The 51,196-nt window shown below is 41.9% G+C and overlaps 1 protein-coding gene across 1 annotated transcript; it reads left to right on the forward strand.

The window, feature by feature from the left end:
* Positions 1 to 16,251: 16,251 nt before the first annotated feature.
* COLQ (collagen-like tail subunit (single strand of homotrimer) of asymmetric acetylcholinesterase) lies at positions 16,252 to 44,764 on the forward strand (the record flags this gene model as incomplete). Its single annotated transcript, XM_008941063.1, has 16 exons — positions 16,252 to 16,364; positions 18,097 to 18,198; positions 20,861 to 20,905; positions 21,632 to 21,658; positions 23,381 to 23,452; positions 26,112 to 26,174; positions 27,203 to 27,229; positions 27,868 to 27,912; positions 28,640 to 28,675; positions 29,667 to 29,747; positions 34,116 to 34,212; positions 35,988 to 36,127; positions 38,958 to 39,077; positions 39,680 to 39,800; positions 42,509 to 42,611; positions 44,695 to 44,764. Coding segments are annotated over 16 exons (1,262 nt in total), but the record flags the coding sequence as incomplete, so codon positions are not given.
* Positions 44,765 to 51,196: the final 6,432 nt, after the last annotated feature.

Genomic DNA, 51,196 nt, shown 5'->3' on the forward strand with positions numbered 1-51,196 from the left:
AAAAATATTTTTAAAATATTTTAATCTTTTTATTTCCAAAATTTATGGGATTTTCTCCACTGATTGCACCATGAAGTTTTATTAATGTGGGTTTTCACTACACCAGTGACAGCAACTACAGTGAAAACAGAAGAAAAAAAAAAAAAAAAGTCCTTTGTTATTGATTGCTATTGGTCTGACAAAGACAAAAATTTCTCTCGGAGCATTGGCCTTAACTGCCTTGTGTGGAGCTCTTTGAAGAGAGTAGGAGTGAGCCCATGGTAGTATCTGGAGGAATGCACGGCTTGACTGAGCAAGTTCACAGACGATCGATAGCTCGAGGCCTGGAAAGCATAGGACTGACAATTTTCTTGCACCATATAAGAGCCACTCTGTCACATGACATGTCCTTTCCTCAGGACTGTCTCTATCACATGCAGCAATGCCACGGAAGTTGGAAACGAGCTGCATAACCAGGTGCACATCCTTCTCGTCCAGCATGAGTGCCAGTTGACATTCAGTGTCAGTCTTGTGCATTGTCACCTAAGTCAAAAGCCCACTGCTGTTGTCTGTTTTATTTCCAACGGACTTCATTCTTCTTCCACGGAAACCATTACCAGCCTTGCCAGCAGTTTCAGCTGGTAAGGCCAATACCTTAAAATCAGAGGAAGCAAAATCCAGTGCTTGCACTTTGACATGGCCTGGCTTGCTGCCCTCTAATGAGAGCTCTCCTTTGTGTTGAGCTGATGGGGGTTCCACTAAAACCTAATGAGTTGATGAACTACCACTACTAATGAAGAATCTCTTCCAATATAGGTCCATACATCTCCTTTTGAGTCTTCTGTAGAAGATGGGTGTGTTTTCCTCAGCAGAACATTTGTGTAAAGAGCTTTTCTCTTATATTGGCTGAGAGCCAGTTCAGGTCAAACAGGCTCAGCCTTCAGAGTGATGGAGTTGCTATGTTATAAGAAAGGAGAATGTTGACAAAATGTCCATTTTTAATCATGATTCTCTACTGAAAAAAAGTGGATAAATAATCTTTGCCTAAGAACAGACCGCAAAGCTGAATGCATGTGTGTTTTTTAACTCTGAAGCAGCCCTGGCTTTCTGTGTCACTTCTGGGCACGTCCAGTATAGCACTGACTCTTGCAAGGAGAAGCTATATTCCTTGTTCCACTCTTCTTTAGAGCAGATCAGAGGGTGGATATGACTTATGATAGAAACTCTTGCAATATCCTTCAAGCAAGATGTTGCTGCATTTTTACCCAAACATATATTTCTGTTCTAGGCCAAAGAACCAAGAACTGAAATTGGTAAGGGGATGATGGAGAAGAGGAAAGACATGGGTCCTACTGTGTGATCTTCTTTGCAGTATTATTGGATTCATTAATTTTTTTATCAAATAGAACATATTTTGTATTACAAATTTGTACCAGATTTTCTATTGCTAAAAGGCTACAGGAGGATTTCAGAAGGATTTGAAATTACTCACTTGTCGCTTTGACTAAATATTGAGTTTGACAAATGTTTTCAGAAGTAAAACTTTTGATAAAATCTTGGCATTTTAAGTCCACTAAGACATTTTTTCCAGCATCCATGCAGGCTTCAAGCACAGGGATTTTCCACTGCATACCCTTATAATCAGGCAGCTGGCCATTTATCTTACATACTTAGGGCTTGTCATGATAAACTTAGCAGGAGCTATGCCTTCCCCTCTGAGATGCAGCATGCCAGGAGAACTAATGGCACATACTTAATACATTATCATCTTGGTCAAAGAAGAAAGAGACCAAACTACTATCTTCACTAAAAATAGCCAAATACTGAAAAGTAACAGACAGCAGGATAAAGTATGTTAAATTTAAAAATTAATTCAGTTATCCAAAGTGTTGCAGTACCGGAAAGAAATTGTAGAAAGCTTTATAGTTACATTAAGCATGCCCTTTAAGGATAGAAATGTATAAGGCAGATGTGGTAGTTCCTATCAAACCATTACATTTAGAAAGATCTTGTCAATATGTTTGCAATATCCTGAAAGTAACAGCCAAGACTGTTGAACTAGAATTGTGGAAATACTTCACTTTGCCCTTCAGGGGTGTAGTCAGGAGGAGTTAACGCCCAGGAGGACTTGTCATCATCGCTGTGAATGAGCACTTTTCTCTAATGAAAAAAAAAATCAATTCTGTAATTAATCCAAAAGATTTCCATGTTTGCCTTGGGAGGAGCAATAAACAGTAGACAAAGAAACCCATCTCTATCTGAAAGAGAGGGAGTAATGTAATGATGGGTTTCACAGCAAAGGAGTACCTCTGCTTTTCATGGGAAGCACAGTCAGATTGCAGGCAGAAAGGAGAATCCTTCTGCCAGTTATTCAGAGGACAGACATGTATTTGCAAAGCCTGATGAGTTCTGTGCCAACAAGGCACAGAACCACCAAGCTGCTGTACAGTTAACAAGGGCGTACACTGCTTTTGAGGGAGTCAGAGGTTTGTTTTCTTCCCACAGTGCCGTGTCATGTGTTGAGCACCACAACCCCCGGAGCCAATAGTGTTTCACTCACCCCAGCATGGCACACGTATTGTCTCTTCCACCTGTTGTACCTTATCAGTAAACTCTTTGCAGTCCTATGATGTTGGCTCTATCAGTAATACTGTCTTTTTCACTTAAATCCTAAATAATCATCTGTTCTGCAGCTTGTGAAGCCTTTGTGGCACCCCTCAGCCTGAGCTGCACTCTGGATGTGAATGCAACGCCTGTAACTACCGGTGATGAGCAGATGTTAGGTTGCTGCTCATCTCTCTCATTAAGGCAATTAGTGACCTGTAGCAGATGATCGATCAGGGATTTTATCCATCTTGACATCGGTGTCTGGTTGCCTGTACTGAAGGATGCTGTTTATAGTGCAGTTCATAATTTCTCCCTTTCCTGCACATCGTTATTATTATCCAAAGTGCCTTTTTGCTTCTGTTAGCAAAACCAGAATCCCCCATGCCCCAGTTTTAGCACCTAATGTCCACAATAGGGGCAACTGATCCAGTGCAGGAGTTAAATATAACCGCATCTAGTGTAAGGAGAAGATTTAATGGGAAATGGTTGGCATTCCTTCTTCCTAAAGGCACAGGGAAGGGGGGGAAGAGAGAGAGAGAGACGTACACACACAGACACACACACGCATCCCACGGTGAGGGAAGAGGCAGAGAGCAGGCAAGGCAGAGAGGGGGAGAGAGAGAGATCCCCAAAGCAGCCCTGTGCCTCTGAGCTGAACCTGCCAGGGCACAGCCAGCATGTTGCTCCTCAGCCTGCTTGTCTGGGGATCTTACCTGCAGCTTGTCTTCTGCTTTGCGTTATGTCAGACTGCGTTCGTTGACAACGTCTTCTCAGTTTCAGCAGGTAAATTGCTTTCAGTCTTGTTACTTTTTCTTGGAGCTTTCTGCACTCCGATTGTTGCACTTTCTGGTGACTGGGAACAGAGGAGAACAAAAAAATACTTCAAACTGCAGATCTCGGATGAGGGATTTTGCATTGCAGACCTGTTCTGTCACATGCTGGGACATTTTGTTGCTTGGTTGTTTTTGCTTTTTGCTTTATAATTTCTGATTTTAAGCCCCTCCCTCCCCTCCCCTGTAAGAAATAATAGGCAAGATACTCAGCTTCGCTAAAATGCTTTTTTTTCCATTGGCTTCTATGGTGCTGTGCCAATTTATGGGTCTGGCCCAATCAATATATTACTTGTATGTCTGCATATTTCTTTCTGGTTTGTATGAGCTTAGATAGATTACAGCAAAGGAAAGAAAATGAATCTAAATGTATATCTGCTTCTATAAATAAAGCCCTGACCTCAATGAGCGCTGCCGGCGTCCGACTGGATGTTAGCAGAATAAACATCATCTGGCTCTGGCTATGACACTAACAAATACTCGAATGACTTACATAGCAAACAAGAGTCCACTGCATGGAAAATCCCTGCTAGGCAAAGGCAAAACAAATTAGTTGTCAGCTGAGCCAGGGCACTGGAAATCCCACTTAATAGATGTTACAGTTTCATCAACAACTTTGTTTTAGCCATGTTCTGTGCAAAGGAAAGGGAATGTTGGGGTGAACTCTGACTCCATCTCTTCTCTGAGGAACTTTCACCAACTTACAGCAAATTGCCATCTCCCACTTTCTGTCTGTTATTCTGTATTTGTCAATAGAGATGCTTCTAACTAACATCCTGGATTCCTACAGTATCAAAATTGAGATGGTTCAACTAAGATCTGTAGGTCAAGGTCATCTTTACCTACAGGTCCTCTCCATGTCTTTCATGTGAAGCAGTGACCAAAAGGGTGAATATTATAAGGCACTACATAAAATGAACTTTAGACATGCACGTAAAGATAAACAGCCTTTCTCTCTTTAATGTCTCTGGTGTTAGCACAGGGCCGGATGATTTACATTTGAGGCATTTACAAGAGGATAGTGATCAGGAAAGTGGCTTGTATGAGGTGATAGATTTCTGCACTCAGTAGTAGTAACAGTATGCAAGACTTCTGCTAAGGATTTTTTTAAAACGTGCAGACTTAGTACACTGTATTTTACTTCAAATGGTTTGAACAGTCTGTTCATTTAAAGATATTAAAATAGTAAGATTCTGAGGGGCACAAGAGTAATGCACATACCCTCTGCAGAGAGGCCCTATAGCATTTAATAACAGAGTCATTATAGTTCTGTAGTCATTTCAGATAGATAGCTTTTAAGATAATATCTAGAGAAGCCTAATTTTTCAAAGAGGCACATCCTTTGAAAAACAATTTATTCCATTCTTTTGTACCTTTGGGAGCTAAAAATGTTTTCTACTAGGCTCTGTAGGATGCTAAAAAGCATTTACATTTGCTATAATTACTCTTCAGTTAGGTATACTTTTCCCATTATATTGAGATCAGTTAATGCTGAGGTACAGGGATCATCAAGATTTATTTTCTCTGATATATTCCAAGTTGCTTTGCAATAATCTGCAAGTTATTACACCTCAAAAATTGTTCTGAAGATATTTACATTTCTTTGACACTTGTAGATGCCACACAGACAAACAAGAATTTCATGTTTCCATCGCCTGCATGGCTTGGGCTTTCCTCCATAGCACACACTTGTGTGGCTAGAGAAGCCAATTAAACTGGCCCCTTAAAAAATGTTTGACAAATAACTTCCCCTTAGAAGAGGAAAGACTTATGATCTCTGCTGAAAATGTAGTAGAAGTGGCAAATATGAAGGAAAATGCCAGACTCTGCTCTTTGCAGTAGAATATTTTCAGTAGTGCAGCCCCAGAGGCTTGTCTGCAGGAGACCCCAGGGCTCCCTGGGCAGATACTGCAGCCCCTTCCTCCTCCATCAGCACAGGCTGGCAGCTTCTGGTTTCAGGCTTGGAGAAGATGTGAACCTGATGGGGAAATCTGGTTCTCAGTATGCCAGTTTGGGCAAACCACCAGCCCACGCACTGCTCTGCAGGAAAGCCCGTGCCACATTCTTTTGGCCAAGCCACTGAAAACCACCTTTATACCCAGCAAGCTGTTAGCAAGGCTTCTGCCACAAATGTAATGTAAATGATTACTTGATAATATGTGGAAAAAGTAAAGTCTGGCAGATAATTCAGTCATAATCCCACAACCGCAGGGCTGGATTAAGAGCCATACTTTGGGGATCTGTTACATACTTGTGTGCTAGTATTACTTGCTAATTGGGGCTCTTTGGTATGAAAAATGACATAGTAAAAAATTCCTTTTGTGCTTTGATTTCATCTGCATTTTAAGAAATCTAAGAAAAAAAAAGAGCAAACTAAAAGGATCTCTCTTCTCTGATAGAAATCTCACAGTGGATACAGAAGGTGAATTAATTCAATTTAAATTCTCAGTGATTTTAATGGTCTCTTGAATGTTCTGTTATGACTGTCAGCTGAGTCAATTATTTCTATCTGGCACCAGGATGTAACTTCACATTTAAAGAATGATTTCAGCACTGTACTTGCAAATTCTAAAACTAATCACAATTAGCAGTGAGAATGTTCTTAAATGACAACATATCTTTCCTATAGCTGGGAAAATGCATCTGGGTGTTTTCCAGCTATGTCTGAAACTTCTGGGCTAAAAATACTTTTACTTCTGTCCTCACACATCTTTGTGTAGCAACAGGTCAGAAATCAAAGGGTTTACAGGTCACAAATCAGTAACTAGAAAGCAGAGATAAACAACTGGTAGAGGGGAAAAGTGTTTGTACAATAACTGGGGAAAGAAGAATAATCTGGATCTTTGTCTCTTTTGCTGCCAATTCCATTTTATAGTCCAAAGAAACAGCTCATTCTTTTTTCTGAAAGTATTTTGAATGTCATGTCAGCTCCAGAGTTGAGCCGCCTGGTGCTGAAGCATCATTTCTGGAGGAAATGCTTCAGGGAATAGTATTACAACACATTTAAGCATCTGGCTGTGGTTCCACGTGGCAGTGATGACCCCAAGCTAAACCTTCCTAAAGACAATGGATATCTTTTTGTCATATCCCACCCTGAAGACATGGTGTTTGTAGTGTCCTTTATTACCACTTTTTAGAGCTTTGCTCTACTGAGGTTCCTGTATCAGGCATTTGAGGAGGATATCTGAGTGCCTTGGCTGTTGCATTCATGTAATGAAAACTAGGTGTGAAACTTACACGTATTTTTATTGAGGTTACATGGACCAGTAAGAACCAGCCTGGAGAAAATGGCCTTCCAAATTCAGGTAGTAGAAAGACTCTCTTCCTCTCGCCCTCCTTTCCTCATCTCCCCTCTTCTACTTACCCAGTCTGAAGGTTTCTGAGGTTTTACAGGGAGATGGGAAAGCATTTAAATTACCAGCAACAGCTGGAGCAGAGGAACAATATCTTGATGCTTCTTCTGACCCCAGACTGCCTTCTGCACATGCCACAAATGTATCCCTTGATTGAATTTTCTCCTGCAGTCAATATTGATAAACAGCCCTATGAAAAGAATATGGTCAATTAGTTTAAAGGAACAAAATGGGATGGTAACATCTGAGCACTGTTGGTTGTATTCCTTATACTTTCTTTGCCTTTCCCCCTTTATTTTCACAAAGAAAAGGAACAGGGTGCCTCACTGGGTGGGTGGCACTGACTCTTTGAATTGGGAAGTTTTAATATTAACCTGCAACCAGACCTCGTTTGGGATAGCTGCAGAAAATAGTTCAGCTCTCTTGTGGACCAGTACTGTTGGAGCAATATGAGTCGCAGTGGTGGGCAAGGCAGGCTGGGAACAAGAGCTGTGCAGGGAGGACAACTTGGTACCCCCTGCATCGCTGGGCTGGGGGGAGAGGACCTCGTGTGCTCGTGAGAGAAATGGCGGGAGAGAGCAAACAGAAAAACAGCTGATGGTTCCTGACATTGAGAGAGTCAGGGTCCTGGCTGTCTTTCTGTAAAAGGAATATCTGAGCCCATCATCAGGGTAGTTTTTGTTTTGTTTTGTTTTTTTTTTTCCTCTGATGAAACAGCCTGCAGGAACCCTAAATATTGTCAAAACAGACAGCAGAGGTGTCATGTGGATGTTTTTCGTTTCTAAGGAGAGTAATTGTCAATATTTATTTATGTAAAATCATAGAGGAAAAAAATTATCAGAATGATTGCAGGAGTAAGAAGGATGCAGAAAGCATTTAAAATAAGACCAACAGTAAAAGCTGGAATATTCTCAAAGGCAGCAGCCAGAGCCTACTGGGAAAACAGCCCAAAGGGTGACTAGCAAGCAGAGGTGCATCTTTGAGGGGCAAAAAGTAGTGCAGGGAAAGAAGCCAGGCTCTGCTCCGAAAAGTCAACATGGACCCAGGAGGAGCCCAGCATCCTGATGTTGTTGGTCAGGGGGCTTCTCATGGAACATCTATGGGCAGGAAAGCTTTGATTAAAGTCCTGACAGAAGTGAGCCACTGATAAAGGCTACAGCTTCATTAGGAGGAGGAAAGCAAAGTATCATCGTACAGAAGAAAAGGCAGTCACCTGGCTTGTGGATCTGGCCAGGCAAAGGTCTTGGGACTGGACTTGGCTGGGCATTTAAAAGCTTCTATGTTGTTTGTGATTCACAGAAACCTGAAAGAGAGCCAATAGATTCGTTCAATAGAATATCTCTTCAGCTTGAGGGAAAATTGTACCTTGGGACTGGCCATTTGAACTTGATAGCCCAAATGAGTAGAAGAAGGGTTGTGTAGTGGTTATCCTTCTAAGCTGATAAAGAAGGCAATTCCTGAACAACCCGTGGGAAAGGTTTTGTTCTATAGCCGAAGTGGTTTAGTACGGTGTGATTACTGTTGCTTTAAGTAACTGAATCTTTAAAACACAATTAGATTAAAGAAGCACCTGATTGTAGTTTCTCCCCTGGTAGATGCAACCCTTGAGAATCCCAAACTGGGTTTCCTGCTCAGGTCAATGCAGATGATACTCAGAGCTGAAGTTACCTGAGGATTCACAGAGACTTCTCTGGTGGCACATGGTACAATGCCTGTAGCGAATTGGGTGAGAGCAGAGCAGCCATGCTGGTGCACAGCCTGTCCAAGACCTCGTGCCTGCACTCAGCTCTGTGCTGGGAAGGGCAAGGGGAAGACATGCAAGCCACAAGAGGAAAGAACCTCCAGGAGGTCCTGTGAAATTAGCAGTAGACCCATGAGTGGACGCACACTTGATCCTGTGGGTGAGGGACAAGGAAAGGACATCAGAGGCAGTTCAGGAGGTTGTGACATTTGACTTGCATCAGTAAATAAAAATCAGAAGAGGACACAGACACTAGTGAGGAAGATAGAAGCTGGTTGCAACAATGCTCCTTAAGTACAGCTCTGCGTAGTGCCTACAGGACAGGAAAGGGGCTTCTGACCTGCCTGTGACATTACCGGATGACAAGGCATTTGGCTTGCAATAAAGGTTCAGTGACTATAATGTAAATGAAGGGAAAGGGTTCAGTTAAATTCTTCATGAATGTTCACCCAGTCAAAATGCAAGTCAAAGGGCCACATGGTCTGCCCTGTGTTCCCCTGTTCCCCCTGGTTTAACAGAAAGGCTGACTCACTTGGCTTCATGTGATGAGCTCATGGAGGCGAGGCATCCTGAAATACAGAAGCTGGATTGGATACCTAGGCTGAAGTGCAGGAAACTGGGGCTAAACTGAGTCAGTTCACATTTTTTTCTGGGGCAACATTTGTGTTAAAAGTGAGGCAGGTGTCCAGCTTCAGGCTGCGGCAGCTCCTTTGGAGAAGCAACCCCAGCAAAGGCACTATTTTTCAGACAGCTGTTTTGTGCTGAAGAGGGCTTCTGTCCCCAGGGACAGAGGTCAGTACAGGAGCTGAGGCAATGCTTGCGTGGCTTGCCAGCAAAGGAAGCAGTAACCGATCTGAGTGAAGGTTTTTCTGTAACCTGTGAATGTTTCTGACCGGCAGCAACCAGTCCAAAAGGGAACCTCCGCTGAAAGCGATACTGCAGCTGGCATGGAGATACCAACAGGTTTGAGCAAGTTTGTCCATGCTATATCATTTCTGGGACTGAGCATAGCACCGTATGTTGTCCATAGATATCAGGCGTGCTGGAGGATCAGACTGGGAGGTAGAGGCTTAAATTCCAGCACAGCAATGCAAGCTGCCTAAAAATCAGGTGTTTCCAGTGAAAGCATGGGAGTTCCACTTACAAAAAATATAAAGTGCTGTAAAATCAGCTTATTCCCTATATACCGGTAGGCAGACAGCGCTTGTAGGCCTTTGCTCCTGTATCAGTTTATTTGTGGGTTTGTCAGTGTATCAAACGCCTGCACAAGGAGGAACAGCCTGTGCCTTTGCACTTCAGCCTCCTTACTTTTTAAAGCCTGTTCATATGGGACACAGGGGCTTCCTGTGGGCGAGCTGCATTGACACAGGAGCACCAGCAGCACGACTGCAGCAAGACAAACTGCTAGGCATGGATAAAACTACAGAAAAATATCATTTGTGTTTAGACAGAAGGAAGTTTTTTGTCAGGATAGGCCATACATCCCTGCAGTCTTTAGCTTTGGTACTAGGGTTTTGCTGTTATTGCAAAGTCAGGGGGCACGTTCAGCTGTAATGCAGCATAGGACTCGTCCACAACTTCTCTACGAGACATGACTATTTCTTGTTGCAGCTTAGTAGGTAGAAGATAACTGGGAAAGCCCATCAGTTATAGGGGGCACTGGTTGGGGAACACCAGAAATAGGAGAAAGAGAAAAAAACACAGGTGTTAACAGACCCAAACCTGGATCTTCTGTTTTTTTCCCTTTCTTTTCTCCAAGGAATCACTGCTTTAATGGAAAGGAAACTGTGGGGATGCTTTCATAGGCATGCAAGTGTAATGGTAAAAGGGCATTTGGGATGGAAAGGTGGATGTAAGAAGAATGCCTAAGAGGGCTGAGACAGTAGGGGAAAGAGAAAAGAAGCTGTTAACCACTTTTCCCAGGTAGAGGCAAGTGTGTATGCATAAATGCATGTGCCCAGGGAATGCACATCAGTAAAGGGAGATGCTTTGTCTAAGGAAGGCAGTGCTGCAATTTCACTTTTATTCTACCCAGGAAAAGTGTGAATTGATTTTTTTTATCTTCTTGAAACTACAAAAGTTTTTACAATACCAAGTCAATACATTTTTTTTTTGTGAAAGGCAAGAGAATAAAGCCAGCTGGGCTGTGAAACTGTTGCAATGAGGGAGTCATGAGGAAGTCATTTAGTCTATGGTAGCAAAATTTCAAAGGAGAATTTGAAGGCATTTCTCTGAAGGCTTTCCTGAGCTTACGGCAACACACGCAGTCTCACAGGGATTGTCTGGGACTGTCTGAGCATATGGTGGAGTAACATGAAAGTCAAGTACACTTTTGATCCATGCCAGCACTGACAGATTATATCTTGCAGTTGTGGAACAATGGCACTGGTGTCTCTGTGTTTTGTTGCTACTGATCTCACAGATAAAGTGGGAGAGGACTGAGTGGCAGTGAATGATACACAGAAGTCTTTCAGGGCTGATGCAGCAGCCATCTTGTATTAACCAGGTTTCAGACTCTTCTAGATGTTGTAGTAGTTCTTAGGCCATAATACTTATGAGTATTTCTAGTATTGTTCTGGTGTGACAAAGGGTTGAGTTTTATAATCAGGTTCATAAAATGACTGAGGTGAGATACTGTGGTTTACCAGACTGGAATACTCTTTCTGGTGCTGTAATTGAGTCATACGTGGTTTTGGGAGACTTGCTTAACTTCTCTATGCCTCAGTTTCTCACACACTGAAGAGGGGCACATAGAGTTCTCAACATCATTTATCAATGTCTAGAACTCTGGACTTCTGCAAATAGAAGGCAATAGAGGGAAAATAGTGCAAAATAGCCCTGTTGCAGTTATTTGGATGTATAAACCATGGGTTTATTTTATAAACCCATAGTATAGCCTGTTGAAACGTTTCACCCAGATTTTGTTGGGATTTTAGTGTTCTTGTGAAACTGGAGTGCATAGACAACCCAGGCAAATATAAATCTTAAATGTAAAAAATGTAAATCTGTAAATGTAAATGTAAAAATCTTTCTGTACTGATGTCAGGATTTTCCTTCTGCAATCAGTCTGAGAGAACATTATGGGATCTTTTGGCATATGCGTTGTTCTCACACACAAATCAAATGTCTGAAATATTTGTGCATAGGGAGCAAAAGGCCTTTCCCTCATGGAGAAATCTCACGTGCCCCTTTCCTTTCATGCAGCTTACCATGTCTGCAGTGTTTTCCAAAGCTGACCTGCAAAGGTACAACTGCCTACTGCTCACCAGCCGGGCTGGGAAGGGCTCACCTGGGGCCTCATTGCCTGTGGGGATGCAGGAGGTACCAGGAGATGCTGGGGGACGTGGGCTGCATATTAGGTGGGGACAGGGGACAGAGCGTCCTTGTTCCTCCCACCAGGGGAACACCGAGTTCCGCCACCCAGGCAGCGTGCCAGGGTTCGTGCTACTGTCGAGCTTTTTGGACATTGACTGATTTCAAATGTTTTTATTTATTTATTTATTATGACAGCTTCAGAGTGTGCGCTAGCTGGTTAAGTACACACTACTGCTGCCACAGCCCATAGCCTCTTTGGGGATTAAAACCAGAGTATTTTCAAATTTTCATGAGTTTTTCTTGGCTTAAAAGAAATTTATAAGGTTTCAGCTAGACTTCTTCATTTTCTGTCAGAAGAATGGGAAATTAATTTCTGATCAGCTTTGCCCTGTTCCTAAAGACTCAGGAGCCCCATTTCAAACAAGACAAAACCAGAAGTAGGGGAGAGCTGCAGCCTTGTGTCTCATCCTGTAACTCCCGTGGGAGCTTCGTGAGTCACCAGCGCCTCCAGGCAGACACTATTACCTAAGCTGTAGGGCTTGATATATTTCTTTGGCTAGCTGATTTACAGGAAAAGATGTATTTAGGCCATCAGCTATAGTACCTAAGTTCAAAAGGGTACTGAGAGATGCAGACCATTTGCCAACCTGACTGTCCAACTCAGCTCCAGACATGAGCTGTATTCCCAGCTCTGCTTCTGTGTCCCTAAGGCATATTTTGGGTCACAAAGCTTTGCAAGACACATTTTAAAGAAGTGTGTATTATTAATGCTGACATGTCTTTGGGATTTTAAAGGAGTGCTTCATACCTGCGTCTGTTCTGTAAATAAAGGATTTTGACCTGCATGGGTCTCAAAAGGCACCTTTAACAAGCTCTTAAACTTTCCTAACTTAGAAGGAAAAAGTACTTTATTCACCTTGCAATAGACGTAAAGAATGGTACCAGTTAGCTGTGGCCCATGGTGTGCTGCTCTCCTTGCAAGGAGTGTAAGAGGAGCCTGAATGAAGGACAACAAAGCAGATGAAAGTCTCAGTTTCAGCTGGACAAGCCCACAGTCATTAACTGACTAGTCTGCCCTGCTTGTTTATTAATTCTGAGTGCTATCCAAGTGGGAGAAGCACCTGTGATGGGGTGTCAGCCATCAGATGTCTCCATCTAGCAGAGTCCTGCCTGTCACAAGCTAGGCAGACCACCAGCACTGCTGTCAGGGTGGCAAGCCTTCAGATAGCAGCTTGGCTTCCCCTCAGGGCTCGTTGGATGAATGTGCTTGCAAATAGGAAGGGAAACACGTTAAGTATCCTTTTCCTTTCTTGTCCTTTCCTCCTGACAGCTGGCCTACAGCTTTGTGAGTTTAGGATAAAAATCACTTTCATGGTTTACTTAAGATTTTTTTTTCAGTGAAATCCTGTAAATCTAACTTGAAGTCAGGACAACACTTCTCTGGTACCTCTGTTGCAGATAGTGGGGTTTGTAGGGATGAAGGTCAGCTCTAGTACCAGCTCCAGGAGGGCTTAGCAACCTCATATAAGCCCCACTGCAGGGGACAAAGACTGGGTGAAGGCTTCTTTCTGGCTCTGCATTGGACCATCTTGGATAAAGGTTCTCAAATTCCAGCTGTGGTCAGAAGCAAGCCATCTACAGGAAGGAAAACATTGTGACAGCTTATCTAAAATATGTTATTTTTTGAAGTAACCGTTGCCAGTATAGATTTATATAGTCACTTTCTTGAACTAGATTGGCATATAGTCTGGACCATAAACATAATTTGAGTTTGAAAATGGTAAAGACTTTCTATTTTAAAGCGAACTATTGCGGGTTTTATGTTCTCTGAAAACAACTGTCACTTAGACAAGTCCTAGAAAAAGTTTTTCATGTTGTCTTCCCTCTCTTATTGAATACATTCTTTGATACTGAAGCTGTTGAAAGAGCAGTTTCCATACGAGATACTTAAACACGCACTCTGTGTAGGCAGGGTCTTCGTATTTCACAGAAAACAATGACAGTCCTATTCTTGGGCTGAGATTTTTTCCACTGATGTGGACTGGAGTATTCTGAAGCTGTGTTTAGCAAACAAAGCTAACCTAGGACCTAAAAATATACATCACATTTGCAGAGAGCCTGTAAGCCTGTCAAGTGAACCCTTTTGTGATAATAAAGCAAGCCAATACTGTAATGCTGGTGTATCCTGGACCTATCACAGCTACAGGATCCATACCAATGAAATGTGGTACTTGTTGGAACATCATGTTATAGCAGTTATACCTGCAGTCACTTTATGACTCTTTTTTCGCTCTGCTGCTTTATCATCTGTCATACCTGAGTGCAGCAGGTCCTTGGGTCCAGGACCAGCCTTTTCTTAATTATTTGCTTTACAAATATACCTTCCAGAACATAGCCATAGTTAATGATGGAACCCCTGAAATATTAGCTACCCACATCATTATATAATAGATATCTGTCCTATATAATAGTAATTAGATCATTTTTTCTTGTTTCCACACTGAGATCAGTACATGCTTTCACCATTTATACCAATGAACCTAAATTGGGTTTCAACCTATCTTGTGGTACAGTAGTATCAAAATAAGTCTATAAAGTCTGAAATAATTTTTCTACAGTTCCTGATAGTGATCTCCTTGCAACTAAGCCACATCAGGCCAACTTTGCTGTTCTTATTCTTGCTGAATGATAATAATCCTATTGAAATTTAGACAGATCATGGAATAAAGTGATGATATTGGAATGTCACCTAAAATAATAATCACATTTTATACCCTGTTAAATTACAAGCTTTCTATTGTTTTAATAATGCAAAGTTTGGTCCCAATGCAGTATGTTCAAATATAATCCTTAAATTAAGACAACCACAGAAGTATGTGTGACAAAAATTGAAGACCTAAGTTACAGCTGTGTAAGAGTGAGTGAATTCAGAATAAACCAGTACAGAACATAACTCTACATATCTTTGTATTTTATTGCTTGTGAGGGCTGGAGACAGGTGAACTCAAACCTTTGCTACTTTTTAAAAGGCATTGGCATTTTCAGTATGTATTTAAACCTTTAAATGAAACAGTAAATCTGTAAAATTATTTTTTATAAATCTTCTGCCTTTCTCTTAAATTTAAGGCTTTGATAGAGTGTTAAACAAGGAAAAGTTGAAGACTCTTCATTATGGAGCCTTTCAGACTTTAACTGACTTGTCTCTCAAGGGTATCATTGCAAATAGTGTTTTGATAGAGAAAAAAATCTGGATAACCTAAACTGCCCCTGAATGCTGCTGAGTCACACTCCTCTGGGCAGCTCTTTTCTGTGCATCAGGACTGAGAAAATGCTGTCCCCATTAATGTGGGATGGTGGAACTGATGTAATACATTTTCTGAGATATCTGAAAAACTAGAAGTATCTCTTCCCCTTAGAAAATTTGCTTTACCTGAAGATGTGACTAATACTCATCCTACGATTGATTTACACACAAATCTAGCAATTTTGTCGGGTTTGTCTTCCTAGAAACTTAATTTAGAGGTTTTCTATTAATACCAGATACTTCACTGAAGGCTTTTCTTCCTGCTTGTATTTGGCTCCATGCCACCCTTCAGTTCACAGACAGCCATTCCAGCTGCCGCTAGCCAGAGGAAGAAACCAACAAACATAAATAAATGTTTGCTGTCCTCAGCAGACTTTGCAGAAGGCCCCAATCCTGATTACAGATGTGTTTTCCAAGGAGTTAATTGATTGAGAAAAAAAAAACACAGTACAAACACGTAATTTCTCTGTGAATCTTTGGTCACAACTTCTTATATTGTTGATGAAAGATTACCTCTTAGAAAAGGTTAAATACTTTGCCAAACACAGCTGAGATCCTGCCTTACCAGTCAGTCGGTGACAAAGCTATCAGCTAAATCTGGGTTGCTGAATATTAGATCTTTGGGATGCAAGAATCAGAAATAAGCTAACCTGGTTTCAGCCCCAGGGGAAATAGAAGTAAATGTGCTGTGGAACAGCTTTCCACTCTTACCACAGAAGTGCCTGAAGTGATTTGGTCCAGTTGGTGGGCAACAGCATGGAGTGCTTGCTGGTGGCATGGGGGCTGGAACTGGAAGATGCTATTTCTAATACACTTCTGGCACAGTGGTGAGAGAAAGCAAGAAACATTTCCATCTATTTTCTAATGTTGCCTATCTGAAGTTTTCCAGAGTTAGCTTGTGTTATAGCCACACTGAGAGCTTAAAACTCTGCATAGCCTTCAGCACAAGAAGGAACTTGCAGACTTAAGGGACCACCCAGGTCCATAAATCCTTGTTTGGATTACAGTGTTAGAATCAATGCACACAGCATGGAGGAAAATCCTGTGGAATGGAAACTCCTCTTATTCTGTAAGAAATGTTGGTGGTGTACAAGAAAACAGATGAGTGTTTGTATTGAACAGATCTCCCTTGTTTGGAACAGAAGAAAGAGCCCAGCCGCAGAGTGTGCTGCCTCCTTGGCCCTCCTCCACCACCCCTGTTCCCACCGCCGCTCTTCAGGCACAGCTGGAGCACAGTAAGTGTGGCCCAGGAGCCTTTCTCTTCTTCTTATGTGACTTTTTATGGTGAAGACTGAAGCAGCCTCTCAAGCGGTGCTTCATGGCAACACTCAGCAAATGGGTCCGTCTGAGTTGATACGGCTCTGTTAGGACAAGCGTTCAACATCCCAGCCTGGGGCTTGAAGTAAATCTCAAACAGATCAGGGAGTGAAGCAAGGCTGGGTTTATTCATTCATTTAATTCAATTAACTTATAATATTCTCCTTTCTCTGTTTTGGGAACCTTCCTGAAGGAAGTGGCAATGCCATAAACCCAGGAAGGACAGAAGGGCAATTTTCCGTCCTCCACAATGGTTTCAGGGTGTACATTATAGATGTGTTCTGTTTTGCATCACATTTGCCTTACCCAGTAGTTGAAATGAAAGTCCTAAAATTCTCCGATGGAATTTATTCCCACCATTTAATTTAGGAGAAAACCAGAGGTGTTTGCTTTGCATGTATGGAGTTTTCACTCACCAACCTATGCGCATACTGGTTCTATATGATGTGCATGCATACACATACATTAACATCTGCAACACAGAGGATACAATGGTTATATGATACAGCAATTTGCCCTATTACTTTTATTTCCAGGGTTTGTTTACACCAATATATTTTCCATCCCAACATTAAGAATTTTTCTACCTAATCAGTAATTCTTATTTCTTAAGTCTACTATTTATTTACTACATACAAATGCTGCAGTTATGTTATGTAAATAGTAAAACGTCTGACAAGAACTAATCCAAGAAAAAAATACAGTGTAAAATCTTCCATTGTCTTCAGAGACAGCTCAGGGTGCTGTTCCCCCTAAACCAAAATCTAGTTGCTTCCTCCTTCCTTCTCCCCTCACCTCCCTGAGCTTTGATTTCCATGAAAGGATACTTGGAGACAAGATCTCCTTAGGGATGTGGTGTACTGTCCAGTGAGAATGAGGATGAGACCAGGGTCCCTGTGATTTGCCCAAGCAGTCCAGAGAGTAATCTGAGCATAAAACCACCCTTCACACCACCTCCCCAAACAAACATGAAATCAAACTAAGTAATTACAAGGAGGGTGGGAGCCATGTGAATTCACTACGGAACATGGATTTTCACTCGGAAGCTGAAGATCAGTTGTGTTAACCTGGTGTTTCTGGTTCAGTGTTCATCTGCATTTCCAGGGGACACCTTTTTTGTCACAGAACATAAATAAGCCCGTTTACTCTCGCAAGGCTAATTTTGAAGTCAAAAGGTTAGACATTCATTGATCATTAAGGTCATTTGCTCTGGTCTGCAGTGAACGAATGCCTGTGGGTGAGCTTCTTCTGGAGCGAAGTTCACGCCGCCTGTACCCTTGCTGAACGTAGTCTCTATTATTAGAGCAAAGATGCTATTTTTAGAGAGGAGCTGCTACTTGTGAAGTGGGATGGGGAGAGCAGGGTCAAGTCTAAGAATAGGCTGGGGTCCCACACTGCCTTGGTGAGGCGTGTGGCAGCCTGGCTGTGCCTCTGGGAGAGGAGAAGGAGGAAGCGTGAGGCAGGACGCTCTGCTGAAGTGCTAATGTCCAAGCATCCCCAAAGATAACCTTATGATAAACCCTAGGCTTCTGCCTCAGGGAGAAAAAAAACTCCCTTGAGGCTGTAGCTTTTGGTAGCTGGTTTTTTATTCATTTCTTAGACAAGCTACATATGGCTGCATGTTCCCTCATGTTTTGTGTTATGCAGAAGCTGCTTGCTGCAGATATGGAAGAGTTGTGTCAGGAGCTCCAGATCATACAGGCTTCATCTCTGCCCGAATCACATTGCCCTGCAGGGCCCCCTGGCCCCCAGGTGAGTGAGGCGTCTGTGATTAAACCACGTTGTTCCCTCACTTGGTCCCTCCAAGGTCCTTACAAAGCTGTAAAACATCTGCAAATGCTTTTTACCACTTAATAAGCATACCAAGCTCTGACTTAATTTCATTTTGAGATGACTATGCATAAATCCTGTAGGCTTTTTACCCTGTGTTCTCGTCCCTGCCTTGCATGCTCCAGTCAGTGGAGTTTTACAGTGGGTAGTACTCATCAAAAATCCCAGAGGTGCCATCATTTCCTTCAGAGGCTCTTTGCTATTTTTTTACCCCTGCTTTAGACTCTGTTGTCCTTTCTGTGAGGGAAAGAGCCCATGGAGTGAATGCACAAGAAGCACAATGAACTTGAATGTTAGTGGAGTACATCCCTGAGAAGGCAAACACATACAGCAAACATCCGAAAAAAGAAGGGGCTTCAGGAGAGCAGTGGGGTGGGATTCATGTGACATGGGATCTCCTAGCTTGACCCGCTGACTTGCTGGGTAGCCTTGGGCCAACCTTTTTGACTTCCCGTTTCATTTTCTACAATTTGTCCACTGAGAAGTCTTCTGATGACAGTCAGAAATCCTCTGAGGAAATGGTCCATCTTTACAGGGGAAGTTTTCACAAACGTCTCTCTACTGTGGAGATCATCCATCTGCCTTTCCATTCCAGTTTGTTCCCTCCAAAGAAAAATGAAACCTTTTGTGGAGAGGTATTCCCAGTTTCTCCTGGGGCACAGGCAGTCCAAATCTATGTGCAGTATCTGTGTTTGGGACACTGATCTACCCTGAAGCCCTTGGGTGCCAGTTTTATTACAATACAGCTAATAGCAGACATGGCTCAGGACCTTTGCTGCAGCAAGGCTATGACTGAGGCTTTGGTAGCCTGGTGCAGTTAACAAGCATCCAAACACTGTTTTAAAACTATGGACAGTACAACAGAGTAAAAGTTCAGTTATGTGCCAAAAAGCTTAGCTTTGGTTATTTAGAAGTCAATACTTCAGAAGGTATTTGTAAATAGTCTGGAAGTTGCCATATGAATGTCAGGAACTCATGTTTTATGAACCTTAACTTTATTGTTCTGCTATTCTGTCTTTGCTGAGATGCAGTATGAGGCAGAGTCCCTTAGCATGTGAATGATGAGGTGAGGAGAGAAGCGATGGGAAGCATTTGTACTGTCCTGTATGGAGAAAAGTCTTTTCTGCATTATGAAACAGCCCTGCAGTGTGGTTGGCCACAGCCAAGAGTTGCAGTACATGTGAAAGAAGCAGACATTATTTCAGTCTTCACTACACTGTCTTTAAAAAAATTAAAAATCTTAATACTCCTGCTGACTTAAGCTGAAAGAACAGTAATAGTAATTCTGTTGTTCTACAAAATTCATTGCTATAAATAATATTAATCTTGAAACCAAATGATCTATGATCCCTCCAAGAACATTTTTAAATAGAGTAGGCTGGCAGCTTTTATTATAGCGTCAGAGAGTAGGGTGGGTTTAACATGGCTTTGGAATTTTTAATTATAAATTACGGGACTATGTCTCATAACAGGGCAATGTTAGAGCCAGCAGCCCTCTGGGCAATACTTTTATGACAATGGTCACCTGAAAAGGAATGGGCCCATTACAAAAAAAAGTTGAAGTACTTCTGAATTCTTTTCTGCCATAGCTTGCGTGGTTTTCAAAGGACTTGTAAAAGCTCATGCTGTTGAATCAGAGCTGAATTTTAATACTTCTTCATAAGAAGGTGCATTAGATTTGTAATGAAATAACTCAGACTATAATTTCTTCCATGTGTACCCTAAGGTAAAAATGAAAGAAGATAAAATTTGGCTCTGACTCTAATAGGATGCATTCTGATTGACACTATTGAAAACCTAAAATAGCTCTACTGGCAAAAATAGTTGCAGTAATTTGCATTTGAGGGTACACTTTGCTCCTATTCATGCAGCATGTTTTGGACAGTATAAGACAGCCAGGATCCATACCTGGAGTGAGTGATTTATATGGTGAATCCCATGCTCCATTGTTTTGTTTGTTTTTTTTTTTCCTTAGTCATTCAAAATTAACAGGTGTTCTGTGAACTGAAGCATTCTAAAAAGAAAACTCTTTTTTCTAATGTTTTTGGGTTTTGTTTTTGTTTTTCCGAGATGAGGTTCAAAGTCTCCCTGGGTTAAAGAGTTTCCTGAAAGGAGAGTCAGCCTCAGCTGAGAGAGGGAAATATCTTCAGGATTCAGAAGTGTTGACAATCACCCACGGCCATACCACAGTTCAGAGCCCATCCCATATATTTCATGTCTCTTCCCTTACCATCCCTTTGGCTGACCTCCTTTGCCAGCTGATGTGGTGTCTCTGTATCCTCATTGCCACTAATTCTTCAGGACGCCAATAATTTCTTATCTTTCCTTTTCCACAGTCCTTTTTACTTGCTAGTTTTCTTCATCTAGAAGATGACCCTACACTTCATGTCAGTCCAAGTCTCCAACCTGCCATTCACAAGTGGCACAGATCTGCCATTTAGAGGCCATGTTCAAGCACCAAACCCCAACCCTGAGGGTTTGCACTGCTACCAGGAGACACCTACAGGGTCATGATTTGAGAGTAGGCAACAAGCAGTGCCTCCTTACTAATTCAGCTTAATAATAGCATTACTTTTCTCCGTAGGGTCCAAAAGGAATTCCTGGTGTAATGGGACCAAAAGGGGAGAAAGTAAGTGTCTGTTGTTATGGAGTTTTTTATGTTTTTTTTGGGGGAAAGAAAGGAGGACAGGGATGTTCACTTTTTACCTTGTCTGTTTAGTCAATGGTGGGCCTTATGGATTTAGGGATTTGCTTTAATTTGAATGTAAAGCTCCAAACTGGTTTGAAGCTATAATTAAAAACTTCATTTTTCAGTGTCGATTTTCAGTCCTGAAATATTTTTTATGGCTTCTCAGGACAGCTGCCTCTGTCTAGAGTGTGCATTGGGAAAGCAGCTCAGGTGCAGGTGCACAAGTCAGCAATCTTGCTGTACCAAAAGCATTTGAATGCCCAGTCCTCTGGGAGGATGTGGGAAGCAGAGCTCTCCCGTGCAGTGTTCATTGTATGGCCCAGCTCAGGCACTTGATTTATATAGTGGCCTATGTGTTAAGCCATGGCTTCAGGTCTGCAAAGCCTTTGCTGTGTGATGATGTTTAAAGACCCTTATATCTGAAGGTGAGCACATAATTACATGCTTTGCTATAGAGGGGGATGGCTGTAGATTTAGGGCCGAGAAAACAGGCAAGACCAAGAAGCTCTGTTAAAGTAATTCTTCTCATTTTACCTCTGGAAGCGAAGTCCTGAACACAAAGATATTCTCAATAATTGTGCATTTTTTTAATATAAATGCTTTGACTAATGAACCAATGTGCTTTGTGTGGTGCCTGTGAGACTAACACATTCCTTTCTCTGGCAGGGGGAGATTGGCAGACCAGGAAGAAAGGTATGAACAAAGGTGTTGTCTCAGAAACCCACCTAATACTTGACACATAGCACCTGCCAGAGAGTGGTGCAGACAACAGTTAAAAACAAAGATCAGCTAATGTTGAAGTTTAACCTCTTATGTGCTGCTTTCCCTAGTACCCAGGGTGGGTGGTAGGGAGCTCTGGGTATGGGGCTGGAGAGCTGGGCCTTCTTACTTGGAGAGGTGTCCCAGATGGTTTGAATTCGATAAATTCCCTTAATAAAGCATGCAGCTCTGGCCAGAAGATTGAAACAGAGTGGGAAATTACCTGAACTATGTCTCTGTGGTCAGGGGAAACAGGGTATGGGAGCTGCCATAAAAGGTTTATTTAAAAAGGCCAAAGCAAAATCAAAATTTTTACTCCTCCAAAGTCTAAACAAGTCTCAGACAAGTACCCCCAAAGGAAGAATGACCATTAATGATTACCTGTACAGAGTTTTGGTACCAATGTAATATGCTGACTACAGTCATCTGCCTGGTGACGTATGAGCCATGATATATTGACAAAAGTATGTGCCTCTACATGTGATGAAATAGAATATGTTATCTCAGTGGCTAAGTACCACCATTTAATGTAATTAACTTTAAAAGAAGACAGAAATGCAGGATGAAATCAGAGATATACAGGGGATAGTCACTAACCAGGAAAAGAAGTACCTTTCTAATAATATACCAAGGATTTTAACACCCTTCTAATAATATACAAAGGTTTTTAACACCAGCTACCAATCAGTAATTCAAATAAATACAAAACATATAAACAAAATAGGTGTTTTTCTTTAATCTAAATGGCAAATGCCCTACAGTAAACAAAAATATTTACATAAGTTCAGGTGTTCAAAAAAAACAATGTCTCAGAGTCACCCACCAGCCTAGAAGAGAGTGCAAACCTTAAACATGGTACATCCTTATTTCCTCTTCTGACAAAATCTAATAGGTCTCAAAAGAAAAGTTCCTCAAGTTGGAAATAAAACAGTATAACTCATGCTAAAAGTTGTCTGGCTCATGGGAGGTCACTCTTAGCCCCAAATATCATGACAACATTTCTAAGATCATATTGTCAAGTGGCATAAAGAAATAGCACTGAAAAAAATCTGCAGTATTTTAGGAGATACTCAAAGAGACTTATAGAACGTAATTAAAATAGATTAATAACTGTATGTATGTGGTTATTGCTAGTCCTATATTAGCTAATAAAAAGCAATTACAGCTAGTAATATGAGAATGTTCAGAGCAAGAGTGATAGTAAACAGTAGTAGGAATATCTTAGGTAAAGATTTGGTTCATTTTTTAACATAAATTTGATTCACACATATAATTACATGTAGATCTTTTTTATTTACATCATATTATTAAATGGAAAAAGGACTTAAGTTATTGATACTGGTTTTTTAGGACGATTATTCTTGCTGCATGTAGATTTACTCTGTCACTGATCTGCTTACTTAAATTAGTACAACCTGTTATTTCTGCAAGCCCACACATCCTCTAGTACAGTTAACACAAACTGTATTATGAACATAATATAGTGAGGTTTATATTTAAAAACCTGCATTTGCACATCTTTTCCTGAAAAGACTTTATTTCTCCATATCTTCTGTCTACAGAAGAATCCTGTGTGTAGCCTTTCTGTCTACAGTGGAAGCCTGTGTGTAGGAATGGTGTTACATGAATCATTGTAATCCATGTTTTCTGTTCAAGGGTAGACCAGGTCCTCCAGGTGTCCCTGGGATGCCAGGACCAGTGGGATGGCCCGGACCTGTGGGACCGAAGGTAAGACTAAAATTTACATGGATTAACCTGTTCAGCATCACGATCTGAACAGAACAGTTGTCTCAGGATATCTCTAAACCACTATCTGCTGGAGGCTAGGAAGTTGCAGCAGTGCAAGGACACTCTGTGCTTCTCCCATTTCTTACACATCTCTGCAAAGACCTGTGTAGTCTGTGTAGTCAGTCTAGGGTTGGGTTACTCCACCATCAGCCTAGCCCCTGGAACACTTCTTATGTTGATTAAAATATGTCAAGAGGAATCACAGAATGTTAGGGATTAGAAGGAACCTCTGGAGATCATAGAGTCCAACCCCCCCTGCCAGAGCAGGACCATCTAGTCTGGGGCAGGTCACACAAGAATGCATCCAGACAGGTCTTAAACGTCTCCAAGGAAGGAGACTCCACAACCTCCCTGGGGAGCTGTTCCAGTGCTCTGGAATCCTTACAGTAAAGAAATTCTTCCTCATGTGGAGGTGGAACTTCCTGTGCTTCAGCTTGTAAGTTGAAAGGGAAGTTGAAAATCAGTCTAATGAAGTGTCACTGCTAACCACTGGGGCCCCACAATCACAGGAATCAGTGTTTCAAAACTGATCATCATCTTTATGACCATTCTTTATGATGATCTCTTTGCCTGAATGTGTACTTGGCAGCATAATTGTGTGCCCATACGGTCAGAGGGAAAATACTAGGCTGGTATCAGGGGAAAACACAAAATCATACGGATTGCTGATCACATCTTTGAAGTTCATTCCCATACAAACCAACATTAATTCCTGTGATTTCTAATAACCAGCATCAGAATAAGTTTCAGGAGACCCTTTGCTACTACAGAGTGGTTGCTTCATCTGCATTTATCATTAAAAAGCTGCAGGGCAGTCCTTTACTGAGTATTATTTTATGCAAGAGGTGTACAGCTCTTCACAGAGGTCACAGTAGATGGAGTATCTGCTAGGACTTTTGAGATAACTTCCTTTTCGTCAAGCTAGTATTTATCAAGCAGAAGGACTGCACACAGTGTTCAGTTCAAAGCTGCATTTTCCAGTAGATCTTTGAATCGTCCTTTGAAGGCTGGTGCCCTCACTTCAGAGGACATGATGCAGTAGCTCTTGCTGCAAGAATAGTAGCAGGTGACTTCTGAATTCAAGCCACATCTAGGAAAACTCTTCAGACCTTCAAACTCTTCACAGCTATGTTAGATGAAGAGCATTGTATTATAGTATGTGGGAATGTAGGCAAGTGCCAAGAGAATACATATTTAAAATGTTCACTTTGAACTGTGAGATAGAAAATTGCATCCCCTCCAAATGCATTGCGTGATGTGATTTCCCACCGTGGGAGGAGTGAGGGCAGAAGGAAGCTCCAACTACTTCTTTTGCTCACCATCTTAGAACTGAGAACAGAGCAGTCAAAAAACTCATTCACTTGGCCTATTCCTTATAGAAGATCTAGTTTTATTTAGAGAAGTCTTCCTAATTTTGAGTTTATGTCTTCCTTGTCTCTTGCTAGACTTTTCTGTAGCACTTCTAGGAGTATCCATTAGATTCAGTAGTAATACTTTTCCCTATACTTTGACTGCAAGTCCTGCTTACTGTTTGTTGGCAATTCTTCCACTTTTATTACCTCTCTGATACCTGTCTCCTCTGTTCTTTAGATGGGTTCACACTTTCATTTCTTCTGGTCTTCATAAATATCTGTTTCCTGACTATCAATGGAGGCTGCAGTCAAATAGAAGCCAGCAGATCTCTGTACTCACTTCCACCAGTTATGTCTCTCTTTCCTTTCTTTTCTTCTCACCTCTGATCTTCCCAAACTCCTGACACTCATCTTCACCATAGTAATTAGCTACATCCTCTTCTTGCTGTAAATCTCCAGTTACTTGCTGTTTGTTTTCTTTTTTTTTCCCCCCACTCATTCCCATCTCTGTGCCTTCTCTTTCTTCAGCTGGGACTCCTCACTTGTTTTGTCTGTCTTTGACACACCCTTGGTCCAATCCTTATTTTTCTTACTTTGTTTCTTCAAGTTTTTTTCTGAACCTCTGCTGGAGCAGCAGCCAATGTGAAAATCCTCTCCATTCTAGGACAGTGAAAGCCAAAGGAGGTGAGAGTCAACTGCATTCTGCTGGTAGAGCTGCTGCGTATCTGCAGGGACTATGCCGTATTTCATGCTGGATATAATTAGCTGACAGCAGCCAGAGAAGCTGTTGTAAAGCCTTTTCATGGTTTACTGGCTCCAAACCACCGTAAAGCACATTATGTCTCAGAATGACAATAAAAGTAGTCACTATGCCTCCTCAAGCCATAAAGGCTTGCAGCAAAATACCTTTCTTTTCTGCAACTCAGTGGGAGTCATGCTGGGTAGATACAATGTACCTTAATGCAGTAAAGAGATGCACTGCTGCTGCTAATTTGTTTGCCTTTAATACCATCTGGCAAAACTGAGGCACAAGGAACACACCTAAGAAAAAGCAAATAGAAGAATAAGATAACATATGAGGACTCAGGCAGACTACCACTGCAATGTAGACCTTTCACTCTAGTGCTACACCAAGGTCAGGGTTGTCTCAAATTTGACCTAAAACCTGAACCACTAAGCTGTCAAACATTCAGATATGACCTTTTCAGAGAGCCACAATCAATAACTCTCTTTATTGACCCCTTTAGGGTGAAAAGGGAGAGTTGGGTGTGATGGGATTACCAGGTACAAGAGGACCAATGGGCTCCAAGGTTTGTTAACCAAACGCTGCATTTTCAGACGTTGGTTTCTAATGCTCTGCTGACAGCCGCTTCCCTCATGAATTTTCTGGAAAGCATTTACCAAGACATATCTCTTCTAATACAGCTAAAAAGATATGTTCTCCTTCAAGCAAGGTTATGTTGTCTTGTTGGGCTTGGCTCTGGTTCTGGCTTTTCATAAAAATGCTTTTGTATGAATTATTGTACGCATAAATTTGTTTTAAAAGCAAAACTCATGTATAATTCTAACCCACTAGAAAACTGGACTTCTTAAGTATATCTGCTGCATTAAGTCATGTCTGCAGTGTTTTTCACCCACCTCATAAGACTGTGGAGATCTTTTTGGTCCTCTACTAAGACTATGCATATGTATTGACAGTTGGCTAGTAAGCGCAATGTGGTCTGAATGTTCTAGTAATTGCACATCATTGTCTGTAGCATAGCCTCTGCCTTTACAAATCTAAGCCACAACATTTTCAGGTACCTGAAAAAAACTATGTAATCAGATTATTCAGATAAAGGGCTGGAAAAAAGAACAGAACACTGTTTTTTACTGTATGTTTCTTAAAGGGAAACTCGGTTTTATATTAACCCTCACATTAGAAGATTGTTTAAGTGTAATTTAAGGATGTCCCAGGGGGGAAGAAACAAAAACAAAAATGCAGAGGAGGAAAATTATTGCTAAAATTGTTTCAGATTATTAATTGTGGCATCTAAGGCTTTATTCGCTTTCAGTTACATTTAATTTACCTTGTTTCAATTTTAAAGCAATATCAAACTGCTGGCTTTACCTGGCTTTTTCATATTGGCTTTTGAGCTGAGTTGTCTTGCCTTTAATTCACATTTCATAGTTCTGTTTCAGCGCAATTTTAGAAGATATAAATATTCATTTGCATTCACAAATTGATGCAATTAATTATTTGTGCTTTGTTCTTTTTCCTCATGTTAAAGTTTGAAAGTCCAGCTTCTTGAGTGATCTTGAAAGCAAGAAGCATTAAAATCTCTCTCCTTCCCTTTAGGGTTTTCCTGGAACTAGAGGAGAAAAGGTCAGTGTGACAATAAAATAATATATAATTTAACAACTGGAAGCAGTTATGTAAAAAATGTAACTGTCAAAATGAGATAGAATTTTGATAGAGTGAAGTCTAAAGATTGCACTGAGAAATGAAAACAAACATGGAGAAGGAGCACAGTCTTATGGCTTGGACTGGGATGCTGCAGAAATGGGTTTTACACCCTGTCTTCTTGTGAGCAAGCTACTACCATGCACCTCTACTACAGTTTCCCCATCTGTAGAATGGTTGTTGCTCTGGTTTATTTAGTTATCTAGATACACTTTGGCACAGAAAGAGTTTTTACTCTAAGACTTTACAACAGGATCTGAACTTAGATGAAGCCAGCTGGGAAAAAATAAAGTTTGGAAGTATGATGCCAGGAAATAACATATTTAAAGTAATTATTAGGCACCAATGAGTCTTTTTTCCTACAAGCCTTACTCTTAATTCTGTTACTGTATCAATGAGAGCACTTAGAAAACACTTTGCGATATCCATCATATACTTCACTCTGAAGATATTACTGTATTCTGCATGACTTCAAATAAAGCCTCACACAGCAGAAAAATTTTTTCTTCCTTATGAAATGGTAGTAATTAGGCTGTTGTTGCCCTATTATTTCTCTCCAGGGATCCAGAGGTGACAGGGGTGACAAAGGAGTCAAGGGAGACCAGGTAATTTTCTTTTCCAAATGGCTGTGAGTTTTGGCTGAACGTGCACATGAGGACTAAAATACTTCTCGTAGCAAAAACCAGGAGCTCTATGGAGGAAGGAAAGCTGGAAGCGTCTTACTGCGAAGGCAAGAGTGGCAGGGAAGGCAGCGGTCCTCCTTGGTGGGAGGGCAGTGGGGCAGCATCCGTGTGCCTCAGGACATAGATGGGGTGATGAGTCACAGGGGTTTCCCTGGAGGCAGCGTCAGTCTCTGCTGGCCTGTGCGGCCCAGGACCACAACAGCTTGCCAAAATGCTTTTAGTCGGGAACAGGTAGTGCTGGGAGGGGACAGGGGAATGGTGTGAGATTCATGGCTTGGGCATTGTCTTAATTAAGAAAGGAAAAGTCAGCTGCTTTTGATGTAAATGGAGAAATGCCATTCCCAAACGCAGGCGTTGGAAGCTGACGAGGTAGCAGGGTTATCTGTAGACAAAGCACAAATGGGATGTTTTTGCCAGAGGAGTGGAAGCAGGTGGCAGAGGATCAGACACAGGAGTCATGTCACCATACAAGGGCTTTACAATAAAATTTTGCTTCACCTACTGCATGACCCACAGTGCTGACTCACAGTGCAGGTTTTTTTAACTGGTATCAATACCTGGTACTTGATTTTCTTTCTTTCAAAGAAGGTGCTGCTTTGTCAAAGATCACTCCACATTTTCTGATTATTTTTTTCCTTTTGCTTTATAGGGAGAAATAGGATTCCCTGGAATGCTGGGACAAAAAGTAAGTGGGCATGATGTGTCGGTGAATTGTGTTAAGTGTTGACATACAGTCAATGAGTGGCTTCAGGGACATCGTAGAAAGTATAACATTGAAAGCCTCCTTGAAAAAATGACCAACACTTCTTGGACTTGATCAAATTCTTTAGGGTTTTTGTTGTTTTGTTTTGTTTTGTTTTTGTTTTGTTTTGTTTTGTTTTGTTTTTTGTCTGAGGAGAAAACTCTGAGATTTAGCTTTTTGCTATTGTTTCTTCTTTTTTTCCCCCGAACAATAGTTTACGCGGATTCTTCCTCCTCCTTAACATATTCAAACTCTTGATTATAGATTGATAGCTGCCCCAATTGTTTGGGTATTATTCACTTGAAGTTAACAAATACTTCCTTCCTGATACTCTGGATCAAAATGGCACCTCTATAAGTAGTAGTGATAACCCTGACCAGTTTTTATGTCATGATTATTCTGTTCTTGAAAGGCAATAAAAATTCAGATGTTGACTTATGGATAGAAAGCCTGAAGGAGGATAATTTTATGACTTAATGTCATATTATCTCTGAAATTAGGATAAGGAAATCGTGGCTATTTCTAAGGAGGCTATAAAATAAGTGAATTCACCTCCCTTTCTCTTCTTCATCATGTGTGATGTTATTACACATGCATCTTAGCAGCAAAGAAAGATATTGCCAAGGGATCAGGGAGTTTTTCTAACCTTGACCTCTTCAAGTCTCTGAGCATGTTTCTACTATATCCATTTGACCTCCTCTTTAGGAAAGGATTTTTTCAGGAAAAAGTAGGTAAATTGTAAGAGATTTTTTTTTTTTTTCTGTTATGCTTGTTTTGACGTATTTTATTATAACTTTGGATTTCTGAGAAAGAAATGGTGCCAGCATTATCTAGAGGAATTGTTTGAATGAAAGCACCACCCACCTCCTGTCTTACATAGGGCAAGTATAACCATGTACTTACATCCTGCTTCCTTCCCTCTGCACCTTCCAAGGGAGAAATGGGCCCGAAGGGACAATCTGGAGTACCAGGACACAGAGGACCTATAGGAAGACCTGGAAAACGAGGCAAACAAGTAGGACCATGGTGTTTCCTTTTCCCATGACTCATGGCGTCTGTGTGATCGTGGCATGCAACTGTGCCAATCTGTGCTCTTGTGGTATCATGAACTTCACCACACAGGGAGGGGACAGAAGCCCTGAAACACTTCACACACATGTACAGGCTACACAGGAGTTAAAATCTCAGCTTTAGAACTGGAGCCTTATCTGTAGCATTCAGCTCCCTGGCCATACAGCACAGGGAAAACTGTATTTTTCCTGGCTTGGTCACAAACCTGTTAAGATCCAGGTCCCAGACAATGCAGTATATAATGCCATGGTGTTCTGCACTTTGTAGATCCCAACCCTGAAGCCGACTTAAGGAGCAGGGCTGCTCAGTTTACAGGCAGACTCCAATGGCAAATGAGATATATCCAAAATTCAACACATTTCAGCTTGCCCAGGTGCCATCCTCCTCCCCTTGCGAAAACTGGGTGCCTGGGATGAGAAAAGGAACGTTTGTAGGGAAACAATGGCCCTGAATGAGGGAGAGATTGCTGTGGATGCTACAAAAATTAGTTTCCCCTCACCTCAGCTTTGGGCAGAGACAGCATCAGCATCTTGCAAGGTCCCGTTGCCTGTCCATGCATTTTTCTCTCCAGCTCACCAGTACAAAGAGCTACACTACTGGTAGCAAAACCACACTTGTGTGCACTGGCAGCAGCTCCCAGTAGACTGAGAAGGGTATGCTGTAAGGGATTACACTGGTATGTGGCCTGTGCCAGTGAAAACCACGGGTCTGTACATCCAACCCTCAGTCCTGTGTTACACTGCAATGCACCCCTGGTTTCTATCACATGGTAGTGCTAGAACCTCCTGTGTGCATCCAGTGCTGGCTCGGGCTCTGCCCTTGCTGCTGAGCCTGCCTGGAGGATGCTTTCTGTCCACATGATTCAGCTGGGCTGAGTCAGGCTTTGCTCAGGTCCAAGTGTTGGTCAACAGAGATCAGCTTGCAGAGCCACAAGGCCTTGGACATGCCTGTCACACAGTGCAAAGAACCAAAGCACTAAAACACCGTCTCTGTTTCTCCTGTTTCCTCTGCTAACACTAAACCAAGATTGATTTGTTAGACTGAATATTTATGTGGCAGCCCTTGCCATAGTTCTGCATGCCAGGGACAGATTCTTCTGCTCTAAGAAAGGTCAGGGAGACACATAGCAACCTTAGGGGATGGTAATCTTGTATGGAAGCTTCTTCAGGAATGGGATGGTTGGCAAATGGTCCTTATTTTGAGATCAAAATAATTACGCTGGCAGAACTATCTTTTCAAATTTTCAGATTAATTGTAGAGATCAGGAATTGTGTGTAAATTTTATACTGGCTCTTCCACTATAACATTTTCCAAGGAGGAGGTAGCAAGATTGGTATAGTTACTTGTTCAAGTCACCAAATAGACCTCTTTGAGTGCACCTATCCTTTTGTATTTATTTTAAGCAATTACATCAGGGATAAAAAGGAGACCAGTTCCTGGTACTCTGAACTGCCACCTGCAAAACCTGTTTCTTTCCACTAACAGAACTAACCTGTTCTTGCTACACTGACATTGATATTAATGTACATCTACTTAGATACAGGAGCTTGTAGATGTGGTGCTTAATGGGCTTAGACGAATGTATTTTATTTGCAGTCTAGCTACACGCAGCATCATAAACAGAAACACATGCCTGCTTCACTGTTGCTCTAATGCCATCAGCTGAGATCTGAAGTAAAAGAGTAGCCAGTGTGGGGGAAAATTAAAAGTTGGGTGTTAGGGACTGAGCAATAGGTCACCAAGTAAGGGAGGTATGTGCAATGTAAGTCTGCTAGATTTTTTTTGTCCTTGATTGATCTGGTTTTAAAAGTTGATGTGTGCTCTTTGCTGTTTGTTTGGTTTTTTTTTTTTATGCTACCAAAGTAATATGAGTATACAGAGTATCTTTCCAGAGCCTAAGGCAAAGAGAAGAGGTAGTGCCTGCAGTTCAGCTTGAACCAAGCACACTCCTTTCTTGACTTTAGACATTTTGTCATATTGCACAAAAAGTGGTGACATAAGGTGTGTCATAATTTAAGGAAACAATCCATGTGACTAAAAGAATGTTAGCTGCCTCTAAATTAGGATTTCCAGGCCCAAGAATCAGTACACAAACCTCTTTCTGTGTGCCCTGAGAGCAATTTCAGAATTGATCAGCATGAAAACCAGGTCTCCCTCTCTGTAATTGATGAACTAGCTATTTCCTGCTTTCTTTTCTAATCTTTTGGAAAAACTTGAGAGTGGCATTTTAAGGTTCTGTGGGTCTGGCTGCTGCCTTTAAGTGCTGTAGCTGTCTGGCTGTTCAGCTGAGAGGATAGTTTCCATCAACATGGGGCTGTTTCCTGTCTCTTGATCCAGCTGACTTCCCTGGATAAAAGCAGCTAAATTAGGAAGGTGTGACTTCCACTTCCATTTTGAGATACATCTTGATTATCTCACTGACTTCTTCAGCTCTCCCCTGCCTCTAGGAGTCACAAGTCACAGCCTCACTGTTCTCTAACTGAGATTTAACACCTTATAGTTTGCAACTTGGGAATTGAGCCTAAGGAGCAGGTTTAGGGGTTCAGTCTTGATCAGGAGGAATGACTTAGGGATCTAGATGATGTTAATTTGAAAGGAAAGAGAGGAATATAAATATTGTTCATGGGAAAAGCTTCTTTGAATGCCATGAAAAGAAACAAGGCAAAAATATTTAATATAAATCTCTGCCTTTATTATTTAAGCTCTGTGCTAAACAAGACAGCATTAAGCAATCATTCCTCCAAAGCAGCAGACACCAAAGACAACTCATTTTCAGGCAGTACATGTCTGACTGGCACTGGCTTGCCTCTGCCAGATCCTTGTTTATCATGTAGGGGAAAGACATTTCCCACAGATTTCTTTGGGGCTACAAAATCCTGGTCTGCTAGTTGTGTATTGTGCAATGTAAGAACCAATTAAGAACCAGCATCACTGACATTCACATAAATCGTGGAATATTTTGGTTGCACAGAGCTTACCTAGTAGGATTAAACAAAGCAAATATTCAGTTAGTTCCTTACGGACCACGGCAAAATGCACCTTCCTCTGTTGAAATGGCACATGTGACAATCTAATATGTCTGTGGGACACAACGTACTATACAAGAACAAATTATTTTAGCATAGATTGCTATATGTGCTTCATTACTCTGAAACTAGACATGCAACCACTCATCATGCACCTGTGAATGCACACTAACCTGGAATCACACCATCTTCAAGGAATTAATCTCCTTTGTCATGTAAAGAAAGCTTAGTACCTGCAATTTTTGTTATGCTAAATAATGTATGCTGTTACATAAAACTCAAATCAGATATTTAAATTTTATTTTGTGTAATACACTTCTGCAATGTAAACCTTTGGAGAGTATATGAGTAGGAAGATAAATATAGGGAGTTTTAATAAGTGTCACCATATTAAATCCAGGAGCAAAAATAGGAAGGTGCTGAACAGTTCCAGGGTGAAAATTCCAAATGCCTAAGGGTGTGACTGCACAAACAAGTTCCCAAGAGGCAAATTAGGGCTGGTTTTGCAGAGTATTAGCAGTTTATGGTAGCTGTGTTTAAGCCGATCTCCCACAGGTAACTTTACAGCATTTTGACTGAGCAATAAGGTACCAGAGGGACACCATTTGTCTGCATGGTGTTGCCACACACGAGGTTACACTTCGTAAAGCCAAGCCCTTCTTTGCCTTGTGATGATTTATTGACACAGCTATACCCACAGTGAAAGTCAATGAAACACGTGAGTCCAGGCACTTAAAGTATCTCTGAAAACATTGTGAGTCTCAAAGTCATTAATGTACTACGCAAAGACCACACCCTAAGACTGGGAAATGTCACTGTGGAAGCCCTTGCTGACTCCATAGTGAATTTTCTCTTTTTTTCCTCAGTGTGTATTAGTGCAGTAACTAACGATTTCCAGGGTCAGCTATTTCAGCTCCACCAGCCCTGTCTTTCTGAGCTGCACTGACTCCTAGAAAGCCTAGAGAGCTACCAAGGGTAAAAGGCATCCTTAAATAAAGGCTATCGAATTACTAAGATCAGAGCAGAGTGATTCCTGACTCCACACAGAGCAGATCTCTGGGCCTGTTCACATTTAGGAGCAGAAGTCCTGCCTGGACATGCTTTTCTGTCTCCACGTGGAAGAGGACAGCAACTCTTCCTGGGGGTGGGGACTGTGAAGCTCGTGCTGCATGCTTCTATCAATCAGCAAATGTCTTGGCTCTCTTGAAAGGGAAGCCTGTGCTGGCTAGAAGAGGTTGTATGTTATTAATAGTTTAGCAAATCAGTGGATGTCTCCTCTCTCCTAGGGACTAAAGGGAGACATTGGACCTGCGGGTATCATGGGTCCACCTGGAAGGCCTGGTCCTTCTGGCCAGCCAGGCCCCCCTGGACCTTCAGGATCAGGTAAGCAGGAGATGAGGTGAACTCCTAAACAGTGTCCCTGCTCTCAGCCCCTCCTGACTTAATGCCTATGCCTACACAGGCCCCTTTGCAAAAACTGCTGCAGGGCTTCATTTGCTTCTCCAGTGACTGCAAGGAGAGGATTTACCCTGAAGGCAGGTCATGCCATCCTTGTCCATTACAGGGACTCGGTACCTCACTTTAAAGCCTACATTATGGCTTCTGTTGTTTCAAATAAAACCAAAACCATGGCCTGTGTGGTTCCTGTGGGACTCTGGTAGATGGGAATGATGAAAAGCCATCTGGCAGCCTTGGAGGCACTAGTTAATCTCCATCCTCAAAGCCGTGATGCTTCTCCAGATATCCTGGTTTACAGTGAAAGATTGCCATTTCTAATCAGCCAGAACATACTCACCCTGTGCAGCTCTGAATAAGAAAAAGAGGTAAAACTCTAGTCACAGTGGCATAAATGAAAGAAGGGAAGAGAAGGAAAGGAATAGGAGTCAGAGGGGAAAAAGGGCAGTGGAGGAAGACTTTCGCTTTAATTAAGTGCTGTGTGTTGTAGAAATGATGAGGAAAATCTTGTAATTGATAACTGTACGGCTTCAAAGCTGTTCATGCACATGAACTCTGGGCAGCTTGTGAGGCCAAGTGTAGACATGAAGGACAATACATGACCCACAATGTTTAGTGACAGTGAACCCTCAGGTAAGGTTTTTTTCAACCCAGATATATGTGCTGAAGTATCCAAGAAGGAAAGCAAAACTGGTTGGAAACTACTGTTGCTTCAGATGGACAACAGCTTGTACTGCAGCTGATCTGTTCATCGTCCTCTTCCATTTTGCTTTCCCCTTTTCTTCACCTGCTTACCTCAGTGGGCAGGAGAGAGGTCTCTGCTTGTGGTGGTGTGTGAATGGTGCATCTGTAAAGCTGGGGACTGCTTCAAAATCTTCACATATCTCATGTCTCCCATTATGAAACATCTTTGTCTTGAGAAAACTAGCTGGAAGTTTTCAGAGGGCAAAATTTTGACCATGCCGATGGGAAGGCAGCCAGGATCTTGAGGTTACTTTTTAAAAGCTTTATTCCGTCTACAGAAGGTTTATGTGTCAGGCTTGTTAATCTTTTTCCTCCAGAATATAAATTCTGATCCTAAAAGATCTTTCTGTAATGATGTCAGTGTTTGCAGTATGAACATGTTGGCTCATAGTCTAATTCTGCAGAGTAGGGCATCCTTACCAAAAATTGAAAGTCAAAAGCTTTTTAAAATTTTTATTTGTAGCAAATCCTGTATTTCTGTTTGGGTTTTCCTGTACAGAAACCTCTGAAACAGCATTGCTCAAGTGGTTGTACAAATGCACAAGTCCAATGTGTTGTGGATGTATACAGAGACTGACTATGCTAAACTTGGTGCAGAGGTGCTGTAGGGTGATCTGTGTGTTCATCACATCCTGAATTTCTGTAGCTTCAAACAGACTGACCTTTTTTATAAGCAAATCATACCTCTCTTTCTCTATAAAGTTGTTAGAAAAATTTAGAAAGTGATCTGAAATAAAATATGACTATGGTACGAACTCAGGTATTTGTCCTGAAGTGCTGGAATTGGTGGTTCTGGTAATCCCTTCCCTCAGTTCCCAGTGGATTTGGTGAGAGATGTGCACATCTGAAAACTTGGGTAGATGCATATATCCACCTGACCTGTGCTTTTTCCACTAAGACTGCATTTCTGTTTTGTGGATTAACTTCATAAGAAGGCAACCTGGTATTTTTCTTCCTAGGGCAATTTGCAATAGGACCAAAAGGGGAAAGAGGACTTCCAGGGCCTCCAGGGAGATGTCTCTGCAGATCCCCACAGCATATGAATAACCCACACTATGAGGAATCTGTGTTTGGACACGGTTATCCAAAAGTCCCAGCGGTAAGCAGATTTTCTGGCATGAGTGGTTCTGAAGTACTTTTCTTGTAAGAGGTGGGGTACTCACTAATATTTTGGGTTTAATAGGGAAGGTGTCTTATTGCGGGCAATGTGTAATTTGTAATATCCAAGACCTCTGAGATCTGGTTGGTGCAGAAGAGTTTGGTCTCATGACTAGTCTGAGGGTTGTGTGATTGAGGTGCTGAAATGCAGCTATTTCAAACCATCAGTAATGTTGCACCTGTTCTAAAACCTTTTTTAGAGCCTGAGGGTGCTTTCTTCATCTCTTACTGTACATATTTAATCTGTTCTTTTTATTTCAGTAAATTGGAATATATTTCAGATTGGTCAGTGAAGTAAGCATCTCTTTCTTGCTTATTTTTTGTATCTTGTTCTGCAAAGACAGTAACTTCAGAACTGAATATTGAGGTCAAGCTTTTCTCATATACAATAGAACTTTCTCCCAAGGCACAGACCCTTTATCTTGAGCCAAAAAGGAGAGTCCACAAACCCTGAGAGTCAGAGTTCTGAGCTCCTGTCTGTAGACATACACTTTATATTGTTTTCAATATAAATGTCAATCTCTAGCCTTCTTGGAAGCATTTTTTACGAGCAATTTGGACAAAGTACTTATTGGTTGAAAGTGACCTAGCAATCTTTCATCTCTGTTTTCTCTGGGAATACCATTTTGTACTTTCTTTTCTGCTGGGCCCCGCCTTAATTATTCTGTGCACTGTAGCACTTAATCAGCAATGAAAACACCACCTCGGTACTGTGTACCACAGTACAGCCCAGCCAGTCTTGCAGGTGGGTATTGTGCAGCGTCTGGTGGTCTCTGAATGACAATAAGCAGCAATTAGCTTTAACTTGCCCATCTGCCAGGTTGTCAGAGAGCTGTTACAGTGTGTGAAAGGGACATACTCACAACACTGCTCATTAAACTGGGTCATTGAATTCAATCTTTTGCATATGCCTGCTGCAAGTCTTGTCAGCTGCTCACTCAACCCTGTATGTGTTGCACTACAAAAAAAGCGCTATTGTTTTTAAATCATCATGGTGAGAGAAAAAAGTGCATAAAGTAAAGGTGCATATCACATCATTCTGCATGCTATTGCAAAAAAACTGTCATGTACTTCATGGCATGGTGAACTCGTAGGAAAAGGTATGAAGAAGCTTATGGCTCACAATATTCTGTGTAGGTCTTTCTCCATCAGGCACAGTTTCATATTAGATCTTAAAAGATGGTAATGAGAGTGTAAGTATGTAAAATATAAGTACCCCACAGTATCGCTATGAACCCTCATTTGATGATGATCAAGTGGTGTTTCACTCTCAGAAATGCAGGATGGCAAAGCAGCAAGATTCAGCTCTGAAAGTGGAGTGCTTGGAAAGCAGCACTCCTCATTTGCCTGCCCTGTTGGTCTTACTTCCCCAGGTGTCAAGAGCAGGAGCTTAATCACTGATATTACTTACTTCCTTCAGAACCCCATGGAGCCGCTTTGAAGCCTGCCTTGTACCACTTGAAAACCATTGCCAGGGTTTCTGTAGCTGCACTAGAGGGGTGCACTACATGGACAAGACCCAGGGACAGTGCTCCAGGCCTCCAGTCCCAGTGCCATGTGGTTTGCCAGAGCAGCATCTGGCCACAGCACATCCCCAGTGCAATCACCCACTCTCCCGGCAACTCCTCTGGTGCCAGCGCTGCCAGAGGGGAGAGGCTAGGAGACAAAGCACTGGTTTTCTGTCACTGGCTAGGGTTCATTCTGGGATTTATGTCTTTTGCAATTTCAAAGGCCAGTATCTGTAGGAGAGAGTTTCAGAGAGCAGAGATCTGTTATTGATTTCAAGAGAAATTAGATCTCTGGGGCTGGGACTTGAGCTCCTGTACACAATTACAGAATCAGTCCTTTGCTGGCTTCCTATTTCTTTGCTTTCTTTCATTCAAGCTGAAGGCACTTTTATTCAATGCTTCTTTAATGAAATTGGCCTTTGTTGAGGGCTATGGGAATATTTGGTTATGTAAAAATTTCAGGGTAATTTGTTTTAAAAAGATCCAATTCTGTTTATGCTGGTGGGAATCAGGCTCTGCCCTAAATCCATTTTGCTCAGAACTCCGTTTATGTTTTCTTAATTTAAAAATGTTTTGAATCTTGCTAAAATTAATTTGATTAAACTGCTGAAGGAAGATATTGTTTCCTAATGCCCCTTCTAGCCAGCTCAGTGACTGAGACATTCAAAAAATTGTTGAGAGGAGCTCATCCTAAATTTTCCCTTTTGAACTAATTTTGAGGGGTTTAATTGAAGACTTGGCTTTGGACTACACTATATGCATATAAAGAAGCATGCATTTCAATGCCAATTAAATCTAAACAAAGTACAAAGTAGTAAAGATAAATGAACATTGCACTGAGTAATGTATTATTTATTTTGCAGTCATTGGCATGCCTGAAAAATTATAGACAAACCCAGAAAAAGCACTTATGTCCATATGGATTTTGCAACTCTTCCAGCATCTGACTGTTTGAGCACCTGACAGTTTTTCTCAACAATGATGGTGTATGAATATTTGCATGATCATCACCTAGCCATAGCTAGGTACTCAGGAAAGACCATGCTCCTCAGAAAGCTCATGTCTCTTCTTACCAGTCACAAACTGTCAGTCCATGGGTGCAAGTTCTCACCCCATTCTGTTTCTGGAAACAACCAAACCATTTTTTCTGTGTAATTACTTACCTATTTGCAGATACATATGTCTGTTGGCAAAACAAGATTCTGTGACAATCTGAAACACTTCTCGAGAGGGTTACCAACCACCTCTTCTTCTGTGCCCCAGATTTTTGTGGTGAATAATCAAGAAGAATTGGAGCGGTTAAACACTGAAAATGCCTTAGCTTTTAGAAGAGATCAGAGATCTTTGTATTTCAAGGATACCTTTGGATGGCTTCCAGTCCAGGTGAAAATATGACTGTGGTCTCAGAAAACTCGTGAGTGTGTGTTTCATTTTTAAATACAGAATACACTTCTGTACTTAAGGTGCCATACAGAATCAGTTAAGCAAATGGAGAAAATCCTCATTTATCAGTACTGCCACAATCATAGATAATGCTGTGATATTTGTTCACAGGAGTCTTAATTATTGAGGCATTAATTCATCAGCATTGAAGATTTTACTAACCTCCTTGTGAACCAGGCTTCACTGGTGAACAAACTGGGGCTGAGTTTGGGGAAATACAATAGTAAGAGCATTTTTAAATATGAAATAAGGCAAAACTCAACAGGGGAAAAAGTTGTGGAAAAACACAAACCCTGAAGACCCAAACCATGTATTTTCTTATTGTTTCAGGGACCTAAACAAAGTCCCACTGAAATCATCAGCAGAATGCTTCTTGTGTCTAGTGGACTTTGACTGGGATTTTATATAAACCCTGTGAACCACCAAATAGCAGGAGCTGAAAACCCAGTTGCAGGGTCTGCCTCCCACAGCCTTTCACCTCTGCTTGTTAGCCAGGTGGCTTGTGGTCCAGTTCAGTAACCATGGTGTGTTTGTTTGGCCAGCTCACCCCTTTCTATCCCGTGGATTACCACTTCAAGGATGGTGGTACCTGTGGAGATGGGATCTTACAGGATGGGGAAGAGTGCGACGACGGCAATGCAGTTGTGACTGATGACTGTATAAGTAAGTTACAGCACGTCAAGAGCAGCCTCTGTCTACCAGGGAATCATGGAATCACTATGGTTGGAAAGGACCTCCAGGATCATCAAGTCCAACCATCCTCCCAGCATTTCCCTAACCACTAGACCATAGCCTCAAGTGCCACATCCACTTGTTTTTTTGAACACCTCCAGTGATGACTCTACCATCACCCTGGGCAGCCCCTTCCAGTGTCTAACCACTCTCCCAGTGAAGAAATTCTTGCTAATATCTAATTGAAATCTTCCCTGGCACAGCTTGAACCCATTTCCCCTCATCCTATCAACAGTAATTTGGGAGAAGAGACCAACACCAGCCTCACCACAACCTCCTTTTAGGTAGTTGTAGAGAGCAGTAAGGTCTCCTCTCATTCTTCTCTTTTCTAGGCTAAACAACCCCACTTCCCTCAGCCAGTCCTCACAAGGCATGTTTCCCAGCCCTCTCACCAGCCTCGTTGCCCTTCTCTGGACCTGCTCCAGGACCTCCATGTCCTTCTTATCCTGTGGTGCCCAAAACTGGACACAGTACTCAAGGTGCAGTCTCACCAGTGACGAGTCCAGGGGTACGATCACCTCCCCACTCCTGCTGGTCACATTGTTTCTGATCCAGGCCAAGATGCCATTGGCCTTCTAGGCCACCTGGGCACACTGCTGGCTCATGTTCAGTCAGCTGTCCACCAACACCCCCAGGTCCTTTTCCATGGGGCAGCTTTCCAGCCATTCCCCCCCAAGCCTGGAGCGTTGGCTGGGTTTGTTGTGACCCAAGTGCAGGGAAGGTGCATCAGTTGTTCCCACACTGTACACAGTCGTGTAAATCACCCAAGTCAGAAGTGATGCCAAATACTTCTCATGCATCCTCTCTGAGGACTTTAGCTCACCAAGCAGAGGTGTCTGCAGTCAGAACAAAACCACGGCATTGCAGGGGCAAAATCCAGCAGCTGGTTTACACACACACCTCCCTGGGGGCTGCCAGCTTTCTGCCCAAAAGATGTAGCATACCTCTGCAGTAAACCACAAAATCCCTTAGGACAGACACTGAAGCTGGCTCTTTCTAATAGTGAGCTAGATCCTGGGTCCAGTAAAACCACCTTGGATTTTTTAGTCACTTCCATAAAGAAGGTGTCAGTGAATACCTTCGCTATTAGGGTTATACCCCTTGATTCCTTTCCCAGAGCACAGCACTGCACCATCTACAGCTGTAGATGTACACATGGCACACAGTAGGTTTGGTACTCTGTTGGTTCTAGCAAAGGGATGCTTCTTCACATCTCAGAACAGGTATCAGCCAACAGTGAAAGATGCAATTCTTCTTTTTCATTGATGTAGCACTCCAGGTTTTAGCCTGACTTTGAAAATGAGGTGTATACAGCCATGCTCTATGTAAGTTTGTCCATACACCTGTCCATCACCACTCTCCCCCTTATAACTTGGGAATCCCAGTCAGCTTCTCAGTGACAACAGGAAAGAGATTTCAAAGGCAATTCAGTTACAACAGGTATAGGGGAATATTTAAATAAATGTTCCTCTAAGCTTTGCCTGACTGCAGAGTAATCCAGTGAGAGAGCATGAGCTCTCCAGGCTCCAAGCATGAGAAAATGATTCAATTAGAATTTGCAATCAACCATAGGGAACAAGCATACAGGAAAACAGTGTTCATTATCTCTAGTGTACACTGTGTGTCTGGAGGCACATCGTATTAGTTTGTGCTATACACTGGGCAAAGCTTCAGGTCAATCGAGGCCTTGCAATACACAGACTTCTGACACCGATATGACCCAAAGAGTTATTCTTGAGTCACCTGGAAATGAGCATATTGTCATAATTTTTAATTTTAAAATAGGCTTATTGTTCTTAGAAGCATCAATTTCTAACAAACAGATCCTTGGTGCAATTAATCATTTTTATTTGTAAATAACCTACTTTAGCTCTTATAAACTCCCTGTTCTTGAGTGTCCTTTCAATCCATTGCTTAGTAGTGTCCCTAAGAAGATGTCAAAGGGATTTTAGCTGTATTTATTTGATATAAGTTATAATCAAAAAGTTAAAGTCATCAAAAGCAAAGTCAGTAGCTAAAACAGCAAACAAACCCACAAATTGCTGCAGCCTACGTGCCACTTCTCTATGAAAAAATGTCAAAAGGCCCACTCATGCTCAAGTCAGTAGGAGTCAGCCTTTTGGGCAATCATTACATACTTTTTTTGGCACTAGGTCTGCATATTTCTGTTCATGTGTGACAGCTCACTTGCAGTAGATATATATAGATACTGTGCAATATTGGGTAAAGGTCTAGGCTGGGATTTTCAAAGCACTTAATGACCTCAGAGTGTTTTTTTTGAAACTGTAACCTCCCCAAAGGTTCTATGTTAATTGTATTTTGTGCTTAATTTAATTTGTTTTGATAGTAATTATCTATGGCAATAATAATTATTAGAATAAATGCTGTCATAATTAGTATTTCTGTAGTAAATATTTTTAGTACCTATCCATTCTTTTCCTTAGTCATGAAATTAGGCTAGAAAAGGCATATTCTCTGTAGGGAAGAATATTGCTTCCCTTAAGACAGTCCTAATTGGTTGCTCTCCCCAAAATGCCTCGTTTTATAATTTACCCTTAAAAATCTAGTTGCACTTACCTCACCTGCCTCTTTTATACATTAAGTGCTTTGAAGGTATTTCTTTCTGTATTCTGCACTAGGATGCCGCCATGCTTACTGTGGAGATGGCTACAGACATGAGGGGGTTGAAGACTGTGATGGGAAGGATTTTGGGTATTTGACATGTAAAACATATCTCCCTGGGTATGTATGAACTGTCTTCACTTCTGTTCAGGGTTTTTGTTTGTTTGCTTTTTTTCCCCTTTTTCTCATTTCCAGCTTTAAAACAGAAAAGTATTACCCACTTAAACCTTCACTACCTGCAGTTCTCCCAGTGGAACAAGGTTTATTTTGTTCAGAGTTGATCTATCAGATTATTTCTGTGTATTGTTGACTTTAAGGGCTAACTCTTATCTCAGTAATAACCCCATGCCTCTGACTGTACAAAATCAAAGAAAGTCACAGAAAGACTTTTTTATCGATTGCTTGCAAAGATTTCCTCATTTGATGACGTTATCATTGCATTAATGCTTACCTGTAACAAAGAGTAGGAAAGACCACGAGAAGGAAACGAACACACTAAGGGAAAAAACCCAAACAAACCAAACCACAACCTCCAACCTACTTCCTGCTGCCCATACCATCAATGGGTCCTCTAGAAATATCATAGAATCATAGAATCCTTTAGGTTGGAAGGGACCTTCAAGATCATCAAGTCCAACCAAATATCTTTGTTTCTGAATCAACTGGTCATCTATCAGCCTTTCCAAAGACAAAGAAATTCACTCAACAGCAGATGCAAAGCTATGCATCTGCTTGGCAATGTCCTTCATTTAAAACGTCTGCTTATTGTTGACTTGCCTTCTCTGCCTTTGAACAAGTTCCTCTGGTCAGCATTCTGCCTTCAGCAGCAATACCTCTATTTAACTGTCAGGTATTGTTACTGGCTAACAGGAAACATTTAATTTGCAAATGAAATTATGAGCAGAGTCCTCATCATTCATGGAAGAATAATGTGTTAATTGACAGGAATAAGAAACCACAGGATGTCTTTGTAAATCAAGCATTGTGCTAATCCTTCCACTGCAACTGCTGGAGCACTCCTGGTGGGAGAGATTACCAAAACTGAGATGAGCAAACCTGACAACCTGAAACATCCTACAGAGCTCTCATCTTCAGGCAGTGTGGAGCTGTTTTCTACTGTGAAAACTATTCCCTTCGAGGAGTCTGAAGTTTGGTGCCAAAAATAGCACCACAAAAGCTTGATTCATTTTTCTAAATTTCACTTTCCATATATAATCAAGTTGTAAAGAGCAACTGAGATCCTTTATTTTTGTGTATGCAGTGTGCAGATTATTTGCTAAAGAAAATGCTGTGAATCATGAGTAAAATGGGATAAATACATGAGCATGGCACTGCCATGGGAGTTTCATCCCAAAGCACCCCTTCTCCCAAGACCTCTGCTGCAACTAATTTTCTCATTTTCTACTCTTACTTTTCCTCAAATGCCCCCTCATATTTCATGCAACTTCACTTTAGATTTTATGTTGGTTTTTTGAGAATGTGGGTTATCCAAGAACATCATTTTAAGGACTTGCTTAATGGCTGCTTGATCCACAATTTGTGGATTATCTAATGAATCAGTTTTTCCACTTATGCATAATTCTAGCAACAAAACATTATCAAAATGCTTATTTTATTAACATCTCTGGTCAAGTTTTCAGTAGGTAGAGTCACTGCAGCTCAGTTTAAGTCAGTAGAAAGACAAAAGTCAGTGATTTTTCTTATTTTGCAAGAATCCTTCCATTTAATTCTTTTGATTTTATAAGTGGGCATGTGTCACTATCATTGTTTCAAGTACACAAAAAATGAGTTGAACGACAGGCACAGTCACACTTGCTGGAGCTACTGGAAATAACTGGTAAAATATTTACCTCAGAGCCTCAGGTCTTCCATTACACAGTTCCTGTGGGTAAGCACCAAGGCCTCCTTCACCCACCCCTGTGTAACACTCAAGTCCCACTTGAGCCAGCGGGGATTTTTTTTTTTTTTAATTGACATTATCAGTAATTAAATCTTCACTCATAGTTTCTCCGGGACTCTTATTTCGCTGACAAGTGGGAGCACAGTGAAGCACTAATGGAAATTTACTTCTTATTTTGGTTCCCATATGTTGCTGTACATGGCATTTTCTGATGGTCTTCACTCCTACAGAGCATTATACCCAGAAACCATATAATATGAATTATAGCATCCTTGGAAACTGAGACATTCTCTTTTATTTTAGGTCTTATGGAAAACTACGATGCACTTCTTACTGCTACATTGACTCTACGCAGTGTCGATACTTCACATGAGGGCAGCAGAGGTGGGTAGCATCCCCCATGTAGGGGGGTGCTATGTGCTACACTGTCATCTATCCAAAAAGGACTAGGACAAAAAAAAAAAAAAACAACCCAATGATGCACCCACCTCTGTGTGAAAGCAAAGAGACGTCGCTCTGCTGACAGCCATTTCAAGATGTTTTTGTTTTTCTTTTTTTTTTTTTTAATTAAGCCAGGTTGGGAAAAAGTAGGACCACTGCATCCTGTCTTAATAGAGGAATGTCAAACGGTGTTTGCCAGTAAGACTTTCCTGTGGCTGTGGATGGCAGCCATCACAAATGCAACGTTAAGCTACTGGAAACTGAATTTCATTAACCAGGAATATTGTGTAAAAATTACCTCGACTTAGCACTGTTAAACCTACATGTAAGCACTTCAGGGTTTTTGTCTTTAAATGTTCTCACCATAAACACAAAGCATATCTTGGATGCGGTGTTTATAGAGACTTCCTCTTTTATTATAATGTGAACTTTGCAAGTGTTTTATCCAGGAGTAATGACTTCAGCAACATTGAGGTTTACTGTACACCTCCGTGAGTTAAAGGAGCAGAGGCCCTTCAGCAAGTGCTTTCAAGATCAGCAAATCAGCCAAAATAGCTGATTAACTTCACCTTCAGGCTAAGAGGTTTGGCCACGTGTGTTGTGTCTGCGTGCAGAAGTGCAAGCAGTCACAGGAGGCCTAGAGCTGCAGACCACAAAGGCCAAACTGGACAAATAAACTGTGAAGTAGCCAAAGAACTCTCTCCCAGAAGAAAATCAGACAAGGAGGGAAGAGAAAGAAGGAACATATTTCCATATTTTTCACCTCTGTCTAGCTGGCTGGGCTATGTGTGACCCCACACGGGCTGGGACAGTGTTGGTTACCTGCCTGAAACCACAGCGTGACCACGTACACATTGCCTTCACTCTGGTTTCTACACTGGAAGGTCTTTTTGTTTTCATCTCCTTGTCCACCCAGCTATCATCATTCAATTACTGGTTGTACTGTGTCCTCTCTCACACTCTCTCCTGCTCGATGTTTCTGCCATTGTGTCTGGGATAAACCCCAGTGTATGTTTGCACTTTTGTACCATTGTAAATCACACCTTGGAGTAGGTTATTTATGGATGCTCATTCATGCTGTCATGTAAATGGATTTTTGTAATGTACATGGAAAATTTGTTCAGCTGTATTAGCTCTGATAGGAGTCAGAGTAATTATATACTTATTTATTAGCAAGCATTAGAGAGCAAATTTCACGTGGGAAGGATATTAAATATTACATGAAAAAGAGCCTATAACAGAAGAAAATGAAACAAAGGATGTGCAGAATTCAGGACTAAAAGCCTCAAATCAAGGTATTCTTTTTGTACAAGCCACTCTTCTGCTTCATGGTAAATGCTGCAGACAACTGTTTGAAACATGTAAGTTATCTGTACCAGTGACAGCACTACATCTGCACTTACACTGGTACTTCTGTAAAGGTTAAATAAAGGGGGATGCTGTGTTGTAATGATAATGCATTCAAACTATCAAGAAATGCATACAACTTTTTCCAGTTGTACAGAAGACTTTAACTCTGTGTGTCCAAAGTGATACTTGAAATCACCAATTAGAAAAACAAACAAACAAACCAAAAAACACTCCAAATTACTGCACTCTTCGTGGCTCTCACTTACCTGGGCTATTTATGTTGCTATGAAGCCAAGCCACCAGCATTTCTAGCCCAATGCATTAGCTCAAAATTTTTCATCTTGTTGCTTTGGATTTTTTTTTTTAAATTAAACAGAGGTCTTAATGCAAGGTCAAGGAACCACTGGAGCGAGGAACTTGACATAAACTCTGGAAATCTGAGCACTAGAACAGCAGTCTTTTAATGTCCTGTGCTTCTGCAAGTGGCAGGTTCCAGCAGTGCCACATCATGCAGGAACACAGATCCCAGCAGAAGCTCCGAGGAGAGCCATGGTCCCAGCAGCACATCCTGCTGGCCAGCCCTCTGACTGAATCCTGGCAGCAGCTGCCAGGTGTTGCCATCCTGGGCTTGGAGACACTTCATCTGAAGTCCTCACCTTCTCCAAGGTGTTCATCTCTACTCCCCAAAAGAGAAATCTTGTAATCCCAGTAGCCCTTCACATTCAGTTTTAAGTCGCATCGTTTTAAAAGCTCCTACCTCTGAAGGACATTGATGTTGCTAAACTAAGCGCATGGAGGGTAGGAAATGTAAAGAGGAGATGTGATCACTCGGTGAAATCGCACTGTGCTGTGCATGCTCAGGAAGGGGCCTATCAGTCTGGTCAGGAAACATTCACGAAGCATGGATTTTAAACAAATGTTATTGAAACACCACAAACAGCTCAGCATCTTAACAGAAAGCAATGTAAAATAGAAGGAAAAAAAAAAGACATGAAAAAAGTTTCTTACCACCATTTGTCTTGTTCCCCTAAGATGACTGATAAAGCAAGAGAAAGACATCTGGGAAGGTGTTAAGTATGTATGAATTGAAAGGCCACAAAATAAATCCTTTCTCCTTTATTTCTGACATACCTGCTTTATCATTAATGGGGGATTCTTCAGCTGGATGGTGCTTAGTCTGCTGTGAACTATCTTCCCTGCTTGTCTGAGTTGCTTAACACTGTGCCAAGACTGGTTCAAAAGTTAATTAGGGTATTTCAGTTCCTTGGCCTTTTGTAGCAGCAAATGCTTTTGGGAGAGTTTTCTAATGACTTGTATGTGACTCGAGACAAATACAAAACCAGTATGATCTTATGCCATGCACTGTATTAAATGTATGCTAAAAATCCAGCTTGCACTTAATATATAATTAAATATATGTAGTTACCTACTGCGTGTATTATTAGCAGCTCATGTCAATAAATCATGCTACCTTCACTCTGCTATGTCCTTACTTTCACTTATTTAATTTTGGGTTTAACAGTACAGTTTTAAAATCTAATTACCTGGTTGGAGATGCTGGGGAGGGAAAAAAGCAGTACTCCCTCTCCAACACATGCTGCCTCTCCCTGCCTCCTCTGTGGGGGTGCACAGGGTGCAGAGCCCAGGGGGTGACCAACCATCCCCCCACCTAGTCTTACCACTGCCCCAGCCCCACACTGACCTGTGCAACACGCCACATGCAGACCCACTCCTCTGACATTGATTTCTGGTTGTAATCAGTGTCACATGGACTATATTTAACAAGGCTTTGGGCTGCAGTTTGGGGAATTATCTCCTCCTGCCACCTCATAACGTACTGGCTGGTTTGTAACTCCTAGAGGAGGCTGAGCTGATGGCAGCAAACCAGAAGGCAGCAGCATTGAGTGATGATGGATGATGGGAACAGTGATGCTGGCATCTAGAGTTCACTCATTCCCAGGCTTTGGGAAGAGGCTCCTGCCTTGCAGCAGCAGCTAGGAAGTCTGCCCTCCCACAGCTTTTGTGTACACGGGAGCATCCCAGAGGAGGGCAGTGCAGTCTGTTCCCAGGGGAAGTGGAAGAGTACTGACTGCCAGAGAATAAATGAATCTTTGGGGTGGTATGTTTTCTACCTGTCCTGTCTAAAAGCTCAGCTTCTGTGACACTCACCTCTGACTTCCCAAATGCCTACATCATGTCTTTCCTCCCATCAAATGATTCAAAATTACAGCTGCCAACCCTGTCCTTGCTCACAAATCTGACCGTGCACCTTATCTCCTCCTTTCTTTGTTCTTAAGGTTTCCTTTAGCAGCAGCAAAGTTCATACCCTTTATAGTCCCTCCAAACCCCTGCAACGCCCTCGCTGCTCTGCAGGCACTGGGTTTTGATGGCTTCTTTTTCAGTCTCTCACTCCATCCCTTTTCTAACATCTTCTACATGTCACAACCCAACAAATGCCACAGCAAATCCCTTTGGCCACGGTTCTTATCTTTTTAAAGGATGGCTTCTTACTGAAGCCATCCTCAATGTCTCTAAAAGTCCTGTGGTGCAATTCGCATTTCAGTCTCACTGATTCGGACAACGGGAGAGGACATTTGATGGTTATCCTTAAACTGGGAGTGCCCCAGAACAGGCACTGTTTTTGAGCACCAGCTCAAAGTTTATGAGTAGTAATGATAATCAGTCCCCAGTTAGCTGCTTTTGGGGACAATTTGGCACTTTGGCATTCTGCTGCCACATACAATCAGAGCATGTATCGAAAAAAGGAGCCTGAAATAAACACAAGAGAAGTAAACCAGTGTTGTGCTGTGATACTTCGATGATACTCTAGTGTACCATGTAGGCAAGTCAATGCTGCAAGATCTTTTTAAAGTTATTTGAAAAATTGTGTTTTAATTCACAAAGGGTGAGACAAGAGAGCACACTTTGTGACAGGCTTTCAAGTTCTCCCCTGGTAGCTTTTGCCTAAGGAGATGGATACAGCAAAGCAAGTCTCCATTCCCTGGAAACTATTCTCTGGCATGGAAACCACTGAGTAACGTGCTTTTGAACTCTGCTACAGGCAACATGAAGTGCTGGCAGAAACACAAACTAAACCAGGCAACTAATGAATGTAAAACTGGGATCAGGAATTTGTTTCAGAGTAACGGATGCTTTTTGATCTGGTAAGGGGCCGTGCAACTTGGAAACCACCTGAGTGTTGCCAGACCTTAATCTGAGGGAAAAGGAATGAAGCCTAACCAAATGAGCCATTCTGTATCTTTATTAAACAAGGTCACTGAAAAAAAAAAACCCTGCAGCATTAATGCAACCAGTTACATGCTTGGCATTGTGCTCGGCATTGCAGGCTGGGGTCCTCTGTGCTGAAGGCTGGTGTCACGTCAGGTCTGAAGGGGCCAGAGCACAGCCAGGGTGCATCTTTCCCTGCACTGGTAATCACTGGGGCATTGCGGAGGACAGCCCTGAACCAGCCCAGCCGAGGAACGGCTGCGTTTGAAACGGTAGCCAAGCCAAATTATATTAGAGGAGTGTACTCCTCCCATAAATTACATTAGTGACTACTTCCCTCCCTCTGTCCGCCCTCAACAAAATCTTGGCATTTAAAAAGCTCTGAGTTACAGCTCTGGCCTTTTAGGATTTTTAATTTGCTCTGACAGTTCCCTGTGCATCTGATGGAGGGTCCAGTTTGGATGCACAATCTTTTCGAGTTAGAGAGAACTGGTTTTCAAGAGCCATATTTTTGCTGCAGCCTTCCCACCCGCTGCTGAACAGGTAGCCCTCCCCGCACGGGGTGCTGCTCAGCATTTTCTTTGGGAAAGGTGAGAGAAGGAGAATCATGGAGCTGAACCCATCAAAGCCTCCCATAGAAAAGCCAAGTGGTGCTGCTGGGCCATTGTACCCAGCGCAGGAAGGGACTTCATGCCACACATGCATTGGAGCATTTCATGCTTTTCAGGTGATGTTATCTGCTGGGCTGTCCCCAGGGCCAACACTAGCAGTGGCATCTCCTGGGGACACCGGGAAGGACAAAGCACTCCCTGAGCTGTTTTGCAGGAGCAGCTGGGAGTCTGCCCGGCTGGGCTCAACACCACAAATGCAGAGTCTTGACAGAGCAGGCATCTGGGGTAACAGCACAACAAATCAACCAGGAGGAAGAGGAGGTAACATTAACCTCCTCACACGGCAACATGTTTAGTATATTTAGAAACTCGGTAACGGATGACCCTCTCTCAGCCAGTCTAAAGTGTCACTATTTAATAAGTGAACAAACTGGCATCAGGATTAAATTCAAGCCCTTGTGCCAGATGTGGGAGAAACCTTTCAGGATTCATCTTGGAGAGGAGACAAAGACTTATCAGGGTGAGCAGGGGGTATGACAGTTATTCACTGTTATCACCCCTGGAGGAAGAGGCAGCCAATGGCATTTCCCAGTGAACCTCTACCAAGTGCTGACTTAAGACATGGAAATCCATGAGTGTAAGACTTATTTTCCTTTGGCTTCTTAACCAGTGTCTTCAATTTGGTGGAGCAAGAAGGGATTAGCTTGGAGATCCCATACTGTTCTCCAGCCCCTACTGTGGGTGCCCAGAAAATTTTTAATGATCGGTTTTGTTTGGAAGAGAAGAGCTTCCACTGCTCCCTGCCCTTCTCGTTTCCATCAGCCATGCTCCCCCATGAAACTCACTGTGCAGGAGCTGGGGGAGGCTGTGCTGAGCCAGCCAGACCTTTGTGTCAGGTTATGTTTGGTGCTTCTCATGCCTTCCTCTAAGAGGTTATTTGATGGACAAACATAGGGGAACCTGGCAACCTTGACACTTTATAGCAATATAATTTCTTTTACACATTTCCATTGGGTTTGTAATCTTGCTCACCTGGCACTACAGCTCTGAGGAAGGGATGTGTTGAGCAAGATAATAATTCAGGGTTGCTTAGGTTTTGAGTTGTTACCAGATTTAAAGGGGAGGATGACTGATCAGAGGTAAGGCAACAGAACTTTCCAGAAGTGTCCTGCTGA

The sequence above is a fragment of the Merops nubicus genome, unplaced genomic scaffold, assembly GCF_000691845.1.
Source record: "Merops nubicus isolate BGI_N331 unplaced genomic scaffold, ASM69184v1 scaffold29135, whole genome shotgun sequence".
In the NCBI taxonomy this organism is placed as follows: domain Eukaryota; kingdom Metazoa; phylum Chordata; class Aves; order Coraciiformes; family Meropidae; genus Merops; species Merops nubicus.